Below are 67,811 nucleotides of genomic sequence, written 5' to 3'. Positions count from 1 at the left end.
CCCTGGCTGGATTCGATTTTGTTCACCGCTCCCACGCTTCCGTGGCCTGCAAAGCAGGGTGTGCAGCCAGCCCTGCCTCCTGCGCGTTGTTCCTCTCCCTTCGTGCGGCCGTAAGTGAGCGCTGGTGCTGGGGTTGCAGAGGATGCTGTTAGAGCCGGCTGCAGCGTGAGCCACGGACCTCCCTGTACTTCAGCATCACGTCGGCTGCCACACGGGGGTATCGTCAGGATTATAAAACTTATATTTACACAGAGCCCAGTGATCCCAGGTGATAAAGCAGCAGGCGACAAAAATTACATGAAGACGAAACCACCGCTCAGTTTTTATGAGCGGCATTCCCCCATATTGCCCAGCGACTTCGGAGCCCGATGAGCAGCAGGTGATGTCCGTAGTTCCCTCCCCAAAACCAATATTCTCCCTGACTCTTGGCAAAAGCCAGCTCCTCCTGCTGCTGTCGGCCGCATCGCTGCTGCGGATGAGGGGGCGGCTCTGCGGAGCGATGGGCTGCGTTCAAACTCGCAGGGTCACTGCCTGTGCTCTCTTGCAGGACCTTGCGGAAGCGCAAGATGCTGGCTCGCAATTGGGGTAATTATTTCTGAAACGAAGCAACTCCGACAAAACAGGCGTTGTGCAAATGGGTTCGGTGCCAAGGCAAAGACCTGCCTGACTAATTAAAAACGAGAGAAGGGAAAAGTCATTTAAGCAGCAGCTATTTAATTGCCTGCATCTTTTTTTTTTTGTTTTCCTTCTTTAATTTAAGGAAACAAAAGAAGGAATCCTGGAAGAGCTGGATGACTGGTGAGAATGCTGGAGTGATGCTCGGGGTTTCCCTCCTGCTCAGCGAGCTCCCGGCGCAGCAGGCACAGCCCAGGGATGTTGAGGGGAGCGCCGGGCTGCACTCCCGTGCCCCGCTCGCTGTTCATCCCAGACCCTGTATCCCGAGGGAGAGCCATAGAGCGCCCGGTTCTTCACCCGTGCAGCAGATTTGGTCGTTATTTGTTCCATATCTGGTTTAAAAAAATGTAATTCAGGAAACCAGAAAAAAAAATTTCCCCAAGATTCATGTAATTCCTAGCCTTTATTCATTTTAATGGAGGTGCAGGCTCTCAGACAGTAAATGCGAGCTCACCAGCAAGAATATTTCTGTTCTTAGCTGTGGTTCATGTGCTTTACAAAAGTAATTCAGGTATGGTAAGAGGTACGCAGGGCAGAAATCAACGCTTTGGCGGGTTATGCCATCCTATTACCAGAGCCTGCTCTCCCCTGTAAAATTCTCATCTCCAAACAACACGCACTGGATAAGACGCGGGCGCTGCTGTTATACAGCTGCGGGCTGTTTGTCCAAGCTATCTCTTGGATGCTCATAAATAGCAAAGATGTTTGCATAAATAATTCATGTGCACTCACGAAAATGCAGTGGGAGGAGGGAAAAAAGGCAAGCGCTGCTTCTGCAGCGAGCACGGCGCCCACTGAGCCATCCCTGCCCGTCTGCCACCTTTGCACCCGGCTGGCGCCCACGGAGAGGGTGCTGGGACCGTCCTGAGCATCCCGGGAAGCGCTCGCTGGGAGATGTGGCCGGGCTGTGCTGGACCCTGGCTGTGCCCGGGAGCAGTTCCTGAGCCCCCATTCCCCTTTTCCCTGGGGATAACCCGGGACAACTTCTCCTTATAGCCCTGGTGCAGAGCTTCAGCTTCGGTTTCTCTGCCAATCCCACGGGATTGGGTGTTTTTACACTTTTAACTGCAGAGACATAGGTGAGTTAACTGAATCAGGCTTTATGTATGTTTCTTGCTTTGATGACACTTCTTAATTTCCCATCTAACACATCATCAGTGGTGTTTTCTCTCTTCACTCTGCCAGGACCCATGTACGGGACCACCGAGACCTCACAAATCTTCGTTGCGGACCTCACCAGCAGCGCGGCAAAGGCATCTGCTGCCGTGGTCCGAGGCACCGGGGAGTATAAGAGCCTACCCGTGCCAGTGCGACTCGGTCGAGTCCCCGCAGGGCCGGTGGCCCTGGCTGGTGACCCTGTGGTGCGGGGACCACAGCAGCGGCGGGTCAGAGCCGGCAACGCCTGTGCCCCACGCGTGTCCCCTGGACCCAAAGGAACCCTGCTCCTTGGCGCAGGTAGATAAACAGAAACCTACAGAACCCATTAAGGTGTCCAATTTGCTTCCTCTCAGCCATGAAATTTAGGATTTATTTTCTTCATCAAAGCACATCTCTGCTTCGGTGCTCGCAGAGGTGGTTTCAGACCCACAGCAATGGCCCCTCTGCTCCGCAGCTCCAGCAGCTCGCTTGTTCCCATGCTGCGGTCTCGGATGCTCTTCTGCCATCCAGGAGCGTCCCGCCTGCTTGCCCCAGACCCACACAGCCTCATCAATCCTGCCCACGGGCTCCCTGTCCCTCAGCTTCCCTCCTCCAGCGAGGACGGTTTGTCCCCTCAGGGCGCTTCCTCTTTGCAGCGGGGTCTGTCGGGTGCTGCAGCCAAGCATCGTGGGCTCGGTAACAAAAAATCCCAAAGCCAGGAACATTTTGGGGTGCCAGGCTTCTGGAGAAGCCTCGCTGGGTGGTTTTCCATCCTTCTGTTCCCTAATTCTTTCATTCATATTGATGTCACTTGCTGTATTCACGGCTCCTGGTGCGCTTTGCCACTGCCCCGGCCGGGAAGTCCCTCTGCAGCCGTAACGCGGGGCCGCGAGGAGGAGGAGGCGGCGGTGGCTGTCTTGGGCCACGAGCAGGAGCGTCCCGAGTGCCCCGTGCGGGGTGCTCGGCCAGCTGCACCCTCGTCCCACCTGCCCATCTCCAGCAGCCGCGAGGGAGGATTGCAGAGCGTGGTTTATGGCAGCTACTGAAAGTCAATGTGCTGATTCCCTCCCTGGGAAGCAGAACGTTAAAAATGCGCTGAATAACAGCGCTTTCCATTTCCATCTTCTGTCAGGGCAGTGGGAATGAATTATTCAGCAGGCTCATGCCGACGAGGAGCTGGGCAGCACAGGGAGCACAGTGACATGAGGCACGAAGGGACGGTGGCGGAAGAGGACAGGACACCCGGTGTCCCCCGACGTGGTGGTTTGTACCCCTTCCCTTTGGGTCGTGCTCTTGCCCAGCGTGGCCGTGAGCGCTGAAGGTGGCCGCGTGCCCCCAGCCCTGCCTGCGAGCCCGGGCTCAGTGCCCACCCTCCCGCCACATCTCCCCTCTTGGGCGCTCCGTCCCTGCCAGAAGCCTTCTGATAAAACCGCGGCAGCACAGACACAGCAGGTAGGAAGATGTGCTGCCCAGGTCCATCACCAAGAAGCCAGCAGATGCATCCCCAGCTCTGGCTTTCCCTCCATCGGAGGTTCCCACCCTCTCGCTCCCGAGGCTGAAGCCGAAGCAGCGCGGCGAGGCACGGCTCAGCCCGGAGCCATCTGCAGCCGCAGCTCCAACCCCGGCACTGGCCCTGTGCACGGATCTGGAGCTTCAACCCAGCACCTTCTGAGAGGGAAAAAAAAAAGGTGATGAGAGAGACAGCACGGCAGCTGGGTGAGCAAGGTGGCAGGCGTGGAAGCAAAGGTCTCTGGAAAAACTTTGCATATCTAATTGGTCTCAGTTCAGAGTCCGGCCACCAGTCATCAAAGGCCTCTGCAGTTTGGCTTTTTAATGAGAGATCTTCATATATTAACACTTCATTAAGTCTGCAGCCAAGTCATTTTTAGGGTAATTTAAAACCCACGTGCCACGTGGCCCTGGTTTCTTACGATGACAGCTGGTGCAGCCCAACGTCACCCGCGCTGCCTCCGCCAGCAGCCGCGGGGAGCCGGGGGCAGAGCCGCGGTGACGGGGAGGGCAGATGGGAGCGCGGGGCGAAGGAGACGGGGATGCAGAGCAGAGCTCGCCGGGTTCCTCTCCCAGCTGGTGGCTCCACGTCCCCCAGCCCCGTTGATGCTGGGGGCTGCTCGTGCGCGGCGGGAGCTCTGGGAAAAATCCCTGCCCTCCGCAAAAGGCTCACTTGGGCGCTGCTGAGTGGGAGCTGCGGGGTGAAGGGCCTGGGACCGGACAAAGGGCAGCTGAGGACTTCACCGTGGGCATCACCTGGGACCCCAGGCCCTGCATCGCCGCGGTGACTCGAGCGGCTGAATTGCTGCCTGCGGTGACGGGCACCGCGGAGATCCCTGCCTTGCTGTCAGCAAGGTTTTAATTAGTTTTAATTAGAATTAATTAGAATTTTTCTATTTTAGAATAAAACCCCAAAAGCTGAAGCTTATGTAGAAAGCAGCTATCTACCATCCTAGGATAATACAAGTGAAAACAAGCCGTGGAAAACTCCCAGAGTAATGACGGTGTGTACAGTACACGCACAAGCGGGAAAGCGAAAGACCCAAACAGCGTTTTCTCCAGCTGTGATTTACTACTACTCCGTTTATAAATTAAATAGAACTGTGTTAGCCCTCCAGCCTGGAGGTGGAGAGATAAGGGTGAGTACGGGCAAGGGCACGCCGCATCCAGGAATCGCTCTCAGGAAATACGGCTCCCTTTGCCCTTTAAACAGCCGTTTCAGCTTATTGCTGCGCGCATCGCCGCGGCTTCCTCGAAATCCTTCACCGCTGCGGCAGTCCTTGGCCTCGCTCCCACTAAAGGATTCCAGTGCGCATCGGCAGGGTCATTAAATTAAGCCTCAAAAATTAGAGGGGCGTGTTTGCACCTCGCAGAGGGAAGTAAGGTGAGCAGGAGGTGAAGTGGCAGAGGCAGAGAGAGGGCATCGGGGGCGAGCCCCGAGGCGGCGGTCCCTTCCCTGGGACAGCTCAGGGAGCACCATCCACCTCTTCTTACGTCCCAAAATATCTCTTGTGTCCCCTCTGTCCCAGGGGCTGGGGCGTCCTGCAGTCTACAGCCAGGGAACCTGATATTTTCCCCGCCAGCCTCGTCACTGCAGCTTTTTCTTGAAAAAGGGCTGGTGACAAAAATCGCCTGTAATTGTTGCGTCCTCTGCCCTCTCCTGCTGCCTCAGCTCCCGACGTGCGTGGCACCATCACAGTAAGAAACATAATTCAGGTGATGGATGGGCTCTGCTCGTGTTCCTGTGATATCCTCATGAAAATTCTAAACGGCGCACGTTACCTTGCCATACATAGCTGCCTGGTTTGGGCTTGTGGAGTCATCGCACCAAGCACCGAGCCCTGGCACGGCTGCCCGTGGTTTCCCAACGCTGCACGGCTGGGTTCTCCCGATGCTGCAAGGCTGCTGCAGGATGCACGTCTGCTGTTGAGCAGCTCTGCAGTGTCCGTGAGGCCAGTTCTTCCATGGGGCAGGAGTATTTTATTTCAGTACTGAAGGTATAACGCCTATTCACAAACTGTTTTGGCCTCTGCTTCCGCTGATCGGCGGTTCCTACCCGCTGCAGCAACGCCGATGGCACGGAGCAGTTCCAACAGCTCCGTCCCCAGGATGCCCCCTCGGCTGGGCAGGGTCTCCGGCTGAAAGGAGAGCCAGCCTTCCCGGGTTGTTCTCAGTCATCTGCGGAGGAGAAAGGGGCAGGAAATGGGTCAGCAGCCTATCGGGAATAGATTTTGGTGGGAAAAGGAGGGCAGAGCGATGCCATCCGTTCCCAGGCAGCTGAGGCCGTCACAGGTGGTGGTTGCTGGGCACAGCGGAGGCAGGCTCCCCAGCACGGAGCTCTTGACAGATACTGAAAGAAGAGTCAAATCCCTTTGATTTTTAAATGTCTGGGTCTTGATCCCGTAACGCTCTCTGCGCAGCCACCCGTGCCGAGCACTCTTCATTTACGTGTTGTGACAGTGATTTATTCTCCACAAAAGCCTCCTCTGCGTCCTCTCTCTGCTGTCTTGGCCATGCCCCGGTTCCTCTGCCGAAGCCCTGCCACGAGCTCGTTTTCACCCTCCTGTGCTGCCTTCGCCACGGGGTAGGGAGCGGTGCCAGCCCGTCTTTACAAAAACCCTCGGGATTTGTAGCCATTGGCATCGCCAGGGCCGTCATTTCCCAACCAGCGATGTGTGCTGCGTAAACAGCCTGGAAGACCGGAGCAGTGCAGCTGGTGTTCCTCCCCAGCAGAACTGAGACTCATTCAGCCCCTTCCCCAACCACAGGAACTGAAAACCACGATGGTCCTACCCCGATTCCCCTGATCCTCGGACTCCCACCGCACCTCGGAGCCACCCAGCAGCCCAAGCCCCAGCGATGCCGAGGGTGCAGCCGGAGCATGGGGAAGGCACCAGCTCAGTGAGGGGGAGAAAGGCAGGGAGGCAGAAGAAGAAAGGGGGATGCTACGCGCAGTGAGCTTGCGCGTTTGCTCAAAACCCGTGACAGGCAGCCAAACTCAGGCTCCCGACGAGCACGTGGGGGACGTCTGACGTGGGGAGGGCTTGAGCCTCCGAGTAAGCTGAAGGTTGCATTAGCAGCGCGTTATTGATGGCCCTCCTTGGAAGAGCTGGGCTGGTTTCCCTGGCTCCGCGTCTGGGCGCCGTGGAGTAGAAATGATTGAGTACCCCACGGTCCATCCTGCGAGGGAATAACTCTCTTTTAGCTCAGACCCTAAAGAGATTTAACAACTACCTGAGCCCCTGAGCCTCTGCAGAGGGGCGCGGGCTCCTGAGGTGTCCTGTCCCACTGCCTTGTCAAATCCACCCGTCCCGTTCTGCAGCACGTCGGTGCCCAGTGATAGCCTGTGGCTGCTCGGTTACGTTGCTGCGCCTAGAGAAGGGTTTGCCTGTATGCTGATGCTGCGATGGAGGCACGGCTCATACGCAGCTAGGGATTGCCCCGCTCCAGAGAATTCACCTTTTAAACGAGGAAGGCAGAGCGAGAAGGGAAACTGAGGCACGGAGTCATGAAACTTAAAAGAGCAGCCAGAGCCAACGCCGCTCCCAGGAGCCAGCGTGACCTTCGGGATCCCTTCCTCCCTCGCTCTTTGCCTTTGCCCCTCCACGCAGGGCAGGGGGTGATGCCCCGCTCGTCTCCAGGCTGACGAGCAGAAGATAAACCCCTTCCCCACCAAGAGCGAGCCATCGCCGTCTGTGGCAGCTCCGCTGGGGACTGAGTCCCCCAACTTCCCTCTGCCTTGGTAAATCTGCTCTCACCCCCGATTGCCGCAGCCCGGCGCGGGCGCTGGGAAGCGAGCGGAGCAGATGGAAGCAAACGGCATCTGCAGCCCTGCGCAGTTCATCAGGTTGTTTTGACCAGATTTGCTTTTTGAAGCCTCAGAGTTTCACTGGGGCTTTTTCACGTCAAAGCCCTCCCTGCGCGCGCACCAAGTTCTTTCTGGCCAACTGAAAACCTTCTGCTACATGAAGTAATTTTCTGTTAGAGAAGCTTTTGCAGCGGAAAGCACAGCTCACCGGTAAAATCAAGCCGATGGGGTTGTAGCTATTGATTTTTTTTCCTACTTCTACCACCATTTGACTGCCATGAAAACGTTTCTGTAGCAGATGATAGTCACTCCGGGGCAGCCTTGTGACTGCGGCGCTCGGCAGACAGCTTACCTGCATGCAACCTCCTTGTCCTACCGGCAAGTTTTTAAAAAAATTGAAAGGAGCTATTGAAAAAATCTGTGTAGAGACACCGCAAAAGAGCCCGTGAGCCATGCACAGGCCTGTGCTGAACCTCCAGAAGCTATTGGCTTCAAAAATCTGCTCATTGCTGGGTGTCGTTATTTCCTCCTCGGTGCTCTGCGGCGGCGGCACGTGCCCAGCACACCGGTGAGTCGAGGCATTTTGAGCAGGGGCTGCTGGAAGGAAAGCGGGGAGCAGCGACGTCCCAGGACACCGGCTCCCTCCCGTAGCACTGCTCAGCGAAGCCGTGAGCCCTCCCCAGCCGGAGCGGTCGGGGCGGGATGTGGATCACCAAAGGATGCTGCACTGAACTAACGGGGAGAGCGGCTTTTGGGGTGGGATGGCGCTGCCGAGTCGGAGCTGGGCTGTGCTGATCTCCTTTGGAAACCCCATGGTAAACAGGTGGGAGCAAAATTACGTTGGCAGCGTAGAATGGTTTAAAGACACTCCATTCAATTTTTGTTTGTTGGGAATTGTGAAGCCCCCCAGCAGCGCTGGGCTGTCTCGCAGCATCCCGGACCCTCCTCTGCCCCCCCATCCCAGACCCTCCTCTGCCCCCCGTCCCAGACTCTCCTCTGCCCCCTCGTCGGTGCGGCAGCCACCTCACAGGGATCAGAGCCCTTCCAGCATCAGCAGCAGCTCAGCGCCTGGCAGCCCGTTAGCTGTGCAGCAAGCGGTGTGAGGAGGCCCCAGCGACGTGCTTTCATTTATAAACAGGGTCCAGCTGTCCCCTTGCACGCAGGGCTGGTTTTAAAATGCGTCAACCCCTCCCTGCCAGGCTGCTGCGTAACCTCAGGTGTTGTGGGGCTGGGGTGGGCTCGCACCCGTCCGGTGCCTCGGAGAGTCTTCCCAATCCGGTGCCGCACGTCACCGCCCGCGTCCGTGGGGGCTGCGGTGGGATGGACACGGCCGGGGGACAGGGAGGAGCCCCGTCACCTTCACTGCTCTGTGTCCTCTGTGACAGTCACAAAGCAGAGGACGCTTTCACGGTGGCTGCTTCTAACCCTTAAGAACATCGCCATGTTGTGGTTTAGAGACTCTTGGGTAAGAACCACCCAGGGTGAAGGTACTGGCTTTCTGGGGCAGAAGGATAATGAATTTTGCAGTTGGGTCGGAGGAGAAGTGACAGACCCCGCACCGACGCTGCCCCGGATTAACTCCGAGGGGGCCCGCGCAGCTCGGAGAGCCGCAGCAGGGTCACGGCAGGAGCCGCAGCGAGCCATCCATCACTGCCTCCAGCAATTCGCCCCGCGTCCCGGAGCTGTCGCAGACCCCGCCGGCTCCTGCAGCTCGCCAGCCCACGTGCTGCTGGCGCCTGCCAAGCGGAAAGGACATCGGGAATGCGGCCGCCATCGCTTTCCAGGGCACATTCCGGGTGCCCCAGGAGGGCAAAGATCCAGGAGTTCTTTGTGCACCTTGGCATCAACGGGCTGTTCAGCCTGGAGAAGAGGAGGCTCTGGGGCGATCTTAGAGCCGCCTTCCAGTGCCTGAAGGGGGCTGATACAGGAAAGCTGGAGAGGGACTTCTGACAAGGGCATGTCGTGATAGGACAAGGGGCAATGGCTTTTAACTGGAAGAGGGTAGATTTACGCTGGGTATAAGGAAAAAAATCCATCACTGTGAGGGATTCTCAAACGGCCGGGAGCGGGTGCAGACATGTGCGGGAGCTGGGCACTGCAGGTGAGAGGGGCTGAGCCCGACCCTGGGGTGACGCTGGTGGATTTAGGAAGGAGAACGGTGCCCACGACGGGGCAGCTCCCGGCCAAGGAGGTGGAAGGGGAGAGAGCGACCGGCTCCAGCTGCGCTGGGGAAACTGAGGCAGGGAAGCAAGTTAAAGCAGCATAACGCGAGATGCCTGGTCATGGCTGGCGTGGTTTTGTCCCAGGACCCCCGAGTGCTGGGTCTGGTTTGTTTTTGTGGTGTGTTTAGCATCATTCTGGGAAATGTGAGCATAATCATAACTATGAAACAATAATATGCAATGATCCGATGACTCACGGGTTAACTCTCACTCACAAACAGACAATTATTCCCAGAACACAAAACATTTTAACAGTATTAATGGTGAAAAACAAATGGGGGCTCTTTTATTGGGATTTTTTTTTAAGTTCTATTAATTCTTTGTTCAATTGATGCATATTCAAACCAGTGTAAGCGGCGCCCTCACTGCTTCAATTAGCATTAATGCAAAATTATTTTTCTCCATATTTATGCTGCTCTTGCAAGGCATGGCTTTTGGTTGTTAGTTTTTTTTTTTTTTTTTTTACATTTGTATGTTAATTCACTGTTTAAAACATCCTTCTCTCCAAACTGTTTGCAAGGTGATAAAGCATAATGAGAGGGAGAAAGATTTATGGCTGAAACACCAGAGGAAAATAAGGCTGCCTATCAAAGCGGAGATAAATCCTGGCTTTTACCAGATCATACGAGATAATTACATCTAACGTGGAGATTGCGCTGAATCAATCCCTTCCTCGACGCTGTTTACTGCCGGGAATTTGCAGCAGATTATCCAGCCTTAAAAACAGCTCAGCCCCGGGGTGCGGTGGCATTTCCTCGCCGAAACGCCTGCCCCGCGCCGCGGGCGCTGCGCTGGGAAAAGCCTGCAGCTGAGGCGCAGGACGGGGACGCGCTGGTCGCAAACCAGCAGCTCAGGGGCCTGGGGTTCCGTGCCAGCTCTGCAGGTGGAAATGGAAACGGAGCAGATCTCCGCGTGCGGCTGTTTTGCCGGGAGGAGATGCTGGGTTTTGAACTGCTGGTAGTCACCTCCCTCCCGCGCAGCGGGGCCGCTGGGGGAGACGGGAAGGAGCTTCCCCCATCCCTCATCATGAGAGATGCAAAACCTGGATTTCGAAATACTTTATTTATTTGTTTATTTTCTTTCAAACTTGAAGAGGGTAGGTTTACGTTGGATATAAGGAAGAAATCCCTCACTGTGGGGTGCTGAGGCGCTGGCCCAGGTTGCCCAGAGAAGCTGTGGGTGCCCCATCCCTGGCAGTGTCCCAGGCCAGGCTGGACGGGGCTGTGAGTGACCTGGGCTGGTGGAAGGTGTCCCTGCCCAGGGCAGGGGGGCTGGAGCTGGATGATCTTCAAGGTCCCTTCCAACCCAAACCATTCTATGAGGCTATTCTTTTTCAATACTTATTTTATTCTTTTTAAAGGCTTTTTTTTTCCTTTATTCTTTTTAAATACTCCTTTTTTCCTTTATTCTTTTTAAAGACCCAGGTGCCCAGCCCTTGGTCCACAGCACAGAGCGAGGGGCGGGTGCAGGGTCCCACCCACGGCCCAGCACCGGTTGCCACGAGGCCGCCGGGGCTTGCGGCGCTGACGAGCATCCCCCTGTTCCCTCCCCATCAGCCACTAAGAAACCTTTTTCTTCCTTGCGAAAAGAGACAGAGAGGGGCTCTGGGCAGCAGCGCAGGCGAACGCTGCCGATCAATCGTCCCGCAGCCCTTCGGCAGCCGCACTGGCAGGGCAGGGAGGGAACTGAGCCCAGTCGATGCTCGTTAGCGATGCTCTAATAGGAAAATGGTTTACAGCTTCTGCCTGGGGAGGGAGAGGAGCCTGCTGCTCATCTGGGAGCGAGGGACTGGGGTCAGCTGCCACTTGCTCCCATCTCCTCTCCTTCCTGCTCCAGAGAAGCAGGGGTTTGCCACCCGTCGTACCCAGGGATGTTCCCACGGAAGGGCTGGCCGCGATGCACAGGTCTCAGCGAGCCTGGGAGAGGTCCCAACGACAAGGGCTGCTTCGCTGTGCTCATGAACCGTTCTGTAAACCGTCGCGTCTCCTTGTGCACTGAGCATCTCCCACTTGCAGGTTACTCTTGTTTCATGTTTTCAGCAGCGCCTACAGAAAGGGGATCCAAGACGCCGTGCCCATCCTTGCCACGCGATAACGGGCAGCCTGCACGCGCCGATCCTCACTCGTGTCTGTTCACGCACGCGGATGTATAAGCAGCCGCACACTAAACGCGCGCAGGGGTCAGTGCAGGGGTCGGGCTGCGCGGTTCCCGGGGACCTTGGGTGAGCACACAGCCGCGAAAAGCTGCTGCAGACAGCGGTGCGCATTTGCAAAGATGTGCACATCTACAGACATACGTGCACATTTTTGGTGTCTGAATGGACTCGAGGCTTGCAGCTCTTACACAGGCAAGTTACAAAATTCTGGGCTACTTTTGTAAGATGCAGAGGCTAAGGAATAATGCTCGTCACAAAAGTTCTGTCGAAAAATCCCATGGCTTTAGGAAACACCCACTCATTTCTGCCTCACTCTCTCAGTGTTTCAGTTTCTCTGGTACCCGAAGCAGCGGTGTAAGCAGCAGGTACTGCGTCTCAGGGCTTGTCTACCTCGCCACAAACAGGATGATGCATCTAGATAAAAAACTGTGATTCTTAAGGGAGATTAGTTCATCTGGCTTTGTGCGGGAAGCGAGAGGAGGTGGCGAGAAACAGAGCCACATTCTGCAACGGCATTCCAGCTGTTTACCTAACCCTTGTCGAGCCTAATCCTCAGCGAGCGCAGAAATCTCTTACAGACTGAAAATGTCCCGTTTCCCCTCTCCTTCCCCTCCCAAAGGTTCCACCCAGCCCTGGAAGGAAGGCGGGGGATGAGTTTCCCGCGGCGGTGGTATAGCCCCGGTACGGGGTGCGTGCGGTGCTGGGTGGCGATCAGCGCGGCCAAGAGCCGGATGGGCGCGGCGGGCGCTGAGCCGCCCTGAGCAGACAGCAGGACTGCGATTTCGGTTTCCTGCGGCTCGCAGGGGGGATGGATGACACCAGATCTGGCATAAAGCTGTCACACAGACACAGCCCATCAAAACTGTCCGAGCAAACACGAACCGGCAGAGGGAATTTATACCGGATCAGTGTGTTATGTCATAGAGCCACGGAGGCTTTTCAGCCGGCGCTGGAAGCCCTGAAGCTGGATTTACAGCGCCGTGAAACCCGTGCCTGCTCTCTGGAGATAGGGAGTGCATTTATCCCAGGAGGAGCAGAGCACCTTTCAATCCATCTGTACGGAAAGATGGATTTTTTACGGGAAGCGTTACACGTCTCCTTTCTTACAAAGCTGTTGCCACAGTTTGTGTCGGGTTTGGCTTGCCCTGCCCACACCGACACACAGCGCAGACATAGGCACTACAAGCGCTGAGTTTGCCCCGGTATTTATCTACATGCAAATCCCTTCACGTCGAGGCAAGCTGTGAAAATCCATCTCCATCTCGAGCCAAATCCTTCGGAAAAAGTTACTCTTACGCATCCCAGAGTCCCCCAAGCACCTTTGGCCATTGTGCGATTGAAATACGGGCTTTGCGGCTGACACATGCAGGATTTAAAGCAACGCAGGCAGTAAATAAATAAACAAGGCAGAGGAAATGGGAGTTATTGCAAAACATTATTGTTTTCTCAAGCTACAAAGGGAAAAATATTGACTTGAAATAAGCAAGAGAGAGACAGAGCCGGGCTTGGAAGCAAAGCTGGCTGAACAGTGGGCAATAAACGAGGAGAGGGGGCTGCTGGTTTGGGCTTCCCCAACATTTTGTGCCTACGATCTTGACCTCTGAAATCAAAGTTTTTGCAGCGTCCCTGGGCGCTTGTCGCTCCCTCTGCCAGAGCACCCCACACCCCTCTCCCGGCACAGAGCCCCGGCTTCCACGGGACCCTCAGGCAGGGGGAGGAGAGCTGGGAGAAAATCAGACACGGGAGGACCTCAGCCGCTCGTGCAGAACTAACCCTTCAGGAAAACCAAGGCTAGAGCATCCTTCTCTTCACCAGGAGAACCTACGGGAGCGCCCAACGGCCCGTGAGCGCCGGAGCAGCCCCAGGACGCTGCGGGGGATGAGCCATCGTCCCAACGCCCCGGCCTTTCCGTGCAGGTTTCGCCAACAGCAAGAAGGGCCTGTCTGCAGGGGTGAAGCTGCAGGACCCTGTTTTCGACACGAGCAAGGCGCTTCTTGGTGCTTTCAGAGTTATTGTTGCAGAGAGAGAAGGAAAAGGGGAATTGCTGGCTCTATTTGCAGCCTGAGCGGTTTTTCTCTTGCCAGTCGTAATTACCCTCATTAAATCCATCTCCACAGGAATGGAGACACAGGATTAATAATGTACGCAAAAAGATTTGAGTGCAGATTCAGGGCCCCATGAAGCCCAGACAACGGCAGGGCGCTGATGCGAGGGAGGATTCGGGTCATCGGCCGGGCGCAGAACAGCCCAGGAGCGGGCTCCGGCCGCCCCAACTCCTTCCAGGAGAGCGCCCGGCAAAGCCGCTGCCGACGGCCTGAGCGGCTCCTTCTCCTCCCCAGTCCCACCGCTGCGCAGGAAAACCTGCGGGCAGCAGCTTGCTTTTGCAGGGAGCCGGAGGAGCCTGCATCCCTGCTGGGATGTGTTCCGGTCCCCAGCACCCAGCCGCTTTTCCTCCCAGTCCCAGACCGCTGTCTGCCTGTGTGCCATGGGGCAGGGGCTCTCCCGTGGCACCCCCGTTATTATTTTTGCACCCCCGTTATTTCTCACCTGCAGTAAACCCGTGGCTGTCACCCGCAAAGCTCCTGCCAAGAGATTTTAGCAGCAGATGTTTCTAAACCCCCAGTAAACAGGTCTCTCACAACTTCCCAACACACTCTCGGCAGACAGCAATCCCATTTTTAAACCGCAGTCAAACCCTGCCGCTCAGACAGCGATTGGTAAATACCGGGATTCTTCGAGGCGTCGGCCCTCTGAGGCTTGATCTGCTTCCAGCCGCTCTCCGTAGCTTTGTGACGTAACAACCGTCGCTGTGACACCCAGGCAAAGGACGCCCGGTTCCGCAGGCGATGGGTGATGCCTCCCGATTTCTTGCGGAGCGCAGTGAGGCTGCAGCGGGTCCCACCGCCCAATACAGCCCCAGGTCTCACTTTGGAGCAGGAGCAGGATGCAGGATGTAGGCAACGCCTTTGTTTCTTGGTTTTAGAAATGAGTTTCTTTTGGAAAACATAGCGAGGGAAATGAAAGCTGGCATGACCTTGATGGAATTATTAAGGGTATTGATCGGGCTGGGAGCTCAGAGTGGCTAATTCCGTCAATGAGAAATATGATATTGCAACAGTCAGCCCGGTGATTGATGGCTTGTCGGTGGGTTTATTAACACCCTGCCTCTCCACAGCACCCTTCACCTGTGGATCCCAAAACGCTTCGGAAACATTAATGAATGGGCGCTTCCAGTCGCGCATTCCCTACGGGTGCTGATGGAAACCATGGATCTGCTCCCATGGGCACCCCTCCTGCTGGAGACCGGACCAAGAGGTGTGTAAAGGCTGCTTTTGCCTATTTTAAGCAGGTGGCTAATGAGAATGGCTCCCATTTAGTGAAAATCCCCCTCTGTTGGTGTAATCACGGTTGTGCCCCTTGGGCTGGTTGCTGAGTTGACAGCACGTGCCACAAGTGCCTTGCCTTGGGTTCCCTGCAAGCGCCACACCACCGCCACATCTCTGCAGAAGCTTTCGGTGGGGACCGGCTGCAGACGAGGAAAATCGGGTTCTGCCCAGTGCTCGTGTCAAAAGCTGGGGTTCAACCATCTTTGCACGTGACGGAGGGCAGCAGCTCCACACCACTTCAGCCACCCCAGCTCTCAAAGTGCTCAAGGAGCGCGGAGAGCGCTCACTCGCCGGCACGCCAGGGAGAGATTTGGGCACAGAAGATAAAGCAGCTCAGCGGCATCCAGCCCAGGACCCCATCGCTCCCGGCCAGGCAGCATCGCTCCCCAGGGAGCATCTCCCAAGCCCAGCCAGGCCCAGTCCTGCCAGCTTCCCGCTGCCCTCCCCGCCGTGTCCCCATTCCGCTCCCCAGAATTCCCTGCCCGGGAATACAAACTGCGGGATGCCTCCGCCAGCCTGGCCAAAATTGCCTGTGACCCAAAGCCAGACGATACAGCGCTGGCGGAGAAGAGATGAGAACTTTGGAGCTGTAATTAACTCCTGCGAGGAGATGGTTTGGGTTCATTCAGGCTGCGATCGGGGGTACCTGGACGCGACAGGCGCCTGGCTGAATCGCCGCACGGTTTGCTGTATTGATTCGCTCGTGTTGAACGCGACTCTCTATAAACGGCAAGTCTGCTGGGGATTTTTCTCTCCTCTTCCCACAAGACGGGAAATAAAGGGCAAAAGAGAAAAAGGATGGGAAGGAGCAGGCGTTTTCAGCGGGCCATAAAAATGGGTCTGACACCAGGCTGCCTCCTGACGGCAGCAAAGTTATTGCGATGGAAATCATCTTTTAAGAGAAATGTGAGCACTGCTCAGGAGCCAGAGCCGTCACCGGGGTCGGCCAGCACCCCAGCCCACCCGGGGCCATTTCACTTTTTCCTCTGCTTTTCTCCGTTTGTCGCCTTTATCCTGCTCCCGAGCGCGGAAAGGCAGGTAAAGGTTGGACAGACCCAGCGGGAGCTGGGGGCGGCGGCGGCGGCAGCCCCAGCATCGTCCCCCGGCTCCGCAGCCCCACGGCAGCGACTCGGGGGGCTCTGCCCCGGGGCGGGTGGAGGGCGGCAGGGTGAGACCCCGCTCCGTGCCCGGAGCGATGCAGACAGAGTTTTCCCCATTGCAGTGAGGCGAGAGCCAGCACCGCAGCCGTATCTCCGAGGGTTTTTCCCAGCTGTTTACCTGGACCGCGCTTCCAGAATCAGGGCTCTGCAGCCCATACATCTGGCTGTAAAAATATGTATGGTCTGCATAAGGGATTAAATGTTTATGAGCCGTTATAAATTCGTGCTTTTCATATTTTATTCATCGATTCTTTACTGCGCTCAGGCTGGGCTAACAGACCCCTTTGCAATGCCTTTCCTCCGTCTCCTTTGCCTTTCGTGGGGCCATTTGTCGCTCGCACGCGGAGTTCTGCCCACACCGCGCGATGTGCGAAGGATGGGCCGTGTGTCCATACAACTCCGACGCCACAGGCGCGAGGAAACGTGGGGAAAACCTCTTCCAGAGAACAGGGACTTGGCTTTTCTCCTTGACGCTCCCTTTCCAGGAGGATGTGCTCCCCGTTTAGACAGCAAGCGTGGAAAAGCCCAGCAGACGATCAGCCTGGAAGCAATTAGCGGGGCTGACGAGTTTCCCCACGGCACCTGCTCCCGCAGCCTCCCCGTCCCAGCTGCGCGCACTGCTCTGCTATAAACCCACCGGCCAGGGAGCCCCAGCCCTTTCGGGGGGTGTGGGTCTGTCCCAGAGCCCGTGCTGAGGACCTGCAGCATCTTTAATTAAAATTGTGTGAGTTTGGTGCCTGGAAAGCCTGAAAGCCTGAGACTGGGGTGTCCCAGCTGCCGAGAGGATGAGGTTCCCGTGGAGAGGTGGAGACTCCTCTGTGAGCAGGTAACAGCGTGGGGGTACAAAGGGGGACACGGGTGCGGGTGACCGGCCAGGAGCACTGGGTGCTGGGGCTGGAGGGAAAGGGGAAGCAGGAGAGAAGTGTGTTTTCCCGGTCTCTGCCGTCTGCTCACCTGCAGCCCTGGCCAGGGGAACGGGGTTCGGTGCGGCAGTGCCAGTTCCTCAGCCGAGAGGAGAACAAGGTTGAGAATTAATCCTGCTAATGAGATGTCAGGATTAGTTTGTATGTCCTTGTCACCAGGGCAGGGTGACAGCGTGTGAGAGGTGCTGAAGGGTCCCCGAGGCAGGCAGCTACTGGATTTTTCCTGGGAGGAAACCAAGCTGCTCATGGCCGGCGCTGTGGCAGGCTGCGAGGCGCTGCTGAGCCCGTCCTTGAGGGCTCCCAGCAGGACCTTTACTGGTCAATAGTGGGACCTCCTCTCGCTTTGTCTGTGGGACCCAGAGCCCCATGTTCTGGGACAGCAACGCTTGGGCCAAGATCATCATCCCGCATCCATCCACCCGCCCTGCTGTGCGCGTATCTCCAGATACCCCCAACGCCACCTTGCCACCAGCATGTCCTGAGCAAATTCTTGGCTTTATCACTGCTGAATGGAGACTCTTGAACCTTAGGAGACACGGGGAGAAAGCTGGTGCTGTGTGTTTATTATCTGCTTCAACGGGATGAGTTGAAACTCAGGACAGGTGGCATCTAACAGAGCAAGGAGAGGACCGAGGCACTAATCGTGCCCCAGCTTGTGTCTTGGCTGAGACTTGCAGGGGCTGGGATCACGAGCACACCCACAGACGTGGGCTGAGCGTCTCGGAAGGGAGCCCCTCCATCACGGGGTGCCCCAGCAGAGCCCCTGACCCAGCTCCCCTCTGGAGCCATCGCCCCGCTCTGTCCTTCCATTGCTTTCTATCAGCGTGAAGTAATTAAGTTCAGAAGGCATCAGACAATCAGCTAGCAGCCCACAAGACGTTGTGTTTAATCATGTACTAATGGCATGTTCTTGGCAATAATTACAAGATAACAGTGTTTGCAGGCTGTAATCAGAACAATTCTAGTAATTAAATCAGCTTTTTGTCAGCACGCTCCTTCCCCTTTTGCCGGGTGCGGGATCGGTGTGGCGGGACCCCTCCGAAGCGGGAGCGTGCGCCCCGGGGAGCCCTCCCTGTGCCCATGGCCCACGGCCACTGTCGTGGTTGGCACGGCTAATTGACACGGGAGAGGAGCGGGGCTGCTTGAGAGGAGCGGGGCTGCTTGTGAGGAGCTCATTGCAGTGGCATTGGGCTGGGAGCTCCTGCCTGGGCCCCGCAGTGAGGGTTTGGGGACACGCACCCCTTCCGAGGGGCTGGGGACCTCACCCTGCTCGCCGCGGTCTGGCCCTGTTGTGTGCAGGGTGGTTGCTCTGCTCCTAAGGGGTGCTGGCACAACCCCCCTGACCCCTTCCTACCCGATCTGGTCCCCATGGGTGGGGTACCAAGCAAAGGCAGCGGTAAGGACAGGGATTAACCCCTCACATCCCGCCTCCAGCACGTTTCTCCCCATGGAAGCCCCTATCTCATGTTCAGACCCACTCCTGCACGCACGCATTCACCCAAAAACCCTTTAATTTGCTCTCTAATAAGACTGCCCAGCCTCATTATACCAGCCAGGCTCACCGTTTACATTCAAATGAACAGGCTATTAACGAAGTTAATTCCCTGAGACACCCTATTGCCTGCCATCCCCAGTCTGCAAGGGTCTGATCGTTTTTTTGGGTAGAGCCACTTTCCAAATTTGACTTTTTGCTTGGAGAAGCAGGATCAGCTCCTCCAGCCTGGGGCATCCCGCCCTCAGGGCATGGACGGGCCGGCAGTACTGTGTTCTCTGCAGCAGAGAGATTCATGTCCCCGGTATCCTGCTGATGGAGCACGGGATTCATTCACCCCACGTGTCCCGGCCGGTGCGGCTGTGCATGGCACTTCTGCCCACGAGCAGCGGAACAAGCCACTGCAAAAATAACTCCCTCTTTTTAAAAGGCCAAACCATCAAACAATAATCCAAGAATAAAAATAAGCAGTTTTATGTCTCTTCCGATAATTAACTTAATTCTCAACTGTTAATTTACGCACCCCAAATCCTCTGTTTAATATTCTAATTTGTGGTTAATCATCCATCAAGAGAGAACAAACGGTGATTAGCTCATTTTTACCTCCTCGAGGGTGAGGGAGGCAATTTGGTCTCATCAATGCGTTAGCTCGCTCGAGGAAACTTTTGTCTCCTTGCCCTGAATCGTTCATGCAGCAGTGCTGCCCCTTGCCCACAGGCACGTGTGGTGGCCCCTGTGCCATGGAAGGGTCACCAGGGTGGGCTGGGAGGATGATGCCGTTGACTTGAGGTGGGATGTGAGGATGATGCTGATGATGCAAGGTGGGACAGGAGGATGACGCTGATGACGTGAGGATGACACTGATGATGTGAGGTGGGATGGGAGGGTGATGATGTTGGGTGCCTACCAACAACCATGCAGGAGGCAACGCCTCCCCTCTGCAGTGCTCTGCTAGGGATGTCCCAGGGGTGAAAAGCCCCTGGTGTACGAGGACGGTCTGTGAGATGATGGATCCCACCCTCTCTGCTGGATCCCACCCTCTCTGCTGGATGTCCCCTCTCCTGGCTGCTGCCCTGAGCTACGCGGGTGGGTTTCTCCTCTCCTGATGGAAGGGAGCCGTTCCGCTGCCAGAGCGCTGATAGCACTGGATGTTCAGCTGTGGCAACAGTGCACGTGGCCCTGGAGCGGAATAAGTGGTGCTTGTCCAAACGCCAAGTGCAGCCAGCACCACCGGCCTCGTCAGCCTTGAACGGCAGTAATCAGAGGCCCCCTAATTGCTCCAGGCTACAGAAATTGAACTGCCGTATTTACTTTTTTCCCCCCCTCACGGCTTTGAAAGGAGACTGGGGACAGTGCCTAGGTTGGGCCTTTGTGACTGGTGGGACAGGCGAGGTGACAAGGACTCCGGCTCTCCATGGCCCCAGAAGCAGGAGAATCCACAGTGGCAAATCCAGGCACAAGCAAATGGGAGAGAAAAGAGCAAGAGCTCCAGACAGCTGCTTCCATGGCACTTTTAATTAAAACCTGATCTTCTTAATATTCCTGCACTGTGCTGGAGCACTTGCTCCATCCCATCCTGCCCTGCCCTGCCTGGGGATGCTTGCGGGTAAGGAGTCCCTGGGCTTCTTGGAAAGGTCCCTGCAGCCCCCCAGGCAGCCCGGGACCCTCTGCAGACCTAGCAGCACCGTTCCTGCCCTTGGCAGCCCTTTGTCCTTCGTGGAAGTGGCCTCTCCGCGCCCCAGGACCCTCGGGTCCCCCCCGTACCAACGCCCCAGCAGCAGAGCTCTGTGGCCCCGCTTCCCTTCTCCCAGCGTGTTCTCGCTGTGCCGGGTACATCCCAGCGGTGGGAAGGGGCTGGGATAGGGGGGAGTCACCCTTTTTTCCCTCCCAAAGCGAAGGGGAGAGCCAGGATACAATGTCCTTCCAGGGATAAAAACTGGTTTTAGTGGGAATGGCCAAAGCATGGGCTCCCTGGGAAGAGGGGGATTCAGCGGGCAGGCAGCTCCCTCTCGTGGGGAAGAAAATAAATTTTTAAGAAAATAATAAAATTATTTGGGCTGTGCGGCCGGGGTGTGGCCCCAGATGTGCTGCACAGCTGGAGCCTCGGGCTGTCCCCGTGGAGGGCTGGTAGCCTGAATTCCTCCCGGCAGGAACCGGGATGAATCTCCCGGTTTGCCCAGAAAGGAAGACGAGCGCTCAACGAGGCCATTCCTTCGCCTCCTACCGCTAACGATCTGTTATTATTGGGGGCAGGGACTGGACGCTTCCCAGCTGTTTCCTTTCCGCAGATGCTTGGGTTTCAGTCCCTCTTGTCTCCGCAGCGGCACCCAATCTGCTGCTTACTGGATGCATATTTATGAGGCTCTGACGAAGAGGCCGATTCGGAGCGCGTCTGCCACTCACTGCAAACAACCAGAGCCTGGCCCCTAATATGTATGCAGCTTTCTTAATTCCTTGATTAAATTCCAACTTGCAAGTAAAACGTTTGCAATTCACTTCCCGTTTTATTATTTTTTTTGTTTTACATGAAAGACAATCCCCTTAAAGTCGGCTGATTGCATGTTAAGTGGCAAGGCAGAGAAGGTGATTTAAATGGAGGAGTGCGGGACACCCCCAAAGAGCCCGGGAGCAGATAAGGCTCCAGATGGGAAAACGCCCCGCTCCGCAGCGAGGTGCGTGTGGGGAGGGAAGGGCACAGGGTGCTGGGTCTGCGGGCCCCATTTTGGGCGCCATTCGCCGGCAGCAGCGATGCTCTGTGCCGCGGGAGGGAACCGGCCGCCCTTCCCCGCCGCTCTCCTCGGGATTTGTTACCCTGCCAAGCCGAACATGCTTTGCTAATAAACAAAAATTGATTTTTATTTATCTTACAAAGCGAAGCCCCATTGCTCCCGCCGCGGAGCTGTAATCCTTTCTGCTGTCGATGGCAATAATGGGAAAGACACCTGCGGATCTGGTTAGAGCCGCCGGCCGCCGTTCTCACTGGTAAGAGATCAATACCCTTTGCGGCGCTGCTGATAGTGTTCTGGCCCACTTGATTGCGAGGGGACGCGGGCAGACTTGGCCCCCTTTGAAGGTGCCCGATGTATTTCTGGGAAATTCACTTCCCACTGGGGAGGCTCGGGGGGGGCGGGGGGGGAATTCCTCTACATGCTTGCAGCAGTGCAAGAGCGGGGAAAAGCAGGGGCTCTTGCCTAAGAACTTACTGAGAGGCTGAAACTGTCCCCGAGGATGGGCATGAGCACTTGAGGTACCCACCAAAAAGCCTTGAAACGACAGAAAAACTGAATTCAGCCCTCAAATAACACCCCCCCACTAGTATAGCCTTGTTTGGTTCAAAGAAATCAACACGTTTTTTCAGTTCTTTAACAATCCATCTCGTTTTTATTGTCCATTTTTTTTTAAAGTTGGTGTTTTTCCCTATTCATAGTTATAAAATAATCCTATTTTACAAAGATTTACAGCTCCTGTGAGTGCCCAACCGTTGAAAAGGCTATATCTGGCAAGTGTCTTAAATAATCAAACCACAACTTTTGTTTCAGGAAAAAAAAACGAGGACAAAAAGGAAATAGGCAATGAGCCGACTGAGCACCAAGCAGGACATAAGAGAGTGAGAGGGTTTGTATAAAAGTCAATTTATTTCTTTGGGAAGGGGCACAGGGAGCGGAGGACGGGCTGGAGGGGTGGGTAACGAACCCCAGTAACGAGGACAGGACGCGAGGGGACCTCTCTTTGTTCCTCACCATCCCCTGGGCTGTGGGAAGGGGGTGATACCTACACCAAATTGAATTCCCGAGGCTGCATTTCCCCTGCGGCGGCTGCCCCGAGCCCAGCGCTCTCCCGCAGCCGGGACGGGCAGAGGTTGCTCCCTATGGATTTGCAGTTTTCTGGTCTCTTTGCTGCCAGCCCCGGCGTGGGTTTGCCGGCCGGCTCTGCCGCGGTGCCGGCGTCTCCTCAGTAGACGGGACCCTTGACGGCCCCTGGCTCCGTCAGGCGCGCGGCGGCGTACGCCGAGGCTCCCAGGCAAGCGGCTGGCTCGCAAAAGCCCGGCAGGCCAGCGGGACCGGGCAAGCCCGGCCGGCCAGCCTCTCCCGGTGATCCCGGCAGGCCCCGCTCTCCAGCCTTGCCGTCGAGCGCGTGGCCAGGGATGCCGGGGAGACCTGCAAGGGGAGCGTGGCCGTCAGCAGGTGCATTTGTGGGTGCTGAGCACAGCCTTTGCCGGAGCAGAGCGCAGGAAATGCTGCCAGCGAGGACGGGGATGCGTTAGCAGAGCGGTGCGGCAAGTGAACAGTACTGAGGGGCCCGGAATAGCGGCTGGCAGGGCTGAGGAGCCAGCAAAGGCTGCTGCAGGTTAAAGCTTTGCAGGATGAACCCGTGCAGGTTTGTAGGGATGGGCCAGAAGGTCCCGAGCCACCGCTGGGCTCGTCATCGCACCAGCAAGGGACACGGGGGCTGCTGGCCCTGTCTGTGCCGGGGGGAGAGGGGCTTACCTGGGATCCCCGGGGGTCCCGGCATGCCGGGGTGGCCACGGCCAGTTTCTCCCCGCTCGCCCTTCTCGCCTCGCTTCCCTGCAGGGAAAGAAACGGGGAGGGAAGGACTTGTTAGAGCCGCAGCGGGAAACACTGACCCTGCTCAGGGACTGAGCCGGGGTATGACTGTGGCAGGGTCAGCCCAAAGGATTTTGGTGGGGACGCCAACCCACCACCTACCTTTAGGTCCTATGTTGCCGATCTGCCCGGCAGCACCCAGGATGCCGGGGACGCCTCGAGGTCCCATGGGTCCGTGCGGGCCCTGCTCACCAGGCGGCCCTGGGGGGCCGGGGGGTCCGGGGGGTCCCATGGCACCCACCCCGCCCAGGGCAGCTCTCTTGGCGCTGACAGCCACTTCCGCCAGCTGCTCTGTAGGGCAGAGAGGGGCCGGTGTGGGACGGGACGTGGTGGCAGCCACCCGGCCAGCAGCGCCCTGCTCCCCTCCTCACCTTGCAGCATCTTCAGGACCACGTCGATGATGTGCTGGTCCCCAGCGTCCCGGCCCTGCCAGGGAGGCGAGAAGAGGAACACACCGTAAAGGGAGGTTGCTCCTTCCATCCCCACCTGCACCCTCAGGGCCGGTCCCATCCCGATCCCGATGCACCTGACCCCACCTTCCCACCCTTCCTCCTTTTCCATTTTGTCCCAGTACGAGTCCTCCAGCCTCGGTTCGTGCTGTGCCTGGCCACGCCGCAACCTGCTCACTGCATTAACTTTCTCATTTTGCAAGTTTGAAATGAGGCTTATACGGAAAAATTCTGTCCCCCAGGCACATATTGGACCTAAACCTGCTGCTGATGCTATACAGGGTGACAAATAAAGAATTCATCTTTTCAAGAAAGGTGGGATCCTGACTCAGCCCAGCAGGTTCTGAGCCGAATGGCAGCCATTTCCCAGAGGAATTGCTTGGTACAAAAAGATGGGGGGCAATTCACCCGCAGAGCTGGACAAGCCGAAGGCGGCAGCCCCCAGGTCACCGCCGACGCGATGCAGGTGAGGAGGGGATGCGGGGTGCTGGGGGTACTCACCGCTACGCCCCGTGGGCCAGGCATCCCTGGCACGCCGCGCTCCCCGACGAGTCCTCGCGGGCCGGGAGGTCCCGGGTAGCCTTGCACGCCGGGCGCGCCCGCGTCCCCTGAGGGGCCGGGGAAGCCGAGCTCGCCCTGGACGCCTTGCTGCGGTGGGGATGGAGAGCGGCATCAGGAGCGGGGAGCTCAGCTCCATCCCGAGCACAGGGGCTGCGCCCCGAGACCCCCAGGATTTCCAGTACCAACTGCTGCAGCTGGGGTCTGAACCCCGAACCTGAATCCAGGGCTAAACCTGAATCCAGGGCTAAACCTGAATCCAGGGCTGGAGGCAGTCACTGAAACCCATCTCCAGTGAAAGGACTTTCTCAGACCACCTGTGTGCAGCATGCACCAGCCCCGTGGATCACCAACCGCCTTGGCTGGGGTGATCACCCCCGGCTGAGCGTCCCGCAGAGCCCCTCAGCACAAAGGTGTGGGGGGGTCCCTTGCTCCCAAACTCCCACTCACTCACCTGTCCCTTTGGCCCCGGCTCGCCCGATTCACCCTGGGGACAGAGGACACAAGAAATGCCATGAGGAGACAGCACGAATTTAGAGGTGCTGCTGGGGGGAGGCACACGTACCCCCCCCCTCGGAGTGCACCACAGCTGCAATGGGGTGCAATGCTGCAGTACCCACGGCGGCGTGGGGCAGGAGGTGCTGGGCCCGTGCCCAGCCCCTGTCCCCCCACCCCGGGAACCATCTGTGGGGACCCACCTTCTCTCCCTTCAGCCCCGCGAGGCCGTGAACGCCGGGGTCTCCCTAGAGGAAAGGCAATCAGAAATGTGAGCTTCCACCACCAGCACCCACCTCCACAGCCGCTTTACCCCCCGCCCTTTCCACCTGCTGCATTTGACTGGGATGCTGGTGGTATTGATGGAGAACCCCCACCCCAAGGTGGGTGCCACCCCCATAAAACTCTAACGCCAGCGATTCCCCACTGGATCGCCCGGCCCGCGCAGGAGGGGGACAGACTCACGGTACTGCCTTTGGGGCCGGTTTTCCCTGGGGAGCCCTGGAGAGAGGAGAGAGGGGGGGGGTCAGCCCAGCTGAGCACAGCTTCCCGGAGCTGCGCCCCGTCCCCCGCAGCCGGGAGCAGTCACCTTGTCTCCTTTGACTCCTGGCAAGCCCTGGGGTCCTGGGATCCCCGGTGGACCCTGCTCGCCCTTGGGCCCCTGGAGATCAAGGTAAGATGAAAAAAAAAGAGAAAAATAAGTGAGAAGAGGCCGTGGGAAGACCCTGCTACCCGCTCAGAGCATCTTTTCCCAAGGCAGGAAACTGCACGGCCAGCTCCCCGTTCCCTCCAGCATCCCAGGTGCCCCACAGCATCCCAACCTGCCCCGAATCCGGCCTCTGAGGGGGAAGAGGGCAGAAAACAGCGCAGGACCCTCCCGTCCAGCTGTGCCAAGAGGAGGGGGCTCCGCCAGGGATGAGGCCCCAGTCCCCAGGAAACCAGAGGGGAAAAAGGTCACTTTTGGACTGTTTTTCCACCCTGGGAAAGCCTCCAAGAGGGGCTGGGCAGCCTCCCTGCTCTCGCTGGGCTGGGAGGAAATTCCTCACCCAGCTGGGGCTGCCCTGGACCCGCTAATCCCCCCGCTATTTGCCCCCTCGGCTAATCCCTCACCCCAGCAGCCAGGCCCAGCGGGACGGGGTGCGTGATGGACCCCGGCCATGATCAAAGCGAGAAGCCCGTGCAGCGGATCCCACTTTGCCCCATGCTTCCCCGTCCCTCCTCCCCAGCCGCGCTCCCAGGCATCCCCAAGCCGTGCCGAGGTGATGCCGGTTTCCCAGCCCGGCTGCGGGTACCACTCACCGCTCTCCCCTGCTCGCCGGGAGGGCCCACGAGGCCACGTTCGCCCCGGTCTCCCTACGGAGATTCGGGAAGAGAGCAGAGTCAGGGGCAGTTCCCGGCACTGCCACAAAACCCTGTGATGCCCTGGACTCACCTTCATCCCGGGGACACCCTGTGGTCCCTGCTCACCCCGAGGTCCAGGCTCACCCTAAAAGGAGGGGAAAAAAAGAGACCCCAGAGCAGCTGCATCCCTCTCCCATTCACAAGCCATCATCCTTCCCTGAGGGATGCGGGGCGAGGGGCTGCCGCTGCACGGGGTGGCCAAGGGGGTGCTGGGTGCAGGGCTGGAGAAGCAGCCCCAGAGGAAGAGTAGGGCCGGGGGATGATGAAGCACCCCAACTGCGCTTTCTGTTCGACAGCAAATCGGGAACAGAGAGGGAGACAGCCAGACCAGGCTGTGCCCGGGAGGAACACCGTGATGTCTCCGTACTTACGATCTGCCCCGGCGCACCGGTGATGCCGGGCTGGCCTCGAGCGCCCACTTCACCCTGCAAACAGGAGGTGGGGACAGTGAGGGGACAAGGCTGTGGGCTCAGGGATGGAGCTCAGAGGGGGTGACTCTCAGACCCACCTTGTCTCCTGGGCCACCTTTGCTTCCTGGCTGGCCCGGCAAGCCCTGCGGAAACAAAGCTGGGATCACCCCTCGTGCGCAGCGCCGGAGGCAGCGGCACTGCCCGGTGCTCCATGACCCAAGGCAGCATCCCTGCTGGGTGCTGGGTCTGCACCCTGGCACAGCCCAGGGATCGGGGGTGTCACCCCGTGGGTATTGGGGCACCCCCCCGGGTCAGGGGCTCCCACGGTCCCCTACTCACAGCTTGTCCTCGGTGGCCCGGTGGCCCTGGACGGCCAGCTTGTCCCGCGCTGCCCTGTGAGGGACAGAGAGACTGTTACCGTGTGGTGGTGGGAAAAGGTGAGGAAACGGGGTGTCCACGGGTGGGACAAGGGAGTCCTGGCCAAAAGGGGACACTGTCCTTGGTCCCGTGGGGACAGTCGCACTCCACCAGGCAGGAGATGCCGCGTGAAGGGCCGGGACCTTACGCTGCTCGCCATCCCTGTTGTTTCCAGCAAGCGCTGGTACGAGGAGCAGCGCGTGTCCGTTCCCCAGCACCAGCAGCAGCTCACCTTCACGCCTGGGATGCCCGGGGTGCCGTCCTTGCCGTCAATTCCCGGGAGACCCTGCAGAAGGGGGAAGAGTGGCTCAGTCTGCCACCTCCGAGAGGGACCGAAAGGACCACGGTGGGGGCAAGAAAGGGCTGGGAAGGGAAAGGAGAGCTCCAGCCCTGCACAGAGCAGGGGTCCCGCCACAGCCAGGCTGGCAGCGTGTAGGAAGCGGCTGCCGCGCTCCCGGCCCTGCACTGGGCTGGGGTCTAAGGACGCAGGGTGTCCCCGAACAGGACAGAGAACGACAGAGGCTTCTCCTCGCGAGGGCTCAGCCCCAGCCGTGGGCAGGGGTGCTGCTGGCTGTACTTACGTTCTCCCCCTTGGGGCCAATGTCTCCTTGGGGGCCCCTGATGCCGCGGCCACCCTAAAGTGGGAAAGGGTAAGTGTTATTTCAGCCTCCCTCTTGGTGCAGGGGATGGAGAGGGAGGAGATGCCTGGACAGAGCCCCTCTCTGTGTTGGGCAGCGGGGCCAAGATGGGGAAAAGGGGGCACTGGCATCGCACAGGGCATGGTGCCACCCTCCTCAACAGGGTGGGTTACCTACCAGATCTCCCTTCTCGCCAGGGTCCCCAGGTGGTCCCTTGGGGCCTTCCCTGCCCTGGAGGGGAGAAAGACGGGGGCTGAGCAGCGAATTGTGGGGTCCTCCAGCTGCCCCATGGCCCCCAGGGATGAGGGAGGGTGCTCACCGGCCGCCCAGCCGCTCCGATGGTGCCAACCATCCCCTTGTAGCCAACAGGGCCCTGCAAAGAGAGCACGGGGCGGGGGTCAGTCCCTCCCATCTTCACAAGTTCAGCCCCCGCTAGCCAGAGGCAGCGTCCAGCTCCCCAAGGCAGCGTCCAGCCGCCACGGTAGCGATGCTCCTGGGAAGCAGCCTCCGGCCTGGGCAGCATCGCCACGGGAGCCGGTCCCCCCCGGAGCCAGGCACAGCCGCCCCTGCGCCCCACAGTCCTTACCGTCTCGCCCTTGGGTCCCGCCATGCCGGGGTAACCCCTCAGGCCCTGCGGTCCCTGCGGAAGGGAACAACAGCCGGTTTAGCTGGGAACAGCCCGGGGGAGGCCGCAATTAGAGCAAAAGCCGGTACTGGGAATCAGCCGGTTTTGCCAAACACAAGGTATTTCAGTCCCGCCGCTCGCTCCTAATTCGGCAGCCCCCCAGCGGGTGCCTTTCCAGCTGTCGGTTCCATAACAGCAACGGGCCCAAACTGGGGCTGCTTCTCCCGCCAAAGCTCTTGGCTTCAAAGCCGGTTTGCCCTTTCCCGCACCGAAGGGCTCAGCCCGTTAATTGCTTTTCATCTTCAAAGCGCTCGGCGAGCTCCAACGGCTTTAATCCCCGCGTCCCCGTGGTGACTCGGGCACCGCGCCCCCGTTCAGGTGGGGTTCGGGGGGCTTGGTGTATGCAGACAATTCGTCCCCAGGGAGGAAGATGGATGGGATGAAGGCTTCACTCCGGTCCCAGCGATGCGTCCCCAGGAGCAGGGACACATGGATGTCGTGTTCCTGGGTGTTCCTGGGCCAGGCACAAACTGGCTGCCCCCAGCCCCTGGGGCACCCGGGGCACAGAGCAGCAAGGAGAAATAAATACTTTACCGGAGGGCCTGGGACGCCTTGTTCTCCGGAGACGCCAACGTCACCCTTGGGGCCCTGGGGAGGGATGGAGAGGAGAGAGGAGACTCTTGGGGTGGAGCATGCGTACAGACCCAAGACCCCCTCACCTGGGACCTAGCAGGGGACGGAGACAGGTCCCCCCCACCCAGGGAGCCACTGTGGGAAGACCACCCTGTCCACCCTCCATGTCCCAGCCCCAGATCGCCCTCCTCCCTCTCGATCTCCTTCCTTCTTTCCCACCTTCTCTCCCCAGAGCCCCCTGCCCTACAGTCCAGCTCCTGCTCCCCACGATGCCAGCACGCCTGGCTCCCACCAGGAAGCTGCCGGAGAGGTCTCTCACCTGCTTGCCCTGCTTGCCGGGCTCGCCGAGGGCACCAGGGCGGCCTCTGTGTCCCTGAGGATGAAGAGGAAAACCGTGAGCATCCCTGGGCAGAGCAGCGGGATGGAGGCAGCGTCCTGATGGACACATCACCCAGAGCCACCCTGCCTGCAGCGTCCCGCCCTGGGGTGCTGAGTGGTGACGTGGTGGGGCTCAGCGTCCCACTGGTGTTGTGGTGGGGCTCAGAGTCCCCAGCTTGGGGCTGGGGCTTCGGCACAGGGTCTCGCACCCCAGGAAGGGGTTGGCAGGAGCTGGGGAGCCACACAAGACCTCTCCCACAACATCTTTGCCCCCAGGACTCTCTGAGTCTGCACACCCTTGTGCTCCCCAGCAGCTCCTGAGCTCCCCGTGCCCCAGCCAGTTCGTGCTTGGCCCCAGACTCCCCCAGGCACATCACTGAGTGTGATGGTCCCTGCTTGCTCCCCGCAGCTCTGGGGCTCCCTTACCTTCAGTCCCTGCAGTCCCTGGGGGCCCTTAGGACCCGGTGGGCAGCTCGTTGGGCACTGGTGGGGAAGAAGAAACACAGGCTGAGTTGGGAAAGGACCCAGAGGATATGGAGAAGCCATGCTGGGAAGGACGGGCTCCCATGAGTCCCAAAGCCGGGCTGTGCTGGGACGCAGGGGACCCATCGTTTTGGCTGGGTACCCTGCTTCTTCCCACTCTATCAGCCCCCAGTTACCAAGCTACACTGGGGGGCTGTATTTCAGGCCAGGGCAGCAGATGCTCTTCCAGCTGCCATCGCCCTGCCATGGCCTGCCAAAGGGACAAGGTAACGGGAGCGCTCACCAAGAAATCAGCACTGCCTTCCAGTCCCTGGATGTGTCCTGGGGGGCCCTGGAGGGAAGGAGACGATCAGCAGCCACGGTTTAATACCAGCACCATTTTACAGGAGGGGTGAACGCTACCCCTGGGTGGGAGGGGAGCAAGGCACGGGGTGGGGGGTGTGTGCCAGAGCCCGAGTCCCGGCCCCAGGCGCTGGGCTGAGGGGCTGGGGGACTTCTTCCCTCCTGCAGAAGATGCTGAGGATTGGGGAGATACTCACAGGTTTCCCTGGAGGGCCGGGGGGACCCCGTGGGCCGTCGGGTCCAGGGTCACCCTAGGAAAGAACAATTCCAGGAAAAGAGATTTAGGGGCGGGCAGGTGGCAGGTGCTGCTGGAGCAGGGGTGGAGAGGGGTGCTGAAGCACCAGAGACCCAGGCTGGCACTGCGGGAGCTCGAGCACCCCTCGGCCGTGAGCTGGGGAGGGGACGGACGGTGCTGGGGGACCCGGCTGCAGGCACAGAGTCCATCACCTCTCCATCCCAGCTGTAGGACCCTACTCCCCCGTATTACAGGGTCGTCCCTGTGTACCCCGGGAGCCCCGAAGCGCTGAGAGGTGGATGCTGCAGTAAGGAGGGGAGGTTTTCCTGCAACCCCTCACCTTGGGTCCCAGTGTTCCGATCTCTCCAGGAATCCCAACCTGGCCTGGAAGCCCCTTAAGGAGAGGAGAGAGATTCACTGAGTGAGAGAGGTTGAGCCCCGAGACCCCCTCTTTGGGGATGCCAAGATTTGAGCTCTTCCAGCACAACCCCGAGCGGGGTCCCCGGGCGCCCACAGCCCCACAAGCACGGCACTTACGGGTGGTCCTGGCAGTGAAGGGCCCTGCAACAAGAACAAAGACACAGTTGGTCCGAATTCTCCAACTCCCCAAAACCACCAGCATCCCTGCCCCGAGCAGGGCAATGCCCATGCCAATGTGACTGAGGGGGCCAGGGCTGCATCCCTCTGCCGCTCCCACCCCACTCGTGGGTGCTCAGGGAGTGGGTGCCGGAGCCAGGAGTGGGTGCATCACCAGCACCCACAGGAGAGGCAGATACTCACTGGGAGCCCCGGCGGCCCTGGGAGTCCGGGCTGGCCCTGCCAGGACAGAAGAGGAGAGTCAGGAGCCAAAACGGGACGGTCTGGCCCCACCAAGCCCTGCTCCAATGCTGTGTGAACTGCTAAAACTCATGCCCCCATGGACCCAGCCTCAGTGCCCCCCCCCGTTGCCAAATACTCCATCGCCCATTTCCTGCATCCGCGCATCCCCTCCACGGCGACGGGGCTGCTCCCAAGCCTGGCCAGGCTGCAGGACGGGAAGGTGGGAACCCGCGGGGCTGTCCTGGATCGCTCCTCACTCACCTTCAGTCCTGGCCTGCCGATGGGCCCTGGCTCCCCTTTGGCTCCGGTCAGGCCCTGCGAGAGGAGAGACGGCGGAGGTTACTGCCAGCGCTGCTGCTCTCCAGCCAGGCGGTTTTGCTGGGGCTCTCTCCATCACGAGCAGCCGAGGGCTATTGACGGTGAATTTGTGCTTGTCACGCTGTGCGCAGCACGCAGCAAACCTGGAGTGCAGCTGGTACCCAGACCCAAGCCGCAGCGGCACAGCGAGCCTCGCAGCCGTGCTCCGCAGCCCCCGCCAGCCGCCCCGCTCCCAGACCCCTGCCGAAACCAGGACATGGGTGCATCTGCTCCGGCAGAGGCACGCGGGGAGCTGAGCCCTTCCGCAGTCCCGGTTATACCAACTCCGAGTCCCTCCCTGGCTCCCTCATCCCCTGCTCCAGCGCATCCGAGGGCTGCGCCTGCACCGGGGTCTGGATCCCTGCGGCCGACGGCTTGAGCTTCTCCCATGGGATAATTCCCGCGTGCTGCTGGGTGTGTGGGCACCGCGCCAGCGGACAGCCCCTCGCTCAGCCCAGCTCTGCTCAGCGCCCATATCCAAAGGAGCAGGCAGGTCAGCCTGGATGGATAATGCGCGCTTATAACGACAGCGATTATTCCGATCATTTGTTACTGAGGAATAACTGAGCCCCAAAAGATTTATGAAGTGCCGTCCGGAGACACAAAAGAGGACCCTGTCGTTTGGGTTTCTCTCTGATGAGTGAGTGAATGTCTGATGCTCGCAGGCGTTTACCTGTGTGGTGCTGGGAGACGGGGGGCAGGCACCCACCCCAAACCTCCCCGGGTGCCCACCACGCACCCCCGCAGACTCCAGCCCGGGGAGCGTGGGGCCAGGAGCCAGACGAAAAGCATCAGGGCAGGGCAAGGAGGCAGCTCCGTCCCCTTTCTGCCTGCCCCTCTGCCAGGGAGGGGACAGCGTGGGAATCACCCATGCCACCTCTGCGGGTGCCAAGGGGGTGGCTCCGAGGGGGCCACGGGATCGCTCCAGATTTATTCTGGAGGAACCGAGAGCTGAACCCGGGCTCGGGACAGCAGCTGCACTAAAGGACAAGGAAAAGGCTTTTCATGCTCAGGGTGTGGGTGCCGTGGGTTTCCTGGCACAGCTCTGGCCTGCGTGGGGTGGAGGGGGACGCGTTTTCGGAGCCCAGGCGGTGGGAGGGGGTGGCAACAGCCCTGCCTGGTGTGGTTCAAAAGGTGCTCTCAGCTCCCGCACAAAGGGATTTTGGCATTTCTCATGTGTGACAGAGAAGCATCCTTGCGCTGCAGGAAGAGGAGCTTTCTGAGACCCTGCTGGGACCTGGGGGCTGCGGCTGGGGGGGACAGGGGGTCGGTACTCACGTCGATGCCCGGTTTCCCTGGGGGCCCATCTGGACCAGGGGCTCCAGGCTCCCCCTTGGCACCCTTTAAAAGAGAAAAAATGTGGGGGGCAGATTGAAAGGAGCTCCTCCAAACCAGGCAAGACCGTCGGCGAGCTGCGGGGAGGCACGGGTACTCACCGGGGACCCGGGGGCTCCGGCAGAGCCTTTGTCACCCTGCGGAAAGGGAAGAAAGTTATAAAAAGGGGTCCGTCACCCCGTGAGGGGGTGTCCCATCCACCTCCTCAAGCCGGAGCGAGACACGAGATCTCCCAGCGTGGCAGCCAGGTCGGGACGGGGCTGGCGATGAGAAGAGAGGGCTGTGCTGGGGTTGCGGGAGGGCTGCGGCTGGCCCGGGTATAAATAGCACTAAAATAACACCCGGGGCAAGGCTGGGAGAAAGGGTGCTTTCTGCTGGCTCACAGAGCTCCCCTCTGTTCAGGGAGCTGCAGCTGCCGCCGCAGCCCTCCACCACCTCGCCGCTCTGCGGGCACCCGACCTGGGTGTCCCGCTCCCCCGCGGCACCCCCTCCTCACCGGGCATCCCTGGGCTGATCCCTGCACCTGACCCCTCGAGCATCCCGCGCTGCCCGGACAGGGGTGCGCACCCAAACCTTCCTGCCGCTGTGCTCCCCAAAAAAAGCATCCCGGGCCCCATTTCCCAGGGTGGTCGGGAGGCCACGGGCTGCTGTCCCATGGGGGTGGATGGAGCCACGGTGCAGGAGCCATCACTGCCACCCAGGGCCACCGGCAGAGCCAGGGATGCTCCACAGGGCCCCATCCACTCCAGTCTGGGATCAGCATAGTGCAGGAGCCGCACGGCATCGGCACCCCCTGCCCTTCTCCAGCCTCTGCCTCGACACAATGTCCCTCTTTGTGCTGCAGGTCCCCTCCCTCCCTCCCTCCAGCCCGCACAGGTTCCCGGCCATGCCGCACTCACGTCGATGCCATCCGCTCCCGGCACTCCTGGGGGACCGGGGGGCCCTCGCGGGCCAGGCTCGCCAGGCGGCCCTCGCTGCGGGGAAAAAGGAAGGGGGCCCATGTCAAGAAGGAGCAGCCAGACCCAGAGAGATGCTGGGGGTCAGGGAGAGCCCAGGGCGCGGCGCTTGCCGTCGGTGTGTGCTGGGGACCCATCTCCGGAGAGCTGGGATGGAGCGACACCCCGAAGTGTCAGAGCTCTGTCCCTCCCCACGGGTCCTCCGCTGCCCAGCTCATGCCCCCCAGTAAGGGCATGGATGGAGAAACCTAGGAAATGTCCCCCCACACCGGTGTAACCCCATCCCCTGCCTGGTTCCTACCCCATCGCCACCCACCCCCACCCTGGTGCCCGCGGGGGGTCCTGCCCCGACGGAGCGGGGTCTCGATGGGGCGATGGCAGCGCTTGCGAAGGCCCCTCTCGGCTCCGGGTGCAAGCCCAGCACTGGGATTTCTAAGAGCACGGGTAGAATTTCGAAGCCCTGGTGTGAAACGGGGACCCCGAGCCCCGCTGCTGCCTGCGCCGTGCTGGCCGGCTGCCCGCAGCATCGCTCCGCAGCGGCGCACAAAAGCGCCATTCAGCCGCCCGCTCCCCGAGCAGCCGGCCCCAGCGCTGAGGTTTGCACAAGGCTCCGCAGGAGCGGCTCTTGCAAAGAAATCTCTGTTATCCTAACGGGGTGTCAGGGGGGAGAGAGGCTCCGGGCCCGGAGACCCAGCCCCTCGTGTTCCTGGAAATGGAAACCAGACGGGCTGGCAGGGGCTGCACGCCGGCGACGACTCCGTCCTTCCAGGCATATTTATGTTGAAAAAGTGAGATGTGTAAAGATGAGAGGATGCTGGTTTGATCACAGAACGAGGAGAGCCCCGGCTTCACCTTGGAAGCAAATCCCGCAGCCGGGCTGGGAGCAAGCACCGTCCCCGGGAACACCCCTGAATGGCACCTTTGTCCTGCCCGAGCGATTTCCAAATGGATCCTTGTTCCAAGAGCTCCCGCATCCCCCCTGCTCCAGCTGGAGCCCGCTCCCCCGGCCAGACCCTGCCACCACAACCCCACGGGCATCCAGGGGGGATGCTTTAGGAGCCCCCCCAGCTCTCCACAGCAAGGCTGTCCGTGCCAGCGGGCAGTTCAGGAGCCACATGGGAAGAATTTTTTCCAAAATCTTCTCTAAAAATCTGATTTTTGCAGTTGCAGGGCAGGGGGAGTGTTTTCTCTTTTCGGGTGGGATCCCAGGAGGAGCACCGCTCACACCGCTCGCCCCGAGGAGCAGAGGGACACCTTCCCTTCACTCCTCTCCGATTTATTTTCTCCTGCCACTGGGTGAGTCCGGAGAGCCCACCGGGATCCCCCAACACCTCCGCCGCTGGGGTCCCTCCCTGCTACCCCTCGGCAAGTCCCTGTGGAGCCCCAGGAGGGTCAGAGCCCCCCACAGCCCCCCGAGCCCGGTTCTGCCCCCCGAGCAGAAGGAGATACGCTTTTTCCCAGGTAACGGGAGGTGGAAGATCTGGTGGCTGCTGGGGAGGCAAAGAGCGGAGAGCCCCCCATTGCCGCTCCACGGGGAAAATAAAACTCAAATTGTTTAGCTAGCAAGTCCCAAACCTCATGCAGCCCAGTCCTGTCCCTGGCTCACGGAGCAGGTTTCAGCATGGAAAGGTCCCCAGTGGGTCGGGGCTGGGGGTCCCGGCTGGGGGCTGCTCCCACCCCCCCCCCCCCCGCCATCATGGGGCATTCCTGGGAAAACTGAGCGAAAGGTGCTGGGAAAATAATCAGAAAGCCCCAGGGGTGCTCAGCACTGCGAGCGAGCGTCTGCGACGGGGCAGGTGGGGAAGCGTCCCCTCTCCGTCCACTCTCCGTCCCCTCTCCAACTGCTCTCCATCGGCTCCCCGTCCCCCATCCCAACCCGGCGCAGAGCGGGAATCCAGCAGAGGACTTACAATCTGGGCCAGGCAGAGGCAGGCGGCTTGGAGCAAGAGCCAGAGCCGGAGAACGGGGGAGCAGCTGGCCATGGCGAGGGCGGCCTCGTCCCGCTGCGCTCAGGTATGGCAGCGGCCCCCAGCCGCACACGGGGCCGGACGCTGGAGGAGGAGGGGGCTCATTAATATGGAGCAGTGGGACGAAGGCAGGCGGGGACCCCCCCCCGGCCTTCCCTCCCCCCCCGGCCCCTGCTCAGGTGAGCCCGTGGCTATTTTGGGAAGGAGAGGGTTTGGCACCACGGTGGAGGAGGATTTGGTGTGGCGGTTGGCAGGGAATTGGGCACGAGTGGCACAAAGGGGCTTTGATGCAGACAAGGGGCTGCGAGAGGAGGGGGACGAGCTGGGGGGGTGTGCTGATGGTGAGACCCCAGCCAGGACATCGGCGTGGGCCCCCCCAGGAGTGCCAGGGTGTCCCCTGTGATGTCCCCATCACGACACCCATGCCAGTGCTGCGGGGTCCAGGGCTGCGGTTGGCCCCGCACTTCGTGATGGGTCAGCACTGGGGGCCAGTTCCTGCCACCCTGCGGGGGGTCCCAGGGGATTTCTGGCGGGTCTGCTCCTATGAGCCCCTGTGCAGCCCCGCTGTGGGTCCTGGGACACTCCTGGAAATGTCCCTGTCGCCCCAGCGTGGCACCGGGAGGGGAAGGGGGGCTGTGCCATGGGGTCACCGGCTGCTCCCCACCGCCCTGGCAGGGCACGAGCCCCACGTCCATGGGGGGACTCACGCCCCGCTCATCACCCTCCTGCTCCCAGCCCCCCCACCCCAGCGTCTGCCTTCGCTGGCAGCCGCCCCCCCAAACTTGCCACCCCCTCCAGCTCCCGGGGAACGTGGGGATGATTCATCTTGGCGAGTTCTTCCTCCTCCTCACAGAGGGCTCGAAGGCTTCGCGACGAGCTGCCCAAGACTGGTTCATTGGTATCGGGGGGGCTCAGTGGTCCCCCCCCAGGAGCGGGCAGGGTGCTGCCTGCACCCCAGCGCGGGCCGGGGGGGTGGCAGGGCAGTGGTCTGCATCCCCTCCAGCAGGCACGGGGCCAGCCCAGGCGTTTGGAGACAAAAACCCTTTTGGCTCTGGGCTGAGAGCACCTCGATTCCAGAGCACCCGAATTCGGGTCCTTGCCGTCCACGGAGCCGCCGGGGTGTTTCTGCTCGTGCCCCAGGCAGACGTGCCCCAGTGCCGCCACCGAGCCCAGCGCCTTTCTGGGACACCAGGGTCACTTTTGGAAGAATGATGTAATTTCAGGTGTCTCTCAGATTACTACATAGTGACTTTTTTTTTTTTCCTTTGATGCCGTTGCTCATATGATTGCAGTTTTTCACATATTGCTGTTTCTTTGATTTCTCCCCCCGGCACCTTGGCATGGGAACACCGGGGTTTGGTTCGTGATCTCCATCTTTAAAAGACTCAATCTGTTTCTCCCCCATTCATTTCACTGTGGGATCTCACCAGAACATTTGCCTTTGACCAGTGTGTCCCCCGCACCCCGCGTACCCGGGCTGAGGGGTGCAGGGTCTGCCCTGCTGCCCTTGGGGACCCCTCACCTCCCCAGAGGAGCCGTGGGAGGATCGGGCCCACAGTGCCCTGGCAGCGCGCGCAGCCCTGTCCCAGACTGCGGTGACAGTGCGAGAAATGGGGGGACCTGGGCCCTGCACGGCCCCGGCCCTGGGCTGCTTTAGGCTAGGACCCCAGGAGAGCCGTGGGGCGGCCCCGATCTGGGGCTGAGCAGGGACCCCCTCCTCCCCCTCTGCCTCCTCCAGAGAGCACCCCCCTGCTCAGCCCTCCAAACCCCTCACCAGGCCCTCGCACCCCACAGCCCCCCTCCGTCCTACAGCCAGTCCCCCCAAGCCCTCAGCCAGAACCCCTGCGCCCCAATTCAGTCCCTTCAAGAGCTCAGCCAGTCCTCCGCACCCCACAGCCCCCGCTCCATCCCACAGCCAGCCCCCAACACACCATCAGCCCCCCCTGCACCCCACAGCCCCCTCTCCATCACCCCAAGCCCCACAGCCCCCCCTCCATCCCACAGCCAGCCCCCCCGAACCTCCAGCCAGCACCCCTGCACCCCCCGTTCAGTCCCCTCAAGTCCCCGGCCAGCCCCTCGCACCCCACAGCCCCCCCCTCTGTCCCACAGCCAGCCCCCATAAGCCCCCCCGGCCAGCACCCCCAAATCTCCCAGTCAGGTCCCCCCAGCCAGCCCCCAAACGCCCAGCCAGCCCCCCCGTACCCCACAGCCAGCCCACGGCCCGCAGACAGCCCCCCAAACCCCATCCAGCACCCCAGTACCCCCACCCGGCCCCCCCAAACCCTTAGCCAGCACTCCAAGCCCCGCCCCCTCAGCCCCAAGCCCCTCCCCCTCAGCCTTCAAGCCCCGCCCCCTCCCGGCCCCCGCCGCAGCCCCCTGCCCAACCCGTCACGTGACCCGTGCCCATTCATGCCTCCCCAGCCCCCGCCCCGCCTCCTCCCATTGGCTCCCGCGGGCGCTGCCGCGCGGCAGCGAATCAACGGCGAAGGGGCGCGGCGGAGGGGAAGGCGTTAAAGCCCGCGCGCTGGCGCCTATTGGCTCCTCCCCCTCGCCGCCCCGCCTACCGCCGCCGGCCGGAAGCAGGAAGCGGCGGGTGCCCGGGACGGCGGCGCCGTGACCCGCGGGCGGGCTGCGCCGGCCGCGCCATGACGGGCAAGTCGGTCCGCGACGTGGACCGGTACCAGGCGGTGCTGGCCAGCCTGCTGGCGGAGGAGGAGAACAAGTACTGCGCCGACTGCCAGGCCAAAGGTACCGGCCGGCCTCTCCGCCGGCTGAGGGGGGCGGTGGGGCCCGGTGGGCCCGGGCCGGCGCGGTTGTCACCCCCTCGGTGTGCGGCGTGTGGCGAGGGCCTGGCCCCCGCACCCCCTACAGCTGTGGGCTCTCCGGTGTGCCCCCCCCCGCTCCCCGGGGGCTGCCTAGGGCTGCCGCAGCGGGGGCCCGGCTGGTCTGGGGGTTCGTAGCACGGTCGGTGGTTTCCCCTTTGGTTGAGCAGGGCGCTTGGAGTTTGGGGGGAAAAAAAAAACAAACAAACAACAACAAAACCCCCAGGTTTGGTCTCGGCGGAGTTTAATTCTCTGGGATTTGTAGCAGCCGTGTTGCAGCCGGCAGCGCTTCTGTCAGGGAAGCCGTTCTGCTGCCTCTCTGCCCCCGCTGCTGTGCCCGTCGTTGGGAAGCGAGCTGAGCGAAAACGCCGCCCGAGAGCCGCTCCTGCAAACTCCCTGGGGCCTGACCGCGAGTGTCAGCGTGAAAGCACTGAGTCGTGAGTGGGGACTGCTCTTCTGGAGAAGCCTTCTGTTAAGAGGAACCTGGAAAGCCGGCGTTGCGTAATTTTGGAGGGTGCTCTGGCTGAGGAGTGATACCCTGTAAATCCCAACTGTGAACGTGAGCAGCAGATCGTCTTTAGAGGATCAGCCGGGAGCAGTGTCTGAAAGTGCGGAGTGTAAGGAAAAGGAAGGAATTGCAACCTAGCCCTGCGATCCTTACCTTCCTTAGGAAGGAGTGGGGTGGAGAGGAAGTCAGGTGCAAATATCTAAATTCTAGAGGACTAAATATTTAATTAAAACAACTGTTACTTGTTCCGTGGTGATGCAGGTACCTTTCTGTAGCTTGTTACTGTGAAGTGCTTTGCTTTCCTGTAGGGAAAGGGTTGAGGTTTTCCCCTACCTGCCTAAACTCCTATGGTAATGAGCTGCTATAATGATTTGGAGATCTGCACTTGAGGCTTGTTTCCCAGTAGCTGTGATGAATGAACTCAGAGCAGGGACTGTCTTTCTGTGCCCATCTGTAAGTGGGAGACTTCGTCACCTCGGTGTGACCTCTAAAAACTGCAGAGAGCTCTGCTGAAAAACATTTTAAGTAGTGCTATTAAGGTTTGCTTTCAACCCTGCTCTAAAAAAAAAAAAAACAAACCTGCCAAAATGTAGTACCCTCATCGTAACAACCTGTCTTGTGTCGGAGGTGGTGTGTTTGAGATGTTTCGCACCTGGCTTGGGTTGACCACGCAGGCTGAAGATGGTGGTGCTGGCAAAGAGCAGAATGTTCCTCTCACTTGCAAATTGCTTATCTCTTGGCTCCTAATGCCGGTGCCAAGGGCAAAAATAGCTGTCTTATCTTGTCTTTTGAGGCATGAGACGGTACTGTACACAATGTGGAAACAAATCCTCATCCCGGTGCCAGGGTACTTGTTTTGATATGATTGTGTAGCTTCTCCTCTTCGTGGTACATCCTGGAAATGCAGTACTCCAGTTAACTGTGTGTAAAAATCGGTGTACGGCTCAGCATCGGCACTAAAGCTGCAGGCTGCTTGTGCCTGGGAAGATGGATGGGTTGCATCAGTCATGAAGAGCAGGCCTCTGCTGTGCTGGGTTATCTGGCAACATAATTATGCACCATACTAATGAGATTCATGGAGGTGAGAGATTTTGTTCTCGAGGGCAACGTGCGGAGTTTGTGACCAGAGGAACCGCATATGCAGTAAGCTCTCCAGCCAGGTATCTGCCTGGTAGTTGGTGCCAGTCACAGCATCATATTGGGCTGCATTTTGGTAACTGTGGCTTGATGGGGTGTTCTCCCAGCAAGGCACTGGTGCTGGTTTGTGGCGATGGCGAGAAAGGCCTGATGTTAGCTCTGATGGCTGCTGGCAGTAACTGCAGCGTTCTGCTTCGTACGGGAACAAGCCCCAGGTGTGCTCGTGCGCAGCAAAGAGCACCTATTATTCGATACGTGACTCCTTAATAACTGAAACTCTGTGAGTCTGCGCTAACGAGAGGCCCTGTGGTGTTTGCTAACTCCAGATGCCTTCCCTCAACATTTCCAGTGCTACCTGGAAGAACAGCCGCTTCTCTGCACAGCTGACTGCTGCTCAGATTTTAGGCAGTTGCAAGCCTGGCTGCGCTAGCTGAGGCGCATGAAGAACGCGTTGGGTACGGTTTTGCGAGCGGTAGTTTGCCGAGGTCAGGGCTGAAGCTTGGTCACTGTTGGTGAGTGATGCTGGGAGGGCTGGTTGGTGGTGGCAGGTGGTGTTTCTTATGTCAGCTCATGTTCAAGATCAGAAGGATTTTTGCATGAGTTTCAAGAAAGTTGAAGGCAGAGCAAGGCTCGTACAGCATCGATCAAGACTCTTTCACAATAACACACTGGCTTCTGACTGTCTTCTCTGGGGTGAAGTTACTGAATTTTGTAGTGGTTTGCTGCTTGATCTGAGCATTTCAAAGCTAGCATGACACACAGGCAGAGACTGTTCAAATGCCACCCACACTTCCATTATGCCTGTTCCCAGTGACCTAACTACGTGCTGGTTTCATTACTGTATTTTTTTTTCCACTTCTATGTACAGAAAAAAAGGAGTTTACAGTACCTGGTGGTGTGAGCTGCAGTGCTAGTGTGCACCCACTTGATTGCATGCTCTACAGAAATTCGCAGTGTTAGGGTTAAAATCTGGTTTCCAGGAACGGCAGCTCTGATGCTGACTGCTGGTCGGGCCCCGGACTCTGGGACCAGTACAGCAAACACGCTTTTGTTTGCTGTTCTGTGTTGGAAAACAGTTGGGTATCTTCCATATCTTCTGTCCTCATCAAAGTGATCACGTAGAGAGATGATCTTCTATGTTCTTGTTATTACTTGCTTTTCCAACTTGCGTCTTTGTGTGGTAAGGGGGAAAGCTAGTTTCTCCCATCTATTTTCCGTCCCTCATATGCTTGGGATTCAAGTAACTTCTGTGGGGCACATCGCTCTTCCCAAGGCTTTTCTTCTGAGAAGCTGTTGGAGACAGTGGTGGCTTTGCGTGCTTTCTCTGCGTAACTTTTCTGTGAGAGCTACACGGATGAGTCTGAAAGGAGAACTGCAGAGGCGTGAGCCTGATGGCCTCCCTAGACAGCTATTAATGTCCTGGGTGTAAGTTCTTGGAAGGGAGAACAAGGACAAGGAAACTGGTAAAGAAAGCTCAGGATGGTTTTTTGCTTCTGCATAAACAAGCATTGCAGTGGTTAGAGGCTTTTGTTTTGGAGGAAGTTGGCCAAGATCTCTCGCCTGCTTCTTCCTCTTTGCATTGCAAACTTTCTGTCCAAAGTAGCTGTGGGTGAACTGGGTGACCTGGTGGAGGGTGGGCAGGCAGGGCAGTGCATCCCGTGCCAAAGCAGAGCGTGGCTGGACAGCTTTCTGGCAGCGGAGCATGGGGGTGAAAACTTACACGTATGTGAGAGGTGTCTTCACTGCTTGAAGAAAACAGGACTCAGGAGCTCAGTGGCAGCGTTTCAGGACATAGTCGAGCCATGTTAGGCACAACCAGAACAGCAGAATTCCCCTTGCAAGCACTATCAGAGGTTACCAGTCTCGATGGTTGTCACATGCTGTTCTGACTGCTATCACGATGCCAGTGTTGATCCAAAGCAGTGATCCAGCGTGGCTGTCCTCTCTGAAAGCTGGAGTGATGATGTATCATCATCCTCCTTATTTGAAGGCCTTTGGGTGAATTGCTTGAGCAAAAAAAACCTCAAGAGAAACAAGCTGTTGACAAGTGAGTGAGAGTGGGATCTCTACCAGTGCCTTTCTCGTGGCAAAGCGCCTTCTGAGGGCAGTTGTGGTTCTGTGTGTGTGCACGCAGTGCGATTGTCAGGCAAGCTGACTGTATTGGGTGTCTATCAGAAGATACACTGCTGAACATCAGAATGAGTCTGTATGCTGAAATTGCGCTGTGGATGGAGGAATGTGGTGTTATCTGTGCCAGCTGGACTGGACCTAAGTGTCCAGATGTCTTCCAGTAAACGCAAAATGTCTTGTGTTGAGTAACGCTTACACTAACGGGCTTCTCCTCTGCATTTCTGACTAAAGCTCTGTGCTGAACTTGTGTAACGTACAGCTAATTCTGTTTGATTCTCTCCTTCTCCCAAACTCTTCCCCTCTGCTTTTCCAGTCCTATCTATCCAACAGGCTCCTTGGATCCAGTTTTGCTGACATCGGAACGGCAGGTTCCTCCACAGGGAGCACCAGCAAGGACTGCTGTATCTGTGCATCAGTTAAGGTTGCCCCGTGCTCCTCCTGGTTTGTCGAACTCCTCCCTTCATCCTTGGTGTCTTGTGAGAACTGTGGGTTCCATGCTGAAATCAACCCCTTCTTCTAACTCTAGTGGTTAGATGGAAAACTGCTTGTTGCTGAACACAACACAAACTCAGATCTACTTCTTCAAACAGTCTTTTCTGAAAGAGAGGTAGAACTTTGAAAATACCTGAGGTGGTTAAATATTGGATGGGAAGCAGGAAGAGCAGGATAAAAAGCTTGGGGCTAGAGTGGGTGCAGTTAGGGAAGGACGATTTCCAGGGAAATGTGGGAGTTAGCTTATTACAGTTGCTTTGGTCCAGCCAAACTAGTATTAATGTAAAACATGTTGCTAATATTCAACACAAATCTGTTGTGACTCAACTCCTCCATCACAGACTATTGAATCGCAGCTGAATTTCCTCTTCAGTAAAAGCGATATGAAGAGTAACTTTTTAAATAGCTGCCTAGAACAACTGCATGTGATGAAGAAATGATCGTTATGGGAAAACTGAGCAGTGGGTAGCAATGTGTGCTGTTTGCCTGCAGTGGGCTTCAAAAACCAAAGCAGTAGGACTAAAGCTTCTCAGCTTGCCTTAGAAAAATCTTATATTAGCAGAAAGCTCAGTCTTATGTAATGGAAGCTTGCCAGAGGGGATGCATATGTGCTTGTGTACTCATTTTAATTCTTAGCTGCAGTCGCAATGTTCTGCAGTTGTTTTAATGAGCGCTACATTTTCTCCTCTGCTTTTCAGCTGTTCTGTGCTGCTAAAGTCAGGTCTGAAAGGAACAGTCTTGTGCATAAAGCAGTATTAATTTCAAGTGAGTGCAGATGTTTGGAAGCTAACTTTGTCTGTGAGACTGGCTTTGTGTCATGGAGATCTTCATCTGAGGAGTCTGAGCAGTGCTGCTGTAGTGTAAGAGTCTGGCTGTGAGGGAACACAGCTCTGTCTAGCTGTGAGCCTGACCCTACACTCACCTGCTTGAAGTAAGTTGTAACTTCCTGTTCCAGCCACAAAGCAAGGAAAAAAAAGATCGGCCTTTTCAGCAGGGACTTCTTCTGGAATTGGTTTGTGCTTAGAGCTGTAGGAAGATACCCTTTAAGAGAAGATATGCAGAGCTCTGAGTCACGTACACAGATGCATGTCTCTTCATCTGCCAGAAATAGATAACAAAGATAATCCTGCAAGCAGAGAGCATCTCGGCAAACCGTATCGCCTTTAATACCGTTGTTCGTCTGTACCAGCTATTGACCCACCTGTGAAACGGAGAGCTGCGTAGCAGAGGGTGTACGCACAATGCCATGTGATTCTCAGAGCATAGCTGCAACTTCAGTAAAAGTTTGTTCCTATAGTAACTGCCAGAGGAATTACATAAGGTATCAAACACGCTCGGGAACGTGTGCGCCAGCCTCTTCAGAAAATGCCTCTGCAATTTAAACGTAATTCATCTTTCAAAATGCAAGTAGGTTATCCGAACCAACTAGAGGATCAAGAATAGCTGTAGTCTCCTTCAGGCTGATCCAGAATAGTGATTACTTCAGGTGTCCCAGGAAATCTAGGACAAAGTTTGAGCTTTAAGAGAAACTGTCTTAGAGCAAAGCTTCCTCTGACGGCGAAGCTGGATTTACCTGTGGCACGATCGGACCTGCAGTGCCTTGTTAAACTGCTTACCTCTATTTTTGGCCAAACATGCCATTCCTTCCTGGCTAGGTTATGCCCTTTCCTTATGAATGTCAAGTCCTTTTTGGTAACTGATAGAGAAAAATAGTTCATGGTGAGCTCTAGATATTGAAGAGATTCTCAATCAAGCAAGAAGTGGCCCAGGAGCTGAGGCTCCTTCATCTGTTAGGAGCTATTTTAAGGGCATAGTGACTTCTACATATCTCCACAGCTCAAATGAGATTGGAAGATAAAGTCTAAATATTTTTAACATGCAGTGAAGAATTAAAGACATCTTGTAAGGGATTTGATGGTGGAGAAATTAAAAGTTGAATTTTCAGGGTATAGAACAGTAGTGATGGTGAGTTTCCATCCTCCTGCTCTGTTTACGTGTGCGTTTGGGCAGAGGGATGGCGTTTATCTACTGCCTAAGTTTTTTGCGTTTCATGGAAGTTCAGACTGCCTGGAAATCTGCTGCCTTTACCCTAGCAAATTCTAGGACTGACTGGTTTGTAGTTTTGGTTAAAACCTAGTGACCACAGGAAATAATGTGGATCGTGGAACTTGATTTTTGTATTTCTAGGCTGTGTTGCCATCAGTATTGCTCATGTTAACCAGTCTTCTTGCATGGATTCTTGTTATAGCATCTGCTTGAAATCGTCACTTTCACGGTTTATTTACTGCAGTAATAAACATCACTTTCTTAAACAGCAGGAAGGCCCCACCCTGCTGTTCACAGCATCTATTTTAATTTCCTCCACCTCGCTCCTTCTGCGTTTGTATCGTCGCAGCGCTTCTTCAAAGGAGGAGACGGTAACAATAAGGCCTGCATTGAAGGCTGCTTCTGCAGGCTTACTCCTCCTCAAAGTTAGATCACATGCTGCTGTGTAGCTGCCTTCAAGGCCACCAGGCACTCAAATGTTACACGTTTCTGGTAAACTGTAGAAGATTCAAAGCCTGTTCCTGAGAGGACTGGAGCCAGCACCAGTCAGCTTGGTCTGGCTTGGCCAGTAAGGTGCCTGTAGCAAACATGATGGTTTGGGGAAGGAGAGGGTGTCCTGGTTGCTGCTCATACAGCCAACAAGATTTTTAAGGCAGAGCTCCAAGCTGTTGTCAGAAGCAATATTCTCAACCCCCGTAGCTGCCTCTGGCTCTTCCTTTTTCCTGCAAAGAGTGGTTAAAGCCTATAATTACTGCAGCAATCTTTTACTGAAAAAAAAAAGACAAAGAAAAAGGCTGAAAACAGCCCTTTCTTCTTTCAAAGGATGGCATAAAGTTGAATTTTTGAGCCACTGAACTACTTAACTAGGCGTATGTCCTTACCAAACTCCCTTCCTTAGATTTTCTTGGCTTTAGCATCCAGGTTTTGCTGGGTTCCACTGGCTTCCCGAAAACTGCACACACAGCTTAGTCTGGTACTGAATCTGGGGGTACAGCGGGTGTTAGTGCTGCACAAATCTGATAGCTCCATGAACCCTGCACCAGGATGCACGCTCAGGCTGGTACCCAACTAGCATGTGTTAATAACCAAACAGCGTAACTGAGAGATCCTGAAGTTGAGTTTAACTGTGCTTTTTACTCACCAGCAGAGTTCCCTTGTTTCCCCAAACTGATCTGAACGCTTGACTGCAGAACAGACATCTACAGTAAAGAGCAGAGGAAGCTGTTTTGTAAGACAGCCTTTGTCATAGCTTTTCTATGAGTGGAATGAATTTCAGTCAGTCATTAAGCAATCTCTTTCCAGAATACGGAAACACGGGTCAAAGGAAGCTCTTGGATCCTTGGCTATTTCCTCATTTGGCACTGCCAAAAGTAGGGCTTTTCAACTTTGACTGGATGAGAAATTTCCAAATACCGGTGAAGGCTTGTACGAGAGGATGTGCGGGTTGTCTCACAGGGGTTATCCCACTCCAAAGACAATTTCCCACATCCCCTTCCCCCGTGAGGGCGGAGAGGGGAGGGTTGTACGGTGCTGTAGTCCAACACGCGCAGCAGTGTTAGCTGGGATCAATGGGCCGAGCAGGCACATCTCCCCGTTACAGCTGGGCTTTTGCTGGAGCGCTTGCCGGCAGGGAGCCTGCCAGTCAATGATGGTTTGCACTAAGAATATTTCATTAGGCTTTGAATAGTGATGCTCTCTCCTTCCTGCCCATGAAAGCTTCTATTTTTTTCCTGACCCCCCCTTCTCCAAAGAGCAATGGCTTTGCAGCCAACTGCTGTTTTATTTTTCAATGCCTTCTGGAGGGTTATTACCGAAGAAACTTGCATGAGTAGCTTGAGCCAAAATCTAATGCCTGAATAAAGGGTGAGGAGTGAATCCCCTTGGGATTCCCTGATTAAAAACCCTCAAGGCTGTGAACTTTCAGCAAGTGACTGCGACATGAGGCGAAGTGGACTAGCCAGGCTGTGCTGGGGTTTTAAAGGGAATTGTGAACCTTTTCAGTAAGGGCAGATCATTCAGGCAGTCCTTGTAGGCATTCATGATTCCAACTTAGATGCTAACTTAAGCTGGAATGACCAGCTTGGTATGCAGTGTTTGTTTTGACAGGCTGGGATATAAAACAGGCTGTGAAGCTGTCTCCTGGAAGCACTGACCGGGCAGCTGAGTTTCTTGCACATAGCTTTCTAGTCTCTGCTGGATGGTGATGCATCCTCGCTTAGGAATCCACTCAAGTATTCAATGCAGCTTTCTAAAATTAAAGCTAACTGAGCAATAGGTGTTTTTAAGCTTGAGATCTTCCTGCAACCACTTTGAGGTTAGGAATGTATCCCAAGGTGGTCTGCTCTAACATTAGTATTGTGCCAGAACTGAGTGTATAGCTGGGCTCTTCTATCTGTCTTTATTTTTTATTTTTTTTTCCTCAAAACTCTCACTTTTTTCATCTCGCATTTACCTGCAGATGGTTGGCATTTTCCAGAAAGGATTTGTCGACATATGAGGTGATGCACAGGGGCGCAGGATGCCTTACCAGAACTGAACAAGCTATGCCCAGCTCGGGTTAGTGCCACTTTACTTATCATGGATGTTAAAATCAGCCCTGCTGCTGAAACAAAAGTGACTGCAGCATCAGGCTTGCGTGTCTGATACTGGTTGTCACTGCAGCAAGCTCCCAGTTTTCCCTATGGGAAGTGAGTTTCCATTTAGGCCCTAAGCTCCAAAGCTGGCTGGTGGCTGCGAGGATGCCAGCCTCAGGGGAACTCTTTTGATAACATTAGTGAGAGTATTCATGCGAGGACCAATTTCTTTCATGTTTCTAGGGCTTTAACAAGCTAAATGTTTCTGTTAGCCTTGTCCTAAAACCTTTCCATGTGAGTTTCCACGATTCACTGAGCTCAGAGGGTGAAGTGCTACCTGTGGTGCACTGTGCCCTCGTGCAAGCAATTAGTGTCAGGGTGTGCACGGAGGCTGCAATGAAAGATAGTGCTCTGTGGCAGCTCTTGCAATGCTGATAAACACTGCTGTGTTGTTTTTATCTGAAAAACTGTGCCCTTAACTTTTTCTAAGGCATTGTGCCTCTTCTGTCAGTACTCAGTCACTGTAGCTTCTCTGCAGCCTTCAGCTCGGTTTGGTTTTCGGAAAGTTCAGCTCCGCAACCTGTGACCGAACTCGCATCTGTAAATACCACCTGGGGCTTTCTGCAAGTCAGTCACCTTGCAAATGGCATGTGAAAGTGGGGAAATGACTGTACAAAGTTCTCCCCAGCCTGCTCTTTACTGGGCACTTCCTTGTGCGATTTCTAGTGTGAGCTCCTTCACGTGGCCTCAAAAGAGGGAAGTGGGAGGCTTGTTTACATTTGCATCAAAACCTATGCCCTCTTGCCCACAAAACTACGTGCTTTATCAGAAATGAAATGGTAAAATGTTAGTTTAGCCTAATGGTTGGGAGCATTAGATACTAGCAGGGCTGAAGGTCTAGTGGGAGCGTATGTTTGGGCTGCATCTTGCATCTGACCCAATCTAAGCGGGATGTCTGGGCTTTGGCCCACTGCTTCCTTGGTCGCAGCCTGCTTAGGACAGGCTGTCCTGCTTGGGATGCCCTTCCTTTCAGCAAAGCAAACCCTGTAATGTTGCTCACAGCCCAAGGCACCAAATGATAATTTTAATGAGCACGAAATTGCTTGGAGTTTGATTCAGCTGGACAAATGTCATCTGCCTCACACCACTCCTGCCAGGCTCCTGTTCTGCTCGGCACTGATTATTCACGCAGCAGCTCTTTCCCCGTTGTACCTTACTGCATCAACCTGTTGCTGCTGTCAAGGCAAATGGTTCTCTTGTGCAGCCGCTTGTCTTCAAGTAGCTTTTCTCTCTGGAGGGGTGTAGCCATATCTTGTTCCTCTTTTTTATCACAGTGTTGATAGAATACAGGGCTGTGTAACTAGGCTAAACAAATTACTGCTTATATCCAAAAGCATGGGAGGCTCGGTTTTGGAGTTCAAAATCTCGTGCCTTGCAGAACTGCGAAGCTGGCGGTGTTTCAGAGAACCCTCCATATATTCTGCTTGTGCGACTCTAGAGTCACCACCGTGTCAGAGAGCAGGCTGCTGGACTTCTGGGATCACCGTCTTCATCCTGGCTCAGGACAAAAACACCCCCACATCCCCAAACTTCTGACGTTTCCTCTAGTCTGTTGGTTTCAAGCCTTTCCTATGGTATTTATTGGCACTACAAGTACCCCCAAACCCTGGCTGGAATAAGTGCAGTGAAGAGAACCTTTGGTTGTATAATATGTATTTATCACCAAACCAACTGCTGGCTGCTAGGAGGATTTTTTAAAGCCTACATTTCGTTTTGTTTTTTTAAATATTCACTGGCATAATGAAGCTACTTCAGTCCTGGGCTCTTCCAGAGCTGGGATCTATGGGTTGCAGCAATGGTCAGCTGTCTTTCCTGTACTCAGCCCTTGCAGTTTCAGATCCTGCATCATGGATGAACACTACAGCAGGATGGGGATGACAGACCGTACCACTGAGTCATCCTCCTATGTGGCGTCGCAGGGTGGGAGGTTGCAGTGGCTTGAGCTAGCACATGTGACAAACAGTGAGCTGATTACTATGGCCCTCATGTAGTATCTAGCTGACTATTAATCCTTTTAGTCCTATAAGGGCTAAATATATCTGGAGTTTAAATCTAACCTTGAATCTCATGCTTAATCCTGCCGGCAGTCTCATGTTGTAGCCTTCAGGGTGTATCTGGGAGAGAACTCCACAAATCAATCAAATGAAGGATCAAAGTGCCTGCCTTCACCTTGGGGTGCTGCAGACATAACTCTGAACAAGCCTTTTATTCCCATGCCTGCCTTTGTGACTGGCATACGTAGGTGCTGCTGAAAGTATGGGCCCCTGCTTTGATGCATTCAGTCCTAGATTTTGGTAGGTATAATAAATAAAGGTATAGGCAAGAGTATGCTTCTAGCAAGGTCTGTTCCTAAGATGGGAAGTGACTTCGATCAGCTTCATTCAATCAGTGTCATTCTCAAGGGCCAGTCTTCTAGTGGCAAAGCAGAAAGCAATGGCAGGACTGCCAGAAGACTTTATAAAGACTTTAAAAATCATAACTTAAGTTAGCTGGAATAGGTACTGGAGGTAAGTTAGAGGTTGCATGCCTTTGCCCTGGAAGGGATCACGAGCCATTGATGGCATTAGCAGCACCAAATCCCTCAGGATGCTCTAGACTTTCCCAGTAAACAGGAATTAAACTGTTAACAACCATCTAGCATATGCAAGAGTCAAATACAGAGCTGCTTTTTTAGGGCTTTGAAATTACACTTTCCCCCTCTTCCCCCTCCCACCTCAGGCTCATTAGCTTTGAGGCTTGCTATTTTCATTATGGCAAGAAAAGACGGAATAACTCTTGATGTGCAATAACACCTGTAATGCCTATGAAAAGGGCTAGCGCAGTTTATTGGGGGCTGTCGGGTCCCTTATTCAGGATGTGGCTTCGCTGTGGCGGTTTGGCTGGTTACCCGTGGCCAGTGATGTCCAGCTGTGGTGGTAGCTGGCCGTGTTAACTGTGCGGCTGCCTGGCAGCTCCAGCCAGATGATTTAGTCTTAAAACCTGCTTGTCTTGCCCTGCAGAGGACTAATTCCAAGACTGGTCTTCCTTCAGCGGGACTGAGGGTGTCAGTGAGGGTCTGTTGGCCCTGGCTGGGAGGGGGGCTGCAGTGGTGGGAGTGCCCCTGGACCTCTGCTGTCCCCTGGGTAATGCATTGCTGGGTTTCCTTCAGACAACTGTTTGCAGTGAGTAAAACTAAGCTTGTTAATCTTTCCCTTGTGGTGTTTTTTTTTTCTTTCTTTTCCCCTGGCATGATCTCCCATCTACACCTCAGAGCTCTCCTGCCTGTCTGAAAGCCGCATGCAAACTGTGAATCTGATTAGAGCTCTAGAAACTGCGGAGTGAACTGTTTGTCAGCCTCATGCCAGGATCGCAACCTGGGCTTCTGCCCCTGGCTCTGTGTTTTTGCTGGCCAGCGTACTGGGCTGTGCCTGTGCTGCTCCCCTGTGTCCTCCTGCATAAGACCAGCAGAATGATGCAGCCCGTATGTCAAACGCTGAGTATTTTACGCTGCTTTTCCTAGAGCAGTAGTGAATATTCTGGAGCTGATTCTACTGCAGTAAGGTTATCTGAGAAAGATTTTCCATTGCTAAAGCAGGAACACAGACTTATATCAACGTAGCTGTTACATCAGTTTAAACAAGATGAAATCAGGGGTTTGTAGTGTCTTGAATGGTGGTTTGAATACCTATTTTCTTCCCTCCTCCTCTTAGAGTTGTCTTGTATAGAGCTCTCAAAATGGAGGAGGGAGGCAATAAAATACAAGCTCTAAGTATAATGATTGTGAGACAACCTTTAAACATCCTGCTGATGTCTAATTCCAGTTTCTAATCTGGATGAAAATGTAAACGCCTCCATCCCAGTTCACTTGGTACAGTTTCTCAGTTGCTCAAGGCAACTACAGGTTGACGTGGTGGTGTGAAACGCTTGTGTCTCTTTGCAGGGCCACGATGGGCATCCTGGAATATCGGTGTGTTCATCTGTATTCGTTGTGCTGGGATCCACAGGAACCTAGGAGTTCATATATCCAGGGTGAAATCTGTCAATCTCGACCAGTGGACACAAGAACAGATACAGGTAACACGAGGGAAACATGTGCAGTGTTCTGTTGGTGGGGCTTGGTAAGTTTGGGCATAAACAAGGTCGGGATAGGCCAGAGATGTGGGAAGTGAAACAGGAAGGTGATAATCAAGCTAGGTCAGATTAGGAGTGAAAATGTCATACCTTCAGGCTCAGCAAACATCAGAGGGTAAAGGTAAACGTTTGGCAAGTTTCTGTAAAACTGCCACAGGCTGCTGTTGTGTGGTGCTGGAGCTGTTTCCTACCTCCTCTCCTCAAGGTTTCCAGAAGACAAATCATGGATTTTGAGTGACATTAGGTTGCTAATGTGATATTTATCTTGGCTTTGAATAAATATTGTGCTGTGGTGCTTAGGGTTGGCTAAATTGTAGGAGAGGGGATCATAGCAACTGCATCAGGGATTCCCAGCTTGTAGGCTTGCACCAGAAGCCCGAGGAGTGGCTTTCAGGTACGGAGCAGACTTCAAAAGTCTACACATGGATTCTAGTTAACACAGATTCTTGCTTGGTAGTCTGGCATGCTAGTATGTGTAAGAGCTGTAATGTCTGTGAAACAAACAGTTCAAGAATTCTTTTGAATTGCAGTGCGTACAAGAGATGGGAAATGGAAAAGCAAATCGTCTTTATGAAGCCTACCTGCCAGAGAACTTCAGACGACCTCAAACAGATCAGCATCCTTTCTTCCTTTGCTGCTGAGGAAACGTGGAGTCTTTTCATCTTGTCACTTAGTAGCTGCGCTCCTTGCATAGGAGGCTTAACTTCATGTGCCTGGGCATCAGCTGTGAGAATGAGTTCCTAGCTAGGCACCCTCTGAGCCTTGCTTCACCCGCAGGCTGCTTTCCTACAGAAGGAAGCAGGAGAGAGCTAAAAGGGTTGCTTCTGAGCCGTAAGGGTGGAGACCTGGAACACAAATGTTAAAACCGAAGCTACTGCATGAGATGCGCTTTAGGGTCTGTGGCAAGCAGGAGGGTTGACTTTCAGAAATTCTGAGCGCTTAAAATTCTTAGTGGAGACAGATAAAAAGGTTTAACGCTTCTAAAAATTAAGCTGTGACTTCTGCCTTACGGGAGGGTTTCTAGATGCCCGGTGCAACAGGAGTATAGTGATGTAAGCCTAAAACACAGGAGCACCTCTGTACCGTCACTTTTGTCTGAAGCTGGTGGCTGAGGTGCTTTTGTGTGCAGAGGATCCATTTCTCTGACCTCTGTGTGATTTGTACTAATGACGTGTACGCTCTTAAGTGATGACTGAAGTAAATGTACATCAGTGAAGAAAGTACAGTAGGAATTTAAGCCTTGATTTAATGTACCTTTTATAGGACAGCCACGCTTGGAATAACCCAAGGGCGAAAATTGAGTAGCTAAAGTAGTTGGATCCAACACTAAATTATTTTAAGAAAGTTACTGCTGGAAGTGCTCTTTAAACAGTCATTAGTTTAGTTACAGCTTGTACCTTCTATCCACATGTCAAACAATACTGTATGAGTCTTCTATTCTTGAATCATTTTTCTTTAACAAGCTGCTTGCAGAGCTGTGGAGAGCTTCATTCGGGATAAATATGAAAAGAAGAAATACATGGACCGAAGCATTGACATCAATGCGTTTAGGGTTAGTTTCCAATCACTTCTGTGGAAGCCTCAGTACATGTTAAGATATAAGTGTATGTCTGTCTGATGAGTAAGCAGTGACTCTATGAAAACAGACTGTTTAAATGTTTCCTGTATTAGTGACTAATCTCTTCTCCAGGGCTGATTGCATCCAGTCACTCTATAGAATTCAAATTGGAGGGGACCTTGAAGGTCATCTTACCCAACTCCTTGCTCAAAGCAGGACTAGCTTCACATATAGGGCTTTAGCTGTATCTTTGAGGCTTTTTAGATTAGTAACAGCATCATGTAAAGCTCTGTATAAACTTTCTCTTGGTATGATGGCATGAGTTTGGACCCTCATGTCAGTGTTTTTTTCATTACAGAAAGAAAAGGATGACAAATGGAAAAAGAGTAATGAGCCAGTATCAGAAAGAAAACTGGAACCTGTAATCTTTGAGAAGGTGAAAATGGTAAGACCAAAAGGCATGGTCATGGATCAATTGTAAAAACTTCTCTCAAGCAGAACAGAGGTAATCCAGCTTGATATGGAAGCATTTTTTCTGGCCTCAGTCATAGCAGTGAATGCATTGAGTCACACTAATGGTAGTGGCTTGTTTTCCACTGCTCAACCAGATACTAAGCAGATGTGCTCTCCCTTGCAGTGCAGAGCAGATTGGAATCCTGCTACTCCCTGCTTAGCTTTCCAGCTTGAGCAGTTACTTTTTTCCTACTTTAGTGCACACTTAAATCTGGAAGTGGGTTCCGACACAATGGAACAATAAAACAACTATGTTAATCTCATTCTGAAATTCTGTTCCCTTTGGAAGCACTTACATCCAGTGGAAAAACATATTTTAAGGGTTAATCTGTCATTAAAGCCTCTAATGTATCAGAGTAAAACCAAAATTTGAACAAGACTTACGGTATTCTTTTTCCACAGCCTCAAAAGAAAGAAGAAACGCAGCAGTGTAGAAAAAGTTCTCCTAAATCTACTGAACCAGTAATGGACCTGCTAGGACTTGGTAAGAGCTTTTCCAACCTTGTTACAATGACCCTGTTCACCATCTTTGATTCTATGAATTTGGTGAGCTTTCAGTACTTATTTTTTTATGTTAGGTGAACGATAGCTGATAGGAATACTGGAGTGTTTTGCTTCAACTACTCCAGTGCAACTCCAAGCATAGTGCTCAGCACTGCAGCAGAAACAGTCTTCCTTGCTTTCCGTATGCTGGTGCATTGGCTGTGCCTGTGGCGTTACAGGAGCAGCTGTAGTGGTCTCCAGACACCACGTGGCTCCTGGCTGCTCTGAGGTTAATAGGACAGATACGGCGCAGTGCGCTTCCTTGGTCCTGAGCCAGTTCCTTCTCAGCACCAGAAGGACAAGCAAGGAGCTGGCAGTGTGCGCTGGCTACAGTAGGTTACTGGTCAAGTCCCTGGGTTGGGTGGCATATGTGCAAACTGCTTCACTGGTGAGGAGACTGCCCCTCAGCCTGAGGCTGTCTATGAACATCCATCACAGCTTTGTCTATCCCAGATGCTCCTGTGACAACAGCCATTACAAACGGCAGGCCGAGCAGCTTAGAGAAGGATCTCGATCTTTTTGCATCGGTGGGATCGAACTCCGACTCCAGGAAGGTGAGCAGGGAACACCAGTGCTTGATGAAGCCCAGTGAGATGCCTGAGTGAGACGATGTGTGTCTTCCCCTCGTGCTGAATGCAGCTGTTGCACTTGTGCTGTCTCCATCTCAGGTCACTGGCTCCATGCCCACATCTGGAAGTGCTGGTTCTGTTCCCGAAAACCTGAACCTCTTCCCTGAGCCAGGAGGCAAAGGGGATGAAGCGGGGAAGAAGCAGCTCTCTAAAGACTCTATCCTCTCCTTGTACGGCTCTCAAACACCTCAGCTGCCTGCGCAAGGTAACAGATCTCAGAATAGAGCTGTGGAACGGCAGTACACGAATTCAGAGTGGGTGGGGTGTCCTGACAGCTGACAAGCAAAGATGTGGGGATGTGGGTGGTCCTGCTTGAAAGCTGGTGAGTAGCATAATGAGCAGCTTAGTCTGGATGTCGTGGCCAAGTGAGCCTTGTGATAGTCTCTGGTTTGAAGGCCGGCATTTCAGCCTCTGACAGTGAATGCAGCAGTTCTTCCCCTCATTGCTTCTCCGCCTTTTTCTAGGAGCAATGTTCATGGCCCCAGCTCAGATGGCCTATCCTGCAGCAGCATATGCTAGCTTTCCAGGAGTAGCCCCCTCCAGCAGTATGATGGGAGGCATGATGGCACCATCGGTGGGGATGATGGCCCAGCCTGGAGCTGCGGGGATGGTGACTCCCATGGCCATACCAGCCGGATATGTGGGGAACGTGCAGGCAGCTGTCATCGGTGTCCCCAACGGGATGATGGCTGCACAGCAGGCTGGCTACGTAGCTGGCATGGCAGCAGTTCCCCAGCCCGTCTATGGTGTGCAGCCAGCACAGCAGCTTCAGTGGAACATTGCTCAGGTGAGGCGTGATCTTCTGCTGACCCAAAGGTGGATGGAGGGCAGGGGAGGCACATGCAGTTAAATCTGGCCCCTTAGCTGAAGACTTCAGTGCTTTTATAGCCTGGCTCCTGGGGTTGGATGAGGTCTGCTGATACTGCAGCCAAACTGAGGGATCACAGAGTACCACCTTGTTCAGAGGTCTTGGTGCTTGGTGGAAAGCAGAAATCAGCTTGCTTGGTGGGCATATACCTGAGAAGCCAGTGATCTCTGTTCACCATAACTCTGTAGAAGAACTTGTTTAAACCTGTAATATGTTGGGGAGTGAGAGTTTTACCTTTGACTGCTGTGGGCTGGTAGTCTCCTTGACATAGCCTTGACTTCTCTCCTCTCCCCTTTGCAGATGACCCAGCAGATGGCTGGGATGAACTTCTATGGAGCTAATGGCATGATGGGATATGGACAGTCAATGGGTGGAGGAGGTGCCCAGGGGAGCAATCAGTCCCTCAGCACTCAGATGTGGAAATGATCCCTTGCGTTGTGACCATTTTTGCCTTCTGTTCTGTTCTTCAAAACTGCTCCATGAGACATTCAGGGTTTTTCTTTCTGGCTGGCTGCCCAGCCTGAACCTCTTTCCATAACTGAGACCCATCTCTGCCTTTTCACTGTCAGACACGGTGAAACCTCAGTGACCAGAACATGAGCTCCCCTGTATTTAGCACAGTCAATGCACACTTTTGGGGTGGACCCCCCTCCTTGCACAAACCTCCACTAATGCTTCTGGGTAGCACTTAATGTCTTGCTGGGTATCTTAGCAGAGGTGTGACGGAGGAACTTGGGAAATCTGTACTCAATACTGCCTGTAGTGTCAGGCCTTTTAAGGATCACTTAAACTCTAGTATTAGTAGGGGTTTTGGTTAGCAGAGGGGTGGAAACCTTGTTTGGTGCTGAGGAACTGGATTTTAACCCAAGCCCAGGGGCAAGCAAGCCTTGCTACCTCTTCCCTTGAGTGGAGCTCTCCGGAGCTGAGGCCTCGCTGTGCTTGGCTCACCGACCCTCATTGGAACCAAAGTCATTTTGAAGACCCTTCTCTTTCCCCCCGTGAGCAAGCAGGATTCTCGCGCAGTGTGGGGGCAAGCTGTTTGGAATGTGAAACTTGCACTTCAGAGTGGCTTTTCTGTCTAATATGTGGTATTGATGTATTTAACTTTTAACAATCTAACTGAGAGTTAACTTATCAAGGGCTGAGAGCCCACTGCAAGTTTTCTTACACTTTTAAAAATTACTATTACATCCTAATTTATACTTTTTTCATATTTTTTTTGTTCCTGTGTAATCCTGGTAGCCCTTCCCGGCTAGCTTTTGACATTTTAATTGTAGGCATAAGAAGTGGGTGGGTCAGATTTCTTTTCTCATCTCCAGTAGAACACAACTGCTTAAACTCATCAGCGTGAGCAAGAAGTAAGACTTCTGTGGTCTACTTCATCCTGTGTATATGTAAATTCCCAAATAAAATATTGCAGTGAAACCTCCACTGACTTCTCTTGTTTTTATGCAGCGTAACAGATTGTGTTGAACTCTGCTGTCACTGGTGTGAGTTGTTCACTTCAGGTGTGGGGGGGAATTTGGAGCCTCTCATCCAAATCGGACTAACTCCATCTGCTTTGTAGCAGGGCTGTGTCCCAAATGTCAGGCGAGAATAGTGCTTGCCTGAAAGCCAAGGACTGTCACACGCAAAGAACCAGGTCAGTTGACACTTTTATATACAAGGGAGACTCACAGCCCAGGGATATGGGTAAGCGCAGCGTTCCTGCAGCTGTGCCTGCATGGGAGGACTTGAAGTGATTCAGACTGCAGCTTCACACTGATGTCCAACAAAACCTGACCAGTGCCCATCCAAAAGGTAAATGTTAAGCTTTTACAAAAAGTGGTAACGGGGAAGATCTGAAAGGCTGGGGGGGATTTTGTAGTCACCTACAGAACAGCTACGAAGGCCGGTTTTCCTTAGGCTGGTGGGTGGCTGTGTGCAGCTGCGGGGGAGACAGCTTGGCTAATTGTGTGAGCCTTGAGTTGATGGCACTCTGCTTGCATATTAATTACGGTATTTCTTCCCTCAAGTCAAAACCTGCTCTTTTCAGCAAAAAGAGGGTTTCTTCCTCTTTTCCTGCTCCCCACCATATCTGTTTGGAGGGGGGGAGAGTTGGCTTTTTTAAGCTACACACGTGATTCTGAAGTGGATGCTTTGAGAAGCTCAATTCAAGCACAGAAAAATGTTTTCAAGCTGGCTTTAATCATCTTCACTTGCTGCCCCAATACTGTACATGCAGGTACAAGCCAATGAAAATGTGAATACTTCAGTTTTTTCCTCTTTGGGAAAACTGGCTAAGAATATTTTACAAAATAGCGTGCACCCTCACAGCTGTCAGTCCTGCTGCATATAAACCACAAAAATACAAGAGTTTTACATTAAGAAAGACCACACACATATAAAACATTACATAACACAGGTATAAAATTGCCATTTGCTTTTTAAATCTATTACCGTTCTCAAGTATCCATCACAAGCCCATCCCCTTGTCTCGAACATGAAACTGGGGCGTAAAGAGCCCCCTCGTTCACCCCTCTGCGGCATTTATTTCAAGGTGGAGTTGTTTAAACTTCTGAATCTGTCATCAAAGCAAAGTTTATCACAAAATACGAGTGGGCTAGTGAAGGCAGCCAAATTTGTTCACTAATGCGGTTACATCCTGGCTTCCAAAAGGACAAAGCTACCCAGGGTGAGTGTGTCAGTCGTGTACGAGCTCTGCACCTAACTCTCCTTTTCCCCGTAGGTGACGGATGCACGCGGCAAGGTGTAAGGTTGATGTGTGCCAGTCAGACGGTGAGATGTCTCCTGCCTTTTTCATTAAGAGATTGAAGGCGAAGCTCGTGGTAGCAATTAACTCGTGGCTAATGGAGTTCTGATAATTTCCCAGTCTAATGGGACTCCCTTGTTTTAGGTAATTATTTTCAATGCAACTTATTGGGGACTTCAGGATGGAAAATGTGAAGTAGCATAGATTTCTGTGTCCTTGCACGGTTGTATCGCTTTCATATGATGCACCCCTGGCAAGATACTTATCTACTTGCCTTAGCCTTCTGAAGCGGCTACCAGGAGGAGAAAGGCTATGGTTAGAAGTGACTGGCTGAGTTGTTCTGGGTGCATCTCTCATTGCCTCGTACCTTTAACGATCTTGGACCTTTTTATGTGAATTTTCTTTGCCAGTGCATGTTAGTATTTTGCCCCCTTGTACTTTTTAGGGGGCTAATGCAGTTTAAAAGGCATAGGCTGTGTTTAAAGATTTGTAGGGTATGGGTACAATCCCTCACCTGTCTTGTGTGGGTGTATAAGTTCTGAATTTTTTGATAGGCTGAAGGTGTCAGTTTGGGTGCTTCTAAAAAATTCATTGGTGCTTTTCTCTGTGTGCTTGTGTGGGTTTGGGTTTGTTTTTTTCCTGGTGCCATTAGTAATCAAATTCAAGGACGAAGTTCAGTTCAAACTTGGAGCTGCTACTTTACCAAGTGTTGTCACTAAGACAGATGTATACGTTTTTCTATTTGAGGTATAAACTTCTGAGATTAATGACAGATTCTTGAGTCCTGGACAATATCTGAAATGGTCCAGGCGTTTGTTCATCGCTTAATTTTGAGGTGGGGAGTAGGACAACATGATGGGGAAGATTATTTAGTTTTAACTGCATGAAAAGATCAAGCCCTTTTAAGAAAACAAGGCCACCAACTTCAAAGTGCTAACATTCAAGAGGCATCCGCTGCCAGGGTCCCTGGCCGGCTGGGCACAAGGAGGGGGGGGGTGCTCCATCCAGAGGCCCTTGGACATCAAGCATTGCTTCACGGTTCCACTGCAAGTGTTAGGGCAAAATTCCCTTTTTCTTTTTTTTTTTTTTTTTTTTTAAGCAAGTACTGGGATCTAGCAGATATATACAGATTTGGATCAGTGTTCGATACCTGTCCTCTCGCTGGAGGGATGCCCTTTCTGCCTGCTTCTGAGGCTCCCTCTCCATCCGCACTGCAGGCAGAAGCTTTAGTGAGGGTTTAGTGTCCCCTCCCCGCCCCGAGAGCAGCAGCACTGTCCTCGGCTTGTCGCATCCGAGATGCTCGCCTCCTTGCTGGCCCTTACTGGGAGGGGAGGACTGTTAGGGGAGCAGGATGACGGGGAAGCCTTTGGAGTGCTGCTTATCTACAGGGTTTTCAACAGGAGAGATGGGGGGAGGGGTGCATACTGTCCAGCCGAATCATCCCTCCCTCCAGAGAAGCACTCTGGCCTCTTGTTTCCCTAGCTCTTCAGCTCAGCAATCGATAGTGCAAGTGCTAAATGAAGCAGAGGTTGGGCTCGCAGGAGCCAGCATGGGAGCAGGTGGTAAATGCACGCCCCGGGTAATTGCTCTTCATTGCACAGTCACAACAAAAAATAACCTGAATGTGATAGTGCACTAAGCTCTGGTTCTTAAAAAAAAAAAAAAGAGAAAGGAATTAAAAAAAAATAAAATAAAAATGAGGTATACCAATAATCGGAGCTCCAGACAGGCACAGTGGTCACACCAGCTCTTGGGTTTGGTGGCAGCTGCTGAACCGAGCGGCTTTCTCCTGGATTCCTAGGTGCTGCTGTGCTCTGTCCCGGTGTCTGTGCCCGAGGCAGATGATCAGGGTTAAACAGTGTGGCGGTTATTTCGACAGCAAGACAAACACTTAGGCCCTTTATGTTATTCCAAGTCTGCTTTTAAAACCTAAATCTTCCCCAAATATGGACCAGGTCGGTTAAGGTGAGCGTTATTGTCACATCTGGTCACGGAGTCGGTTTTGTACGACTGCAGCTGTGTTACGCGTAGCACATCTTTACCCCACCAATCCAGCCACGCTTACTGCAGACACTTCTTCCATAGGAAGTCTTTTTTTTCTGCATCCTTTCAACCTTCTTACCTCAGAAATATAACTCTTGCCCCTCCAACAACCAGCCAAGGGTTGGGGTGTTTTCTATGCTTGTGAACATGGAGTAGGAGGAAGACTTCCAGTTGAAACAGCTTCGCTAGAGAAACATCGGAGCGGGCCCTCATGCCTCTGGCACATCACGGGATGCAAACCTCGCATTTACCGAAGGTACTCTTACAGGTCTGTCTGGAGGCATGAAAACCCACAGGAAAGCAGAGAGCGCTCTTAATATCTTCTTCCATCTGTGATGCAAAACACATTTAGACTTTGAATTCAGTCATCAAGACGAACGGTGCCTGAACACTGTTCCTTGACCTTTAAAATGCAGTTATTTTCCAAATCAGTAACCAAATGCACACCCGTAAGGAAGTTTACAGATGTGCACTGTCCAAGCGCTTCACATCAATCTGGGAAGAAGTGTCTGAGTCAACTGGAAGAAAATAGAAGGTGGACTCTTTACGCCTGAAAAAACATCACTGGTGCCATTTCTATAAACGGCCTTATATCAATAGAGACCCTTAAACCGTACTCACTGCTGCGGAGTATCTGCAAGCCCACTTAAACCAGCAAAGGGACTGAAACGCGTTAACTCCTCTCACGTGCACCAGTGGGCACAAACACGTACAGCTACGGCCTTGACTCCTCAAGTCCCGTTGCTGCTGAAGCAGCCACGTGGGACCGTGAGCAGCAGTGATTCCCGATCAGCGAAGGGAATCCTGGGCCCACTCCTGTAGGAATTTCTGGTCTCATACTTGCCATCGAGAGCTACACTCTGGAAAAAAGGTTTTAAGAGCTGGAAAAGGCGGCCGTGGAGGGAATACTTCCCACTGCCTCTGTTTTGTGGCATTTTCCAAACCAAATGCCAAAGCTTTGTGGCATTTTCCAAAGCCACTCAATAGGTTCAGTTTTCCGATTGCTGGCTAATTGGTTCTGTATCTCACTTGATTTCAGGAAAGCTGTGTCGAAGCATCCTCTCCACATGCTTTCAGCGTGCTGTGATGAGGTTATTGAAACAGGACCTAATTTCTGATTGAGCCCAGAAGCCTGGCCCACCTTCTGGTGCCCTAGAAAATTTTCACTCACTTAACTTTGGCAAATAAATCCTATTTCGGGCTCGTAGAAAACCCAGGGATAACTTAGACCTGGGCATGAAATGATGTAATGTTTTCTGTGCTTTGCTGCGTGGCCGTGACCTTTTTTTACCAGGGTTTGGGGATGTTTAAGTATCATTTCAAGGCTATTTTGGCAAAATCCTTCCTTGTTACTCAAGTAGGGTGCCTTGATTCGACACCAGCGTCCTCTGTCAGCTGTAGTAAGGTCTGTGTGTCTCAGGCGGGCGCTGCCTGCTACTTGCTGCTCACTCACTACTGGGAGTGCTGAGTATAAAATCAGCAAGGCTGATTGAGTTTAATATTAATTATTCTTTCTAGGGGAAGGTATCTGGGAAGTCGAGTGGTTTGAATTTCCTTTCCTGGTGGAAGAAAGAGGGGAAATAATCTAATGCGTAACCTAGTCAGTGCAGCCACCTTTTGCAAATAATATAGTACCTTAAAAAAAAAATGCCCTTTGCAATAAAACATTCCCCCAGAAAAAACCTGGAGTCCAGAAGCTTGCGGTTTTTCTGATGTGTCGCGTGTAGAAAGCAACTCAGTGTCAGCTCTTTTGTTCTTGTTCTTGGAGGTGGGAAAACATCTGAGCCAGGGTCTCACGGATTCGGAAATGAGAAGGAGCTGACGTTGCAACGTAAACGTGGCACGCTTCGGTCTCTTCTCCCGTTTCAGTTCTTCCACACAAGTGTAAGGTGGGTCCTGACCCAGGTGCTTCCCCAGACAGGCAGCAGCTCCCTGGGGGACTGGATGTGTAGTGCTGAAGTGAAGAAGTTAAGGTTTTGATGGATTTCAGTTAGTCTAGTGAATAAGTGACAATCATTTGAAGTCACTGGCACGGCGGCTCTGCCTTGCCAGTCTCTCGGCGAGCAGGAGGAATCGTCCCCACGAACCCTTTGCGTTGCAGCAAATGAGAACACACCGCTGAGAAAGAATTGGGCTGCGGTTTGTTCTGGGTTTGTTCTGCTGTTAGCTGCGCTGTTATCCTTCTGTGCATCCTCAGTCTATCAGTGATAAAAAATAAGCCAAAGTATCTGGGTATTCTGTGTTCCTCGGAGTACCCAGGTGCGCCTTCCAGAGATAGTTCTTGTCTCTGGATTTTCCACGTGCCAGCAAGGGCAAGTTTGTCAACTGTCACAGAACCAGCGAGCCTTCTGCTAGACCTCAAGCGTCTGCTGCTGTGGGTGCGCGCTCGGCTGTCCCAGTGTTCCTGCTGCTCCTCATCCGCTTCTGTCCTCTGTCTCAAGAAAAGCGGTAGGTTGCTCGTGGAGAGGGGGAGCAGTAAAGCTCTGCAACTTGCTGGAGAAGCTTACAGCCAGCGAGCTCTGTGCTGTAAGGGGAAGGGGGTGGGATGCTGTATCCACACCAGTGAGCAGAAAATACCTGCAGAGCTCCCTGCGCTGCCCACGCTGCTATTCTGCTTCCCTGTGGACAGGGTTATTGTCCCACCACTGGCAGATTACTCATTTTCCATTGAAATAGAGTTGGTAAAGCAAAAGCAAATAATGTTAGCTTGAAGGAGCGGAAAGCTTTTCCTCTTAAGATGCCTTCCCTCAGGTATATGCAAAAATCCAGCACGCCGGGGCAGAGAAAGCTTGGCCTCGTCCAGGCGCTGTTGACCTCAAATAACTGCTTCATACCCTGGAAGGAACGTCGCGTTCAAACCATTGTTTATTCCTGTTTCAGGAGGCAGGGCACTGAGTTTGCTTCCTCAAACTGCTTGAGACTGTTGGCGTGTCCCACGGTCCTACGCGTTGCCGTTCAGCACGAGCTCAGCAATCGGTGCATGTTGCTTGAAAAAGCGCTCGCTGCTCTAGCAGGTGAGGGTGTAACTTTTTACAAGGCAGGCAGCGGGGTCTTGAGGCAGACCCCTCCCCATCCCCAGTCAGCAGCATCCAGCCCGCTCTCTTCTCAGAGGTCTACAGTGATTTTGGCGCGATGAAGATCCAAAGTCCACGGTAGCAGCTGAAATTCCTTGACGCGATGTCGCTAAAATCGTGGCACTGTCGGGTAAAGCAGCCGCCCAGAGGTGGAGTTTTGCTGATCCCCAGTTTGGGGTTTGTGGAGGGAACAGCTTCATCGCAACAGTCTTTTCCTTCAGGTTTGGTTTTGTTCCGTTGTGGCAGCAGGTTTGAGCTGGTTCGCCGTTCCTGGTGTCACCAGGAGAACCACAGCTTGGTTTTGTTGTGCTCTGTGCATTGTGAAATTCTCTGCTTTGCCAATAAATAATGGTAAAAAATCCCAACTGTGCTGCGGGTTGAATTGTGTCAAAGACTGAAGGTCAGAGCTCTCTGATGGGTAAAAATTCCCCATTAACCTTTTGTCCTCTTCCAGTCTCAAGACTGCTTATCTCTTGGTGTGTTGGTTTTTTTTCCTCTCTTTTGGAAACTGATCCTTCAGGACAGTCATTGTGTTAAGTGTATTTTATGAAGAAACCAGAGTTTCTAGTGGTGTCTCCCCTGAGTATTTTCAGCAAATTTCATTAGGCACCTTCAAAAAAAGCTTCCGTAATTCTCGGTTTTGCTACAAGAACTGGTCCCTCGGGGGGAACCAAAATGCTGCTTTAGAAACAAACAAACAAAACAGACAAACAAAAAAAACCCAAACACTCATCCTGATAATAAATGCAAAGCATCTAGTCCTTTGTTCGTAACCGCTCAGTCACCCTAATTCCAGATCAGCAGAAGATGCTGTTGAGATGTTCCCCTGTAGCGTACCAACACGTCGAGAGTTAGAGAAAGGTGCGTCCTGCCGCGGGGCTGGGCAGACCCTCTGCTCCCACTTGAAATTCAAGGATTGGGAGAGCACCCCGACCTCGGCTGGCCCTCACAGGAGGAACAGGCTGGGAGGCAGACGATCAACCACCATCGGGGTCCTCCTGCTCCGGTCCACCCTCTCCTGACTCGAATTTCCACGTGAGGCATCACAGAGTTTATATTTTCGGTCTTGCTTTGGCCATACGAGACCATGGTTGGTGGTGAAAGCTGAGGATCAGACCAGCGTATGCTTAGGTGAGGTGAGCGCACCTTTTTCTATTCTCTCTCGCTTTGGCAATGTCAACAGTCACAGGCTATATGCCACTGAAAATAAAATTAATTAAAAAAAAAAAAAAGAAAAATAAAAATGGCCACCAGAAGTGCTTGCTCAGTGTTGCAGGATCTGTCAGAAAACGAACAGATGGGAAGTGACTGGCAGATGTTTCCGGTCGATCCGGAGTCTCTTAGATATTGCAGAGAGTGAGCGTGTTGTTAGCACGTGGCAAGCTACATAAGAGAAGATGCTACATTCCTTGGAAAAAAAAAAAAAAATAGTGCTGAGTTGGATTTTTTCTGAGTTTTTTTCTTTGAAAAGCTACCTTTTCCTCAGAGGCAAGGAAACGAAATCGAAGGAAAAGAAACCTCATCAACATGCTGCTTGCGGCGGCGCTGAATGAATCCGACCGAGATGCTCTCGCCGGCTGGTCAGGAGAGAAACGCGCCGCTTCAGTTCCTTTCCAACGGGGTGCGGGACGAGGTGCGGTAACAGTCTCGGGGTCGGTCGGCAGTCGCAGCCCTCGGTCTGCCTCGTGAGGGGGGGATTTTTTTTTTTTTTTGGCTGCTTTGTCGCCCTGCCTCAAAACACACAGCCCCCCGCTCCCTTTCCAACATCTCCCTCTGCGCGCAGGGACGCACGCTCGGGGAGGAGCGTGTCGAGAGCGGGTTGGTTTCAGGAAGGAGATTTAAAAAATAAAATAAAAGGAGGGAAAAAAAAAAGGATATTTACAGCTATCTACTAACAGTTTTGGTAGGTCAGGACATCTCCTTTTCCCCTCCCAGCCTCTCCCACCGAGCTGCTGCCTACGGGCAGGAGGGGCTGGTGGAGCTCTCCAAGGAGGACTGGGAGAGGCGGCGCGTCAGAGGTCCGATGCTGGAGTCGGCCAGCGAGGAGGTGGGGAAGAGTTTGTACCAGCCGGTGACCGCGCTGGAGAGATCAAGCTCCTCCAAGATGATCTGGGCCATCCCCATGAAGCACTTGTGGTCCATGCGCCCGTAATCTCCCCAGACGATCACCTGCGGGGCAGAGATGGCGTTAGGGAGCTGCCCCGCTTGCCGGGTGGGAGATTTGGGGAAAACTCGGCAAACTCGGTGTGCCCGGCCGGGAAGGACCCACCGTGATCGGGATGGGGAGGTTGCGGTCTGAAGGACAGCAGTGAGGACGCTGGGTTTCTGCCCCCTGTCCTTGCTCCCTAATCCCTCCCCGTCCCCACTGTCTGTGCGGGGAGGACGTCACCTGCAGGACTTTGCCCTGGGGACTCTCCTCGAAGAGCAGAGGCTGCTGGTACGATGGGTCGCAGGTCTTCTTCACCACCTTGGTCTTCTTCTTGGCCAGGCAGACGCCGTTCTCCAGCAGGTAAACTTTCACGTAGGTGGCTGCGTTGGGAAACGGGAGAAACGCTGACTGGGAGCAGGCTCCTCTGACGGTCCCGGCACAGCACCCGGCCTCATCGCTCCCCCTCCGTCCCTGACCCCCTCCCTCCCCGGCCACCTACCCGGGATGGACTTGGCGCCCATCTTTGGGATAAGTCCCCTCGCCTGGATCACCTCCACCTCCAGCTGCCCGTTCCGGTCAGCCATGCCGACGTGGACATCGCCTAGGCGGAGGGACAAGACGCGCTCAGCACCCTCCCCGATGGCCGCCTCCCGCCAGGGACAGCCGCAGCCCCGTGTCCCCACCCGCTCTCCCTTTTGGTGCGGCCAAAAAGCAGGTGGGACGTGTCATCCCTGCGCTGGCAGCCTCGAGCTGCTGTGAAGACGCTTGGATTTGAGCAGCAAAAAGAGAACCAGGTGAGAGCTCCCTGCCCTCTCCAGCCCGCAGCAGCTTTGCAGACAGATTTTTTTTTTTTTTTTTTTTTTTTTTCTCTCCCCCCTCATGATGGGAAAAGGGGCTGGGATTCACTGGGGCTGTGCCTTGGCTGGGCGATACCTTCAGCTGGGGGGCAGGCGAGACCCCAGTGAGGGCTGGTGGCCAGCCCCCCTCTCCCCAGGGCATTTCACTGCGGTCCTTCCCTGCTCCCTGGGGCATCTACAGGAAAAAAACGTGGCTGGGCGCTTCCTGAGCTCGGTGTGAAGTTGTTCTCCCGCTTATGCCGTCCTGCCCCTACATCTGTCCGTCCCTGGGCCAGCGGGTCCCCGCCGCTCGCTGCCTTGTGGCCCCAGGGTGGGGAGAGGGGATGGGGAAGGGGCGAGCTGACATCCCAGGGGGGGTTTAATGGGAGCGAGATGAACCTGGATGTTCTCAAAACGCACTTGGCACTTCAGCAGCGAGCCAGGGCCAGTGTGAGGAACCAGCTGATGCCGCGGCGGGGAACGGCAGGAGCTGTGGGGATTCGGCGTGCCGTGGGCGCTGCGGGACGTCACCCCGAGGGAAGGCAGCGGTGTCCCCTCCCAGGAAAGGTGGGCAAACCCAGAGGGGTCCAACTGCCCCCACTTTGCTTCCCTTCCCTCCCACGAGGGGTTTACGGGGGGCCAGCAGGACCCGGTCCCTGTGCTGAGGGGACTGGGGGAGCAGGACGGGGGACCCTGGCTATGGCAGCTCTCCCCGTTCCCAGCCGGACACGGGGCAGGCACCTTGGGGTGCCCTTGGAGCAGCCGGGAACACACTGCTGCTGGCTGGAAATTCAGACTTAGGGCGTGACTTTCCGTGGCCATTGTGGATTTCAGAAAGAAAAGTGGAACAAAACGCGGTTCTGGTTCTGTTGGGTCCCCTCTGCAGCGGGATGCTGGGGGGAGCTGGTGCTCAGCAGAGGCCTTGGGAAAAGGCAGAGCCTCTGCTTCCCCCGGGAGTGTCCCACCCTGAGCCCCACATGCCATTCCCTTCCCTCCAGGAGCCGAGCGGGAGCACGGGGAAGGCCAGAGCATCTGCAGGCTGTGCGCTGACCCGGGACGTGCTCAGCAGTGAGGGACGCCGCCGCCATCGAACCGGTGCCCTGCGGAGGAGCACGCAGCCGCTTTCCCCCGTGCAGCCCCTTCCCCCTCGCTGGAGCGTCCCTTCCTACTGCCCAGCCCCACGCTGGGGCTGGAGACGGCAGCCCCCTCCCCGGGCAGGGAGCCCCCGCGGGCGGCACTCACCCATCGGCGGGGTGGCCAGCGTCTGCCGCCCCACCAGCTGCCCCGGCCCCAGCCCGTCGAGGAAGTCGCTGAACTGGCTCTCGGCACCCAGCCGGGTCGTGGGGAAGATGAACCTGTGCCAGGGAGAGCAGAGGCTTTCGGGGTGCCGGGTCTCAAG

The 67,811-nt window shown here is 55.1% G+C and overlaps 3 protein-coding genes across 5 annotated transcripts in view; 1 reads left to right on the top strand and 2 right to left on the bottom strand.

The window, feature by feature from the left end:
* Window positions 1-22,083: 22,083 nt before the first annotated feature.
* Window positions 22,084-35,591, bottom strand: COL9A2 (collagen type IX alpha 2 chain). The gene is made up of 32 exons (XM_086764960.1): window positions 35,513-35,591; window positions 33,546-33,620; window positions 32,748-32,783; window positions 32,590-32,652; window positions 31,216-31,269; window positions 30,916-30,951; window positions 30,673-30,696; window positions 30,476-30,529; window positions 30,098-30,151; window positions 29,842-29,889; window positions 29,502-29,558; window positions 29,017-29,070; window positions 28,659-28,712; window positions 28,026-28,079; window positions 27,759-27,812; window positions 27,617-27,670; window positions 27,383-27,436; window positions 27,034-27,087; window positions 26,724-26,777; window positions 26,483-26,527; window positions 26,346-26,399; window positions 26,006-26,059; window positions 25,873-25,926; window positions 25,163-25,234; window positions 25,039-25,074; window positions 24,777-24,821; window positions 24,533-24,565; window positions 24,022-24,168; window positions 23,443-23,497; window positions 23,174-23,362; window positions 22,955-23,032; window positions 22,084-22,624 (listed from the first exon to the last, which is right to left on the bottom strand). Exons 1-32 carry the CDS (start codon window positions 35,582-35,584, stop codon window positions 22,419-22,421), a joined length of 2,073 nt encoding a protein of 690 aa, XP_086621086.1. The 5' UTR covers window positions 35,585-35,591; the 3' UTR covers window positions 22,084-22,418.
* Window positions 35,592-38,151: 2,560 nt separating this feature from the next.
* Window positions 38,152-56,989, top strand: SMAP2 (small ArfGAP2). 3 transcript variants are annotated; one of them, XM_086765162.1, is made up of 10 exons: window positions 38,152-38,317; window positions 51,257-51,390; window positions 51,978-52,063; window positions 52,921-52,999; window positions 53,364-53,450; window positions 53,921-54,002; window positions 54,515-54,615; window positions 54,730-54,895; window positions 55,155-55,477; window positions 55,859-56,989. In XM_086765162.1, exons 1-10 carry the CDS (start codon window positions 38,215-38,217, stop codon window positions 55,982-55,984), a joined length of 1,287 nt encoding a protein of 428 aa, XP_086621288.1. In that variant the 5' UTR covers window positions 38,152-38,214; the 3' UTR covers window positions 55,985-56,989. The 3 variants fall into 3 exon arrangements, with proteins under 3 accessions (XP_086621288.1, XP_086621287.1, XP_086621289.1); XM_086765161.1 differs by having other exon boundaries at window positions 54,500-54,615; XM_086765163.1 differs by lacking the exon at window positions 38,152-38,317 and adding an exon at window positions 43,563-44,042 and having other exon boundaries at window positions 54,500-54,615.
* A 7,159-nt stretch (window positions 56,990-64,148) lies between these two features.
* RIMS3 (regulating synaptic membrane exocytosis 3) overlaps window positions 64,149-67,811 on the bottom strand; it is a 5,222-nt gene continuing 1,559 nt past the window's right edge. Inside the window, exons 3-6 of the mRNA XM_086765178.1 lie at window positions 67,655-67,767; window positions 66,076-66,177; window positions 65,817-65,956; window positions 64,149-65,596 (exon numbers count right to left, since the gene is read on the bottom strand). Of these exons, the coding sequence (XP_086621304.1) occupies window positions 65,384-65,596; window positions 65,817-65,956; window positions 66,076-66,177; window positions 67,655-67,767 (568 nt within the window). The 3' untranslated portion in view covers window positions 64,149-65,383. The remainder of the gene's footprint in view (window positions 65,597-65,816; window positions 65,957-66,075; window positions 66,178-67,654; window positions 67,768-67,811) is intronic.

The sequence above is a fragment of the Chlamydotis macqueenii genome, chromosome 22 (genome assembly GCF_036417535.1).
Source record: "Chlamydotis macqueenii isolate bChlMac1 chromosome 22, bChlMac1.mat, whole genome shotgun sequence".
Classification (NCBI taxonomy): Eukaryota; Metazoa; Chordata; class Aves; order Otidiformes; family Otididae; genus Chlamydotis; species Chlamydotis macqueenii.
This window is presented reverse-complemented; position numbering and strand designations above follow the sequence as displayed.

Excerpts from the sequence above, each read along its gene's own strand:
- COL9A2 (XM_086764960.1), bottom strand. The coding sequence starts at position 35,584 with ATGGCCAGCTGCTCCCCCGTTCTCCGGCTCTGGCTCTTGCTCCAAGCC. Across the intron at positions 27,437-27,616 it reads CTGGCGAGAAGGGAGATCTG|GGTGGCCGCGGCATCAGGGG; the intron begins GTAGGTAACCCA and ends TTCCCACTTTAG. Across the intron at positions 23,363-23,442 it reads GGTCCTGAAGATGCTGCAAG|AGCAGCTGGCGGAAGTGGCT; the intron begins GTGAGGAGGGGA and ends TCTGCCCTACAG.
- SMAP2 (XM_086765161.1), top strand. The coding sequence starts at position 38,215 with ATGACGGGCAAGTCGGTCCGCGACGTGGACCGGTACCAGGCGGTGCTG. Across the intron at positions 38,318-51,256 it reads CGCCGACTGCCAGGCCAAAG|GGCCACGATGGGCATCCTGG; the intron begins GTACCGGCCGGC and ends GTCTCTTTGCAG. Across the intron at positions 51,391-51,977 it reads GGACACAAGAACAGATACAG|TGCGTACAAGAGATGGGAAA; the intron begins GTAACACGAGGG and ends TTTGAATTGCAG.